The sequence below is a fragment of the Canis lupus genome, chromosome 38, assembly GCF_011100685.1.
Source record: "Canis lupus familiaris isolate Mischka breed German Shepherd chromosome 38, alternate assembly UU_Cfam_GSD_1.0, whole genome shotgun sequence".
NCBI classification, from domain to species: Eukaryota; Metazoa; Chordata; class Mammalia; order Carnivora; family Canidae; genus Canis; species Canis lupus.
In genome coordinates, this window is record NC_049259.1 from 17390656 (window position 1) to 17451603 (window position 60948).

At 42.5% G+C, this 60948-nt stretch overlaps 1 long non-coding RNA gene across 1 annotated transcript; it reads right to left on the reverse strand.

Annotated features, from left to right (window-relative positions):
- Window positions 1–23704: 23704 nt before the first annotated feature.
- On the reverse strand, window positions 23705–58029 carry LOC111094616. Its single transcript, XR_005385539.1, has 3 exons — window positions 57932–58029; window positions 24147–24303; window positions 23705–23890 (listed from the first exon to the last, which is right to left on the reverse strand). It is a non-coding gene; the product is annotated as an uncharacterized LOC111094616 (long non-coding RNA).
- Between the last annotated feature and the right edge of the window lie 2919 nt (window positions 58030–60948).

Here is a 60948-nt window from a genome sequence, read left to right on the forward strand (position 1 = left end):
AATACAAATCCAAACCAAATGAGATATCACTGCACACCTATCAGAATGGCTAAACTCAAATGCACAAGAAACAACAGGTGATGGCAAGGATACAGAGAAAAAGGAACCCTCATGAAATGTTGGTGGGAATATAAAGTGGTGAAGCCACTGTGAAAAGTGGTGTGGAGATTCCTCAAAGAATTAAAAAAGGAATTGTCGTATGGTCCATTAATTCCATTCCTGGGTATTCACCTGAAGAATACCAAAAAATCCACTAATTTGAAAATATACATGCATCCCCATATTTATTGGGCATTATTTACAATACTCAAAATATGGAAGTAACTCAAGTACCCATCAATAGATGAATGGATAAAAAAGAGGTGATATATATATAATATATAATATAGTATATATAATATATATCATATATAATGATATATTATAATATATATGATAATTATATATGATAATATATAATATATGATAATATATATTATATATAGTATATATAATATATTATATATGATATATATATATATATTGCTGAGCCATAAAAAAGAAAGACATCTTGCCATTTTCAACAAGTGGATGAAGCTAGAGGGTATAATGCTAAGTGAAATAAGCCAATCATAGATTTCACCTATATGTGGAATTCAAGAAACAAACAAATGAACAAAGGGAAAAAGAGACCAAATAAACATTCTTAAGTATAGAGAACAAACTGATGATTACCAAAGGGGAAGTGGGTGGAGGGATGGGTGAAATAAATGATTAAGAATACACTTATATTGATGAGCACTGAGTAATGTGCAGAATTATTGAACCACTACACCTTAAACTAATATAACATTGTACATTAATTATACTAGAATTAAATATTCTTTTTTAAAAAAAGTAGTATCCTAACATATTTAAGAGCTGAACTGTGTTATGGAAATGGACTTTTTCTGAAATTGTGCTGAAAATCAAGGACAAATGACCTATGTCTGGAAATTATAGAAGGGGAAATTTCAGGACAAGAAGAGTGTTCTTTCTATAAAAGGAGAAATGGAACAAAGATGCCAACAAAAGTAGCAAGACTTCTAGAATTCTTCAAGCAGAGGACGGATATGTCTTATGAGAGACATAAGAGAGGAGATTCCTGCAATAGATCATATCAGAAAACTGTGCAATGTTCATCAGGCTCGAAATTTCTTTCTTTTCCTAAAAACATTTTACCTTATTGTAAGCCACGTAAAGGGAAACTGTGCAAGAGTGTGGCCATATATGCTGGTGGGATTTTCTCTTTCCTGCTCAAGATCCCTTCTGTATTTGGGGTGTTAAGGTGTTAGGGGTGCAAGCATCCACCTAAGCAATCTTTACAAGTAACCTATTTCCAGGAGCTTCACTAAATAATAGCTTAATAATTAGCTTCACTAATAATAAAGTATCTAATCCAAACACATCAATTGGTCTCCACCACTTTCTTGCTCTGTGCTCCAGCAATGGTGCTCTCCTCCTGCATCCACACATCATTTCATTGCTTGTCCTTATCTACCACCTGGCAGACCTGATCCCTTCATGTCCCATCCCCACCTTTAAGTCAACCCAAAACCATACTTTCCAAAAAACCTCCCAGACTGCCCCCACCCCTGTGCCAGCCTAGGGTTTTCTCTCCCCCTGCCCTCTCACGACTGAGCTATTATTATAACACAGTTGACACGCTGTCATCTCTTCCTATTTCATATTTCCACTGAAGACCTCCCTCTCTATGTGAAGGATTATTAGAAGAAGCAATTCCAAGCTCTACCTCTAACGGCTCCAGGAGAGGAAGAGCTAGAATCTGACTGAAGCCAGACATGCACAGACCCATGTTTTACTAGGAAGCATGTTAATTGTTCTGAAAATCAGGGATCAAGCCAATTGTTGATGTGGCTGTTGTTTTTCCTGTGAACAGTGACAGTTTCTCCTCCATTTCCTGCTCTCTATGCAGTATGCACATGTGGGAACAGTCCACTCTTCTCTGTGGTCCTTGACCATTCAGCTTATTGGTGAGAGCATTTAGAATTACTTGTAGAGGTCCAGTCATACTGGGGTGGGAGCAGTGAGGTCCCCATCACCAGCTCAGATCTAATTCATATTCCCCAGTACAACTCATCGGAAGTAATACTTGGGGTTATTGCCCAGAGTAATAAATCAGTACCTCATTTCCCACTTAGCTAGACTTGCTTTAATGATTTCTCGAGCCCCTAGAATCCTTTCCTTTTCTTAAGATTTTATTTATTTATTCATGAGAGACATAGGCAGAGGGAGAAGCAAGCTCCATGGAGGGAGCCTGATGTGGGGCTCGATCCCAGGACCCTGGGATCATGCCCTGAGCCAAAGGCAGACGCTCAACCACTGAGCCACCGAGGCATCCCAAGCCCCTAGAATTCTAAGGAAGGAGAAGTTAGTGGTAACTCAATTCTGCCATACTGGCTTTCTCTCTCAGTACTGATTTCTTTCAACGAACAGATGCTTTGCTTCCAAACAAGGTTTTCTCATCATTGAAGGCAAAAACATCTATGCCTTTTTATAACCCCTCTAGCACCCACCACAATGTCCTATGGGTAATTGATATTCAATAGACTACTTGTTAACAGTATTACCCACAAGCAAATATAAGCCCATGAATCACTATCCATGACCCTGTGCCGCCAGCTCCCCAAGCCAAATTCTGCTATCAAACAAGAGCATCGCAAGGTTTGAGTGAAAAATGAGCCTCCAGGGGACACATTTGAATTCCCAGTGTGTTTCATTTGTTTTTCCCAGTGACACAGGCAAAGAAATTTCTCATCCCGTCTGTGGATCTCAACACTTCAGAAACAATATAGATCTTATCTCTGGTCCATTTAATTGAACATAAAAAGCAAGGTCACTGCAGCCATTTGGTCCTGGTGCCTTTAGAACCACTGCATCAACTCAGAATATTTAGCTCTCCTGTCACCTACTGCTTAGAAACAAAACAAATGGCATTAACAGGTCTTTAATCTTCTCATTAGGGCAGGCATACGGGCAGGAGTTTGTGATTGTACTGCAATGAGTATGAGAAAAAAAAATACTCCATACTTCTTTCAAATAAGACTTAAGACAGCAAGAGCACCACAAATGCCTTTCTCTTCCTCCCACTATGTATAAAACTACTTTCCATGAGAGAAGGAAGAAAAAAAATACATTCTAGTAATATTTTACTTCATTTCTTTTGCTTTGTGATAGCCCATTTTTGTTCTCAGTCCCTATCACTACAAAGAGGAAGGATATTCATGTGGAAAAAAGAGCCAAGACCACTTTGAACCATAAAACAAATGGACTGAGGTCAAATGCATTGCATGGTCCAGCCTGCCCAGTGCACTTTAAGCAGCCGTGCTACTCTTCTCCAGTGAAGGGCACTTCTATCGAGCTGCCAGTGCAGAGGAGTAGCAGAAGAGGTAAGCCTGCCTGAGATGTCCCCCAACAACACAGGGAAGAATGCAACTGAGGACACAGGCTCCCTCAGGCCCTTGCCCTTCATGGAGTCCCTGTGCAGCTGTTGACCCCTCTCTGTGGGTACAGGAACTTTGGAGCTCAGAGTTCTGACCCCGGCACAGAGAATTCTGGCCCTGTAGAATATATTCAAAAATAACCCAGATTCCTTCTCTGAATGCTTCACTATGCCAGGGGTGAGACAGATGGAGACTCAATGGGCGACCTCATAATTTTATTATGGTACCAGGTTGCAGGCCAGGCCAAGTACAGAAATCACCTAAGGGCCTTACCTGAACAACACTGAGGTTGGGAGTAAGTGGAGTTGGAATCTGGAGTCCCTCATGGGGCTCTGTAGGGAACATTCTGTTACCCAGGGACTAGTGAGTAGTAATGATCAAAATGTCAGTGACCTTCAGGATTTTGTTAGCAAAGAATTAGGGAAATGGTGGGTGGTATTGCAGGGAAATAGAGTTTACCTGTGAAAGAAGAGGTGATAGACAGGGGGGTATACAGGGCAGAAGAGTGGAGTTGAGGAGGGGAACCATGCCTTGTCCCAAAGGGGAAGGTCAGGGTCTCCAAGAAGAGGTAGTGGGAGGGAAGGTTCTGAGTAGTCCTTTTTTTTTTTTTTCCCCCGCCAGCTGCAAGGCAACTGACCCTGGTGATACTCCCCTGCAATGATTCCAAGTCACGGGCACCAGCCGAATTCCTTGGAATCTCGCCCATGAGTGGAGCACGCCTTTCTACGCACCTCCCCTCCCCTCCAGCTCACTCCATCATTCTCCCTTATCTTTCTAGAGCCAGTATCTTGGTAGAACTGCTTTCATTAATCATTCATCAGCCAGCCCCAGTCTGCAGGGATGCCATTTCCTTCTGTAAGAACCTTCTGCCCGTGTACGGTCATTACTGGAAATGCACAAATTGCCACACACATTTTCATTTGCTCAAGGCGGTTGTTTTTACGAGCAGTGGCGAAAACAAAATTCCATTACGTCAAAGTTAATTCCTCTGCAGCACATCAATAGATGCTCCTCGGAGGCAATGCATTAGCCCAGCTGCATCAGTAGCTTAGAGGGCTGACGGAAGTGGCGCTTCTGTGATACATTCACTGTTAAGAGTCACTGTAACGACCCATCCTTCCACTTACCAGGAGCTGCCTCTTTTGGATGGATACCAAAATGCGTCACTAGCTACCTATATGTTACTCATCCATCAGCCAAAGTAGAATACCCATTTGGTAATCTCAGCCAATCTATGAATGCCTCCATTTGAGGCCACAGAAATGTGGCCTGAGGGACAACTCACATAGCTGATCAGCTCTGACTTGCCTTCCTGTTGCATATAAATCTGGTCTTCCAGGAATTTGATTTGGTCAGGGATCTCACAGCTGCTTCCCACTGGCAGAGGCAGCTGGCAGGGTCCCACAAGGGAACATTGTGGCCACAAAACCTCAAGGAGGGGAGAGCAGGTGTGGATCAGCTAGTGTCTACCAGGAGCCTTTGGGCTGCTCCTATAACAATGCAGGCATCCTATAAAAACACTTGGAGCTGCTATGCGATTGGCATCGGGAACATCATGATGAAGCACACACACACACTTAGGGGTTGAGAAACCCATAAATACAGAGGGTTTAGAAATGGTCTGGGAAAAGGACAGTGACGAGCAGATCATCCTTACAGGTGGAGTGAGGAGGTATTAGGGGAGATGCTTTCTTGACATCGAAATGTCAGAGACCCCAAGAAAGTACTCCTCATCTCCTTAAACAGTACATTCACTTGTAGGTGACAGGCTTCTTTAACAGGGCACAAAGTTAGTACATCCACAGTGAGAACCAAAATCAAAATGCAGGTGTCCCTAAGACAGACAAGTCATAATTTGGGTTAATGGTTGATACAAGAGCCTTTTCTGACAGGCGAGAAAGAAGAAAGGAAGGTGTCACTGGGAACCTCACGAGAGGGGAAGAGAGTGACAGCACAGAGGGAGATAAAGGGGGGACCATAGACACCTCATCTATTCCACAACTAAGGAAGGGCTGCCCTATTTATTGAGAGCTCCGCAGATGGAGGCTTCCTCGAGAGGTTGAGAGAATTCAGAAATTAAAGACAAAGGAGGGAGTTGAAAGTATCTTCCCTCTCCCGTGTCATTTTCCTCCATCAGTTCATTTTGACAAAATAATTTTGACCCAGCAATCGCCATGCCTGCTTTTCTTACCACAGCTTAAGGAGATTCCATGTCGCTAATTTATTGTACTGCTGGAGTAAATTTTTGTACTGCTAATGAAATTTTTCAAGGAAGAATGACTTAGATCCATCAAAGAAAAACTCTCAGGAAAGGAATATTGCATACTTGTTCCAAATCTCCTGATTAACTCTCTACACTGGCTGAAGTCACTGCATCACCTCGCCTTCCCATTTCTCTTTATAAACTTGGGCAGAGTGGCCATTCAGAAAACACCTGTGACCACTAAGCCTAATGAGACAAAGAATGGTGGCTGAGTGGTGACCACATGGCCTTGAGAAACTTGAGTAGGGAATTTTCAGTTGTCCAGAGTCAGAGAGAGAGTTTTGAGAGTACTGAGATCGTTTGAAACCTACCACACAGGCTGTCTGTGATCATCCTTTGCAATATCAAAAAATCTTTGAAAGTGAGTCACTGAAAGTGATCTGAATTCCAAAACCCAACAACAAAGAGCATGTTCTCTAAAAGGCTGTGGAATTCTAGAAGCCATTTAAGTTCTTTGTAATGTTAGGGTTTGAGGTGGATTTTCTATGCCCAAATCACCCTTCTCACCTTTTCACTGTGGGATTCTCAATAGAAGGAGAGTACTCACGATGGAGCTCAATGATGAACAGAACAGATTTATACACAACTGCAAAAGAGCCTAAGATGTCCAGAACATAGGGCTTTTTGGTTAGAGCTGAATTGGAGCACATGGCTCAGGACAGAAGACCCAAGTGGGATGACCCATATATTCCCAGTGTACAGCTTCACTCCTACCTGTTTAAGTATGTACCTCAGGAGTAAGAAATCTGGTGGAATTTCATTAAGAGGTCTGCAGTCTCCTTGAAAGGGGCTGGCCAATCTGTCTCAAGTGACCCAATCAATACTCCATGTATTGGCAAGGCTTTCTTGGCAGGGAATAGGTAGGACACAGAGCTAACAAGGGGGTGAAGAGAGTGTTCAAAGGCATGTCAGTACTTACCTATAAAAGGAGAGAGCTGAGTTTGCTGCCCTCTGTTAAGAGATGCTGAGACACGAGGAGAAAATACAAAAGTCATATGAACAGGAATTTGCAAGAAAGTCTATCTATACAATGATTGCTTTACTGAAAAGCCCATATGCCTAGCTAAACAGCGACTAAGCATGAGGTTCCTCCCTAAGTCCACAGAAAACCACGCAGGCACAAGATAGGGTAATAACCCACAAGTACAGGGAACAAAACGCAGCCAAAGGGGATTCCTTGCCATCCTAGGGCTTTTGAAGACTTTTAGGAAATTCTCTAATTGTGCAGGGAAAGGCTGTGTCTAGATCATTTAGCAATTGGGCACTAATTATCTGGGCTTAAATAGATTATCCCAGTGTGGATAGTGGCAAGCAGATGTTTAACACATCCATAGCCCATATGTAGCTGGAGAACCTTGATCCATGGTTCGGTGCTTTGTGCCACTGACTCAGGAGAATTTGATGCCCAGAAAAGATGCTGACTACCCAGAATAAGGTTCAAGGGCTTGGATCATTGACCAACTGTCTGAGAATGGAGGTGTCCTTGGACTGCATGCTATGCCCTTTGTTTTCTGGACATAACAGACTCCTCACAGGTGCTAGGTGCCAAGATGGGAGAATGCCATGAGGTCTTTAGGTAACTTTTTGAAGAAGACAGCTAAAGCATAGACAAGTAACCAAACTAGGGAAGAAGAAAAGAGAGAGAGAACAAAACCCTCTGACCTGAAAGCTCCACCCTCATTTCTTCAAGATTTCAAAGCTGTCTCAAGGCACCTGAGGGGCAAGAGGAGATGGGTCAGGCAAGATTTCATACCTACTTCGATCACAGCCAATTTCAGTTTTACATATTGGGATATTATATCATAGTCCATTCATTTGGCCAAAGGGGGAAGTCTTTTGCCTTAAAAAAGTAAAAATAAAATAAAAAATTTTAAAGGGTTGAACACCACTATTCTAGAAAGGATAAAGATTAGGAATTCCTAAAATAACATGGAACAAAACTCTTGGCCTCCAATGTACCCAATTATATAAATTGACTGAAGCATAACTCGAATTAAATCTTCCAGCTTCTGTCCAATTTACCCTTTCCTCCCCTTCCCAGAGTTCAACCATCCCAAGATCCTATAAAGGAAAGAGCCCTGATCTCAGAAATGAAAGTCATAAAATACAGAGATGTAACCTGTGCTAATCAACCTCTGAGTCTCTATTTTCTTGACTGTAAAAAGACATTACAATTCTCACCCTTCCTACCTCACAGAGTTGTGAAGATAATTTATGGGAAAGAAACTTTTCCCTTGAAAGATTGCATTATGCAAATCTATGTTTGTTATTTCTGAATATCTTGAAGCACTGATGCATTTTCCAGTATATATTTCAGTCAATGAATCCCTTGTTCAAATCAGCCAAAACTTCTGCCACCTGCTGATAGGCAGGGATGGGTGAATGATTTAGACTCCTAAATTTGGATAATAAGTTTCAGGAAAGTCATAGGACAAAGAATTCAGAAATCCCAGTGTGGATGCCATAGCCCCACATCAATGAATGCCTTCTACGGGCCCTCTAAGTGGTCCAAAGATCTTCTCAGTCAGAATTAGAAAAGGAGCCTCTTGCAACCCTCTGAGGGCAACTAGCCAGGGGATACGCTCATCACTGAGCTCTAGGCATAGCAGCCCCACTGCCACACTCCTGCTTCTTCTTATCACTCTGCTCCAGGTACAGGCCCCAGGATCACTGAAGGCTCCAGAAGGTGGCTGCACCCTGTCCATTCTGACTTACCTTCCCATACCTTGACAAAACAGTGGAAAGAAGAGATGATGTGGATGGGAGGCAGGACAGCCCAATGGCTATGGTGAGACCATTGGCCATGAGGTTCCAGGAGGAAAACAGATAAAGGATTTCAGCTAGGATCAGAAAGGAAAGAAAGAAGCCACCGTGTTGCTGTCTTGTATTTTCATTGGGCAGCGGGGGGCAGGGCATTGGGCATATACACAGCTCTTATATATGCAAATACCAAGACAGCAGTGATCTAGATTAGCAGACTACAGCAATACCCCCTTCAAGCCTCTCAACCATGTCTTAAGCACCAGAAACCCCAGCACCTGTTCTCAAACTCCCTGGGCCACTAGTGCTACCAATTGCTCCACAGTAGCTGCAGATTTAACCATGAAGATGCCACAAAATGCTGCAAACAGACTGCTTTTTAAATCATAAATTAAACTCAGGCACAAATGGAAGGCATTATCTCAAAATGGAGAAGTACATGTGGCACTTTCAAATGCTATGCCTCAGCATCTGTGTATAAGTCGCTGTCCTTGTCCTAATTAATGACAATGAGAAGCAAACATGTTCACAGAAAGAATCAATCTCAAGATTGTAAAATTGGAGCCAGATCACTGAAGAGCAAGCAGCATAGCAATAAAATAAAAATTAAAACAATCAGACTGCACGGAAAGTGCTCTATTGTCTGTGTCATAAAAGGCAGGGCTGACTAGGGAAATGGTCACAGGAAACCATGAAAATTTAAAAACAAATCAGAACTTATTCATAATTATACTTGACCTTTAAATAATGCCTTGCCACTTTCAAAGCCCCTTCACATGCTTTATCAAATTTGATGCTCTCAGAATCCTTGGAAATAGACAACACAGACTCCATTCCTGTCTGACTGATGGGCAAACTCAAGTCTATAGAGGTTAAGTGACTTGCCCATAGTCACACAGCTAGTGAGTGGCAAACCTCGGTCTTCAACATCCCTGCTATGTAAATCCTGCAATTATGAGAAGTAACCACAAATAAATATCTTACAGGAAGCATTAGATTATCAAGATATCTCAAAATGACATATCAGAAATCAGCTGGCCCATGTCAAGGGTCAAGAAATGGAGTATCACAATGCTAGGAAGCATCCCCTTAGCAACTCCACATTGCAAATCCACGTACAGGCTCCTTCTCACTCACCCATTTTTTCCTGTAAACATACTGAGGCATAAAGATGCTAGAAGGTGGGTCCAGAATGAACTAAAAAATTCCACTGCCAGTTTCAGTGCCAACAAACAGCATCATTAAGTGTCTACCAGACACCAGAGCATTGGAAAGACAGAGAGAGGGTGCAAAAAATGAACAGAACATGTAGTCCTGCCCTGGGTAAGCCAGTTGAAACAGCTCTCCCAATGCATGTTAACAAAGTCAAGGTCATCCTCACTTTCCTCTAAGGAATCTGGGAGTGCCATTTCTGGAAGATCAACTTCTCATTGACTATTCCTCTATTTCTTATGAGTCATGGCTCATTCTCAAGCCATTATTTAACCCACCTCAAGCTTTGCTCAGTGAATGCAAAGAATTCATTTTTAAAACCTCTTCACCAATTTTGAGAGTTACTAGCATTCAGGTCCATGCAAGCTACCTACCATTTCGAGCAGATCTTTTTGTGTTTTTTGTCTTTGCCTGGAGGTACCATGGCTTTAAAATATACTCATAGGAGGAGGCAGACCCCACCAAGCCCAAGCAAGAAACATTGCCTTTATTATTCACCTTACTATCCTAGTATAGACGGAAAACAGAGCACAGCTCTGCAAATGCTGGGCTCGTTAATGAAATGGGTTTTACACCCAAGAGGTGAGTGGGCTTTCCAGGCTCAGAGACAATACATATGTAGCAATAGCACTTTACCAGACAATGAATCAGCAAAGTGCACTGAAGCCTTGTTCATTTGATCTGAGGAAGATTGGTCTTCCCACCACACCACTTTTCTAGGCTACAATCTGGGAGAATGTTTTTTTTTCCAATTCTCAAAAAATACCACTCTGGTTCAGGGAGAAACACAGCCCTAAGCCTTATGAGTAAAATGGAGAGTAATAAAATGGAATGTGACATCCTACAGGAAACTTCAGCCCACCCAGCCAAGTACTGAAAGCCAGAAATTTCAGGCCCAGGCTGGGAAGAAACCCAGGGTCTTGCCCTATGAAAACAATATTGCAATCTATCAGCACAGTTCAAGGCAGGATCCTTCCCTCCTGAGGTGGATCAAGGCTAATTAAGTTGCCAGATGGACTAACCATGTTCAACATTTTAAAAGACTGTTTTTACTCACTGAAACAGCCTGCTTTCCCCCTGTTCTGGATTCAGGCATAAATGCTCCCAACCTCCCTGGAATGTTCAGCAGCCCCTGGAAAAGAGAGGAAGGGGACTGAATGCTTGCTAAGTAAGAGTAGGGAAGTGGAGTGTTCTCTTAAGGCAGGGTTTCTCAGCAGTGGCACTATTGACATTTTGGACTGGATGATTCTGTGTTGTGGGGATAAATTGGTTTGCTAGGGCTGCTATAACAAACTACCACAAGCTGCATGGCTTAAAACAACAGAAACGTATTCTCTCGCAGTCCTAAAGACCAGAAGTTCAAAATCAAGGTGTCAGCAGGGTTGGTTCTTCCCAAGGGCTGTTAAAGAGAATCTGTTCCGTGACTCTCTTCAAACTTCTGGTGATGACTAGCGATCCCTGGTGTTCCTCAGCTTGTTGATGCACAGAGAAGTGCATCATTCCAATCTCTGCCTCCAACTTTACAAGTTCTGCCTGTGTCCCTATGTCTTCATCTGACCACGCTTTTATAAAGACACCAGTCACATTGGATTGGGGTCCATCTATTCCAACATGACACTATCTTAACTAGTTACGTGGGCAACCACTCTGTTTCCAAATAGTCACATTCTGAAGTACTAGGGTTTAGGATTTCAACATTCTCTTTGGAAGAACACAATTCAACTGGTAACAGGAGAGTATTCTGAGCATTGTAGGATGTCCATCAGCTTCCCTGACTTCTACCCACTAGATGACATTAGTACTCCTCCAGTCATGACAAGCAAAAATGTCTCCAGACAGGGGTACCTTGGTGGTGCAGTCCGTTGAGCGTCTGATTCTTGGTTTTGGTTCAGGTCATGATCTTAAGGTCATGAGACTGAGCCCTGTATCAGGCTCTATGCTCAGCATGAAGTCTGCTTGAGATTCTCTCCCCATCTCCCTTTGCTCTCCCCTCTTATGCTTCCTTTCAACTAAATAAATCAATTTATTTTATTTTATTTATTTATCTATGAGAGACACAGAGAAAGAGAGAGGCACAGACACAGGCAGAGGGAAAAGCAGGCTCCCTGCAGGGAGCCTGATGTGGGACTCAATCCCAGGACTTCAGGATCACGCTCTGGGCCGCAGGCAGACTCTAAACTGCTGAGCCATCCAGACTTCCCAATAAATATTTTTTAAAATAATTTTTTCTTAAGATGTCTGCAGACATTGTCAAATGTCCCCTGGGGGCAAAATTACCTCTGGTTGAGAAACATTCTCTTAAGAATTTGGCTCAGAGGAAAACAGTATGGAGGTTCCTCAAGAAGTTAAAAATAGAGTTATCCTATGACCCATAATTGCATTGCTGGGTATTTACCCCAAAGATACAAATGTAGTGATCCAAAGGGGCACCTGTTCCCCAATGTTCATAGCAGCAATGTCCACAATACCCAAATTGTAGAAAGAGCCGAGATGTCCACCGACAGATTAATGGGTAAATAAGATGTGGTATACATATAAACACAGTGGAATATTACTCAGCCATCAGAATGGACGAATACTTATCATTTGCAATCAACATGGATAGAAATGGAGGGTATTATGCTGAGTGAAAAGTCAAACAGAGAAATACAATTATCATATGGTTTCATTCATGTGTGGAATATAAGAAATAGCACAGAGGATCACAGGGGAAGTGAGGGAAAACTGAATGTGAAGTCATCAGAGAGGGAGAAAAACCATGAGAGACTCAACTATAGGAGACAAACTGAGGGTTGCTGGAGGGGAAGTGGGTAGGGGGGATGGGCATTAAGGAGAGCATGTGATGGGATGAGCACTGGATATGATAGGCAATGTTGAAAACTATATCTGAGACTAATGATATACTATATGTTGGCTAATTGAATTTAAATTTTTTAAAACAAGAATTTAGCTCAGGAAGTTAAAAGTTTAAATTCTGGTTCTATTTTAATTGCTTGTCCTATGGCCTTGAATAACTTGATTAAGCTCTCTCCTCCCTTTTCTCACCTACCTCATGGATTTGAAGTGTTGTTGAGGGTCGCGTAAGACACAATGTGAAGAGCATTTGTTGCATAATGGGACCCAATAAATGACAGCTATTGTCTTTCATAAATTAAGGGCGCTTTCTTGGAAGGGTTCTCTACAGGCCTCAGGATTTACTGCACTGATATTTAACTCTGGCCCCTGTCCTTGAGACCCCCAGAAGGCAAAGGAGCTTTCCAGGTCTGCTCTATATCCTCTTCTGGAGGCAGACATTTCCCTTACTGCCCAGCCCATTTCCTCCCAGCATCTGTGATTGCAACACCGAAGCTGCAGATAGCCATATATCACAGCCAGGGAAGGGGAAACTCTGGGTATGACCAGAATGTTAATGTAGCTGCATTGCACCATGGCCAGTATCAGCCCAACTGAATGCTGTAGAAATGCCACTGGAGGAGGCAGGGATGGGGAAGATGAAGAAATCTGACACTTTGATGTTGGTTGGAACATAGCTTTGGAGACCTCACCTCTCTTGCACAAAAAGATAATCTGAGATCCCATGCTAGGTGTTGAGGAAGGAAAATAATGCATCTTATTTAAGTGTCTGTCTCATGTGCTTGAAAAAAAGTGCCTGTCACATGCTAGAAGGTCAATAAAAGTGTTTATTGAATGTGCCACCTCTGGGTCCCCAAGCCCTTTAGCTTTCATGATGACATTTCTCTTTACAGCTCTAAATCAAATAATCCAAGTCCACATCCTCCATGAATCTTGAAAATCCCTTGTTTTTTCATATTTATTCTCATGAAGTAATTCCTAGACATTCCCTGAGAAGGTTAATATGTCCCAAGATCTGTCCTGCTGGACATTAAATTCTTCCATCCATCATTCTCCAAGTTGCCTCTTACCATCTTTTAATTGGCTTGTTGTCACTCACTCCATATAATTCCACCTCCAGGATAAACCCCAACTGCCCAATGCGTTGCCAAGAGCAGGTGTACAGCACTTAACACATCCATTAACACGACTCTGAGAGACCGAGTGACCACACAAGTCACTTCCATCTGCTGCTTCATATGGATACTCTCAGGGTCCCTGGGCTATATTTGATTCCATATCCCTGTCTATTTCCCCACAGGCTTCTATGTATTGGAGAGGGGGAAAGTGACAGATCAACCTCTCCATATGAATTTCCAGGCCTTCTCCTGCCTGAGGCTCTGGCCCCATTCCAGTTCCAGACCAGGGAATGGCAGGAAAGTCCTCCCTCCCTGTCTCATTTCCCACCCTAGACAACTGACAGTAGAAACATCATCCTCTTCAGGAACAAGGTGCAATTTGGTCCCTGTTGCTCCCCTCAAAACAGTCACTACATTTATCAATAATTTCTAAAATGTGAGTTTATTCAATCTTAAATGAGAACAATGAGTGACATCACTACCATGGCCCAGGTAACACTGTGCTAAGCCCAGTCCCGGTACTTTTCAAAGTCAATTCTCTGGTCAAGTTTAATATCCCTCCTGGAATAATCCAGTCTTCTGTGAATAAATCTGGGTCAAAAAGACATCCATATCTCCCAAGAAAAAATGTAAACTTTCCAACATAGCACAAATCCGCACTGAAGTGGGAAGGATCTAACTGCTAAAGATAACATTCAACTTGTGTCACTAGACAGAAGACAACATCTAGTCATTTATTTTTTTAAAGATTTTATTCATTTATTTATTTATGAGAGACACAGTGAGAGAGAGAGAGAGAGGCAGAGACACAGACAGAGGGAGAAGCAGGCTCCATGCAGTCCCAATGTGGGACTCGATCCCGGGTCTCCAGGATCACACCCTGGGCCAAAGACGGCGCTAAACCACTGAGACACCCAAGCTGTCCCCCAGCCAATATTTTAAATCATGGGAAAGTGGAACAAAGACCAAAGGTCAGAGAGATTAGCTCTGTGGTAGCTGTATAGTTGGAAAGCCCCAGAACCCTTGTCCAGTGGCTATAGTATCTCATGGTGACAATGTTCACTGGCAGCCATAGGTAGTGGCAGCTGCACCCTACACCAGTGACAGTGCCCACACCCTGGCCCAAATGTTCATTCTGCTGAACCTCCATTGATTACTGCCCACTTTCCACAATTGGTTTTCCAGCCTTCCCATTGATTCTTTGAGTTAGCCAGGATACCTCTAACTCTATGCCTGCACTACACAGTGAGATACCACTGCAAAAAAAAAAAAAAAAAAAAAAAACTCATTAACTCATGATCATGAAAACTGCTCAGCAATCATAATTTTTCCATAGTAAATTTGCTTCCTCATTTTCAAAATACAATTTCACACCTTTTTCTCTCTCTTCAATAAATCTATTATCTCCTCTGATAGCTCCTCTACCTATCCCCATTTTTTGCTGATAACTTCATGCTTCGTTTCACTGAAAAAATAGAAGCAAATGAGAAACATCTGTACACACCTGCTCTCCCTTCCCTCTGTTGAAATGAATGGACCCTTCCTGGTCCTGTCTCAGCAGCTCTTCACTTATGCCCTGGTATTCATCCCTGCTCACCCTAGCAAAAGAGCCTACTCCTTCAATCATAACCTCTCTCTCCCATATTATCAATATTTCCTCTCTACAAAGTATCACATCTCAATCAGCAGAATCATAATCTGCTGATGGAAACAATGCTCCCACTAGATTAAAAAACAAAACAATAGAACATAACCTTCAACTCACCAGCAACACCCTACTCAGAATCCTGATGGGGCACTGTACTCCAGAGGGGTGATACTGTAGACAGTGCTTATATTGGACCCCCTCCTATCATTGGGGGGCATCAATTTGTTCTCACCCACCAAAATAAACACTGACTTGTAAATGTGAATTTGCTTTCTCTGCGTCGTCCAACATGATTCTGCTGGAGATCCGTTAGTGGACTTACTGTATGCCTGTACACAATTACATTCCATAGAACATATGTTCTGACCAAGAGTTTCACCTTATAGGAAAAGAAATAAGCCAATCTGGCTGATGTCCACTGGATTCAATGGTACTATAACACACCCCATCACCCAAAGACAGTTATGTAATGGTGCAATGGTCCACTAAATCCTCAGTTATAATGCTGGCTTGGAAACAATATTCTGTAATATGGGAACAGCTCTGTAGAATGTTGTGTGTGCTCTGAACCAGTGATCAATATATAGTCCTCCAATACTTGCATTTTTTCCAACACCACAAGCAATTAACTCAATTCTGACACTATATGACTGGAGATAGTCCCAGATTCCACAAATTAAGGACTTGGTCTGATAAGATCTCCCCCTCTTCAGACACCAGTTGAAAGTACATGTTGCCACTAGGTTTCTGACCCACCAGCTATATATATATATATAGATTGGAGGCTCACACGACACCTTCCTTGGGATTGATTAACTTGCTAGAGCAGCTAACAGAACTCAGGAAAACAATTAGAGTACCAGTTTGTTATAAAAGGATACAACTCAGGAAGAGCCAGATGGAAGACATGTATAGCATGAGGTATGAAAAAAACAAACAGAGCTTCCATGCTTTTTGAGTGCATCATTCTCCCAGATGCTTCACATGTTCACCAACTTGGAAGCTCTCCAAATCCTGTCCTTTTGGGGTTTTATGGAGACTTTATTATATAGGCATGGTTAACTAAACCACTGGCCATTGATATTTGATTCAATCTCCAGCTCGTCTCTAGAAAGAGGGAGTAGGGCTAATAGTTCCAACCCTCTAGTCACATTCCTGGGTCCCCTGGCAACCAGCCCCATCCTTAGATTACCTAAGTGAGTCCAAAAGTTAGCTCATTAACATAACAAAAGACCCACAATCATAATTTTTCCATAGTAAATTTGCTTAGGAAAATTTAAAGTAAATTAGTAAATTTATTGCTTAGGAAATTTCAAGGGTTTTAAGAGCTCCGTGCCAAGAATAGGACAAAAACTAGGTATATATTTCTCATTATAAATCCTAATATCACAAGTCCTATGTCCACCATAACCAGATACAAGGCAATGAGGCAGGGTTAGAAAAGATCCAACAAAAAGTGTCTCTGTCCAGCAATAGTAGCTCTGTCCAGCAGCACCTGAGTCTAGCAGTGGTAGTGATGCCCTGAAGCGATGGCCCCATATCCCAGGCTGACTGCTGCCAAGCCATGCTTCATTTATGCCCATTTTCCAACCCAAATTCTTCAGCTTTCTCTGTCCATTTGGTGAGCTGAGCTCCTTCCATTATCTTCCCCCAAAATCCACCTTCAGCCTAAGCTATTCAGCCATGTTTTTTTTTCCTTGAACCCGATCACAAAGACCATCACAGAAGGCTTCACACAGAGATAATTTAGAAACTTCTTGCAATCCCCCAAATAGTGGTTTTTCAGCTTTAAAAAATTTAACATTCAAAAAAATTTAACATTCAATCTACAATAAGCATCCCATTACAAATGAATAAATGTGAAAATGAATGAACTCCACCTTTCAGCTCCCCAGAGTAGGGGACCAGGTGTTTAGAACCCCAAATGGTAAACCTGAGCTCCTTATTTTTTTATATTGCTTGACCTGCACATCTGGCCATCACTAAAATGATTTATGAGACCAATCACTGGCAGAAAAAAAGTTGGACATATTGGGGTGCTTTACTTTGGGGCTGTGGAGTAGATGAGTGATGGCACTATTTCAGCTCCTAAATCATTTCTTGATTACAAGAAATTCTTAGATGAAAACTGATACTTTAAAAATTGTGATACAAATCGATATAATGCCTATCATATTGTACCCTCAGAGGGCCTGCAAGGACAGAAAAAGGAACCAGAAACCTTAGGCATCCCCACTTGCACTTGTTTAGAACTTCCTGCACTTCCCCACCACCTCCACTACAAAACAGAAGATAAAATACAACATATCTTCCAAAAGAGCACAGCTTCCAACCATCATTACCTATTGCTGTGCAATCTTTGCAGGATAGATAGCTCATTAACCCCCTTGGAACAAATGCAAAAGGAAATTTTCAACAGACATTCTCTGCTCCCTCCTCCTGGAATATTCATGAAATGGCCTTTTCTGGCATCCCTAGCATACCTCCTACTGTGATATTTTCAATTCATGGCAATGTTTTCAAATACAGATTTTATCATTATTTAGAGAGGTGAGGCCCACAGATCAGGAGATTACAGTCATTGAAAGTTACTGTCATTCACAGTTTCCAAGAAGAGGGTGTATACTACATTGTGCAAAACTAGAGTCTGTCAAGAGAAAGAAGAAGCAAGGGGAAAGTGTGGACAAGAACCTTTATTGTGGCTTCCAATGAAAAGCAAAGCAGGACAAAGTAAGCAGGTTTGGGATTGGCTAGTTTGAGTAATTTTAGCAGGCTCTGGAGATAGGGGCTTTCTCTATCTAGTAGGCCCTGGGATGATTATAGCAGAGGAATAATGCCTCCTGGAATGTAAAAGCCAGATAGAAGAGGTGGCTTAGAGTATGGGCCCTGGATTGTTTCTTTTTCATATGAAACGTATGTTCCTGGAAGAATCCTTCCATGTCTCTAAGAATTGGCTAGTCCTGGGAGGGGCAGTCTCCCCCAGGCAATAAGGCCCCAGATGCCCAAGCATCAAGAATGCAGAAAAAGAGAAAATACTTCTAACACAGGGAATGACCCTGCAAATTCCTGACAGTCCTTCTGTATCATCTAACAGGGGGTAAGTCCTAATCATGATCACTTTGATAGTAAGTCCTGTGACTTTTAGGATTCCTTGAGTAACAAATGATGAAAAGAAAAAAACAAAAACAAAAACAAAAAACAAATGATGAAAAGAAAATCCAACAGGAAAAAGGCATGTGTTGGCTCATGTGTCTCAATATTCAAGGGTATGACTGGCTTCTGGAAATGTTTAATCAAAATATCAGGCCCAGTTTTTCTGTGTCTCTTGACTTTGTGCTTTTTTAAGCCACCATCACTGGGCCTCCGTCACAGGTCAATCAGGGGTTATCAAGCTCACATCTCCTCTTCCCACCACCGAATTCAGGGGAAGAGAGACAGGGTCACATTCCCAGAATTTCCAACAAATGTTATCTTGATTCTCATTGGCTATGACTGGACTACAGCACCATGACTGAACCAATCACTGTGGCTGGGAGATGGCAATTGACCTATTGGGTTAAGCCAGTCACAGCGCAGGCCTGGAGCAAGGTTGGCTCATTTAAGTGAAATCACATGGTTGGGAAAGGATGAGGGGTACTTTCCTAAAGGGAACGTGGACAGCTGTTTCCAACAGGAGAGGTAATTGGTGATGAATCTCAGTACATAAATCTACCAAAAATATGTTGCTTTGTATTAAAATGTTCAATATTAATTTTATAGACATGCAGTACTTTGCTTAGAAGAAAAAAAAAAAGTGGGTGGGGTGCGGTGAGGATTCCCTGCTGGCTCTGTCAATAGAGCATGCAACTCCTGATTTCCATGTCATGAAGTCAAGCCCCACACTGGGTGTAGAGATTACTTAAAAGTAAAATCTTTTATTTTTTTTTTTAATAAAGGGCTCAGAGGGGTGCCTGGATGACTCAGGGTTTGAGCATCTGCCTTTGGCTCAGTTTGTGATCCTGGGGTCCTGGGATCAAGTCCCGCATTGGGCTCCTCATAAGGAGCCTGCTTTTCCCTCTGCCTATGTCTGTGCTTCTCTCTATCTCTCATAAATAAATAAATAAATAAATAAATAAATAAATAAATAAATAAATAAATAAATTTTATTTTTTTATTCATGAGAGAGACACAGAGACACAGGCAGTGGGAGAAGCAGGCTCCAGGCAGCAAGCCCAATGTGGGACTCGATCTCGGGTCTCCAGGATCATGCCCTGGGCTAAAGGCGGCGCTAAACCGCTGAGCCATCCAGGCTGCCCAATAAATCTTTTAAAACAAGGCTCAGAACCTACTGCCCTGGTAACTCTACCTTCATCCCTCGCTACTAATATGACTCAGTTAATAAATTGTCATGTGTTATAGGCTGTCTGTTTAATTTTAACAATAGTTTCTCAGCATTTGAAAATTAATATATACTATCTATTAGTAAGGGTTCAAAATACCCTAATTCATTTTTGTTTTTTTATCATTTTAAGTAAAAGCAAAAAGAAATTACCAATAAAAACCTTCATACCTTAACCATACTTGTCCTTAGCACTCCCTTTCCTCTTAGCATTGGCACCATTGGTTGGTTATCTTGCTGTATTTTACCAGGAGACAGTATCTGTGGGGCAAAATGATGAAGAGAAAATCAAATAAATCTGCCCTACCTCAACCAAAAGAGATCTCCCACCTCAAAACCAGAAGACATAGCAAGGAACATTTTTGTAGAGAAATTAGTTACATAGTATAGTGCTTCCTCCATCTCCTTCTTTGTCCAGGCCTCCCTAACCTTGTCAAGAGAGAAGTCTGGCCCCTCATCAAAGCTGATGATTGGAGTGGAGGCCAGAAGAAGCAATACACTAACATAAGAAAGAAATAAGTGATTTCTTTTACTCACACAAAGTTATTAAAATAAAAAGTTAAGTTGAACACAAGCTTTGACATTGAATGCTATTGGTATATAGCAGTAGCTCTCAAACTTTAACATACGTTAGAATCCTCCAGAAGCCTTACTAAAAACAGATTGCTGAGTCCCACCCCCAGAGACACTGTACCAGTGCCAGTAGGTTTGGGTGAGGGCCTGAGGATCGGAATTGCTAACAAGTTCTCAGATGTCACTGATGCAGATGTATAGGGGACCACACTTTGAGAACCACTGGTTTGCACTTTGTGTTTTATTTTACTGGGCTAACTCCATTAAAAAAAAAAAAAAGGTTCTAAAATGCTGATCCAGCTTAAAGAATTCTAAATCTGGCCTTTTGGATGGTTAAGAAAAGGCTTTACTACAAACTAGAGCTCATGCTGCTTGGTTTTGAGATAGCAAGAGAAGAGACATGAGAAGTCACTACTTCCCTTTACTCCTAGATGCTGAACCAGGCAAAATCTGTCACATGATAATGCTGTTAAGGGACACAGAAAGAAGGATAAGAGTACAGACATAGATATTGTTTCCCAGAAGCCCAGAAAATAGGTCAGGGGAAGAGGGCATCTTTCTATTGTTTCCATCGTAGCCAAATAAAAGTTAACACAGCTGGTTTTGAACCTGCGGCCTTGAGAGGTCAGATTTACAATTAAACCAATGGAAAGGAAAATGAACTTGGTAAAATCTCAAGACTTTCTTCTCTTTCGGGCCTGAAACTTCTAGGACCTGTTTTATGCTCTGGGCTGACCTAGCTCATTACAATGACCAATAGGTCCCCATATGCCATTAGTTTAAAAAGAACTCTTGTTGGAAAAGTCCACAATTCATTCCTGCAATGAATTCCTCCTTTTGCTGGACTTGTGTTGCATGAAAAGTAATCTTCTTCCACTGAGCTTCACAGTGTTTTAAATTCAGAAAGACTCCAAGGAAAAGAAGAAGAAATTTTACCAGCCACAGGGAAAAAAAGGCAATATGTTTTTGCACACACATATGGTTTCTATAATAGTTCTATGAAAATTGACTTTGACCTAGCTCTCTGAGAAAGACAGCCTGATTGAGGACGACAGGCCCAGAGAACCCACCCCTGTCCCCAGACAGGGGGAATGCCTGGGCTTGATTTGTGGCCCTGAATGGCAGCCTGTGCTGTGTGAGGTGATTTTTACACACTTTTGCTTTGCTGACTGACCTCTCTCAAGCTGCTCCCCCCACACACCAACCAGCTTTATATGTTTCCAAATGGAGTGGTGATCTGGAATCCATAAATAATGAGCATCTCAGGAAAAATCATCCTCCTAAAATAGAAACCAGAAACTTGCACCCCCAAAACAGAGCTGTCACAAGGGCCTGTGGTATCTCCCTCTAAAACAGCATGGCGGCCGTCAGAACCTCCACAGCCAGCAGGCCATACATCAGAACCTAACATAAAATCTCACTAGAACCAATTCAGAAGAGTTGAGTATACTCTTTCTGCCTTCCATCTCCCCAAGCCTACAAGCCCTGGGTAGAGACCTGGGCTATGGGAGGAAAGCCTCCACACACTTGAGGGAAGGTGGGTCAAAACCCTGAGCTGGTTTGTCCAAGCTCCCCCTTTGGGGACTCTGCCTCACTACAACATGATGGCACTAGATCTCTGTGCCTCTGGCCTCCAGAAGGCCCTTGAAGGAAACCAGAACACACCCAGAAAGAACAAAAGGAATGTTAGGCAGGAGGGAACTTTTTTAACTCAGAAATCTCCCATTTCCCATCTTGCTTTCTATACACCACCCACTACAAAGTCTTCTAGCTTCTGAAGACACCAAGCCTTGGGGCTTCACTTACTTTTCCCCCTTACCTGAAATACTCTTTCCTCCAGCTGTGTACATGACAGCCTCCTTGTCCTCATGCAAGTCACTCACCTTCCAGAGAGGCTGCCTCTCCATACCCTTCTACATCAGCACCCTGTTCTAGTTCCTTCACAGCACATAACTCTACCCAAAAGTATGCATTTGGTTGTTTCCTTACCTATGTATACATAAACATACCCTCATCCCCCTCTAGAAAAAGTTCCATAAGTCTAAGGACCTTACGGTCCTTATTTACCACTGGACCCCAGCAACTAGATATTTGGTAAATATTTGCTGAATAAGTGAATGAACCTCGAGGTGATTTCCAGCTTGCGAACACTGTTCCTGTTTCTTTTTTAAAAAGTAGAAGATTTGGCAACATTGGGCCTATATTCTCACGGGGCCGCTACTGCATGGGGCTCAGTAGCAGCTCCCCCATTTATGAGGTAGTTAATGTAGTTTAATTAGGGATCATTAGCCTAATGCAATGCCTGGCACATATTAGGTACCGGAATAAGCGAGCATGTTGGATGTTGATCATGTTTCTCTGTTCATTAGCAGTTTTTCTAAACAAAAACAAAAGAAGTGAAAAGACTCTAACAAATCTAGCTGTGTCATGACAGCTCTAGGAAGGCTCTGGCTGAGGAAAATCTAGGGTAAAAACAGCCTCCTTAGCCAAAGGACTCCTTCAAATGCATTTCTCTGGCCCCATTCTTGGATATCATTGTGCATCACCAAAGATCAAAAGTGGATAGAAGTGGGAAGCAAGGAGAAAGTGCAGATGCCTCTTCATAGTACATACATGGGATGAAGCCTCTTACACCTTCCCCTGGGTGCATCTCAGCAGGACCTGTTCAGAATCTAAAGCCAAAATTCTCTTCAATGGAGGCAAAGTCACAATAGATAGGAAACCACTGACTTACCCAACACAGCATGGGGTTAAAGCATAAAACAAATTCTTGCAGGAGTTTCCAGCCCACGAGTTTTCCATTGGCTGCAGTTTGGGGGAGTCACTGTCCACCCCACCCAACCTCCCTCACAGCCTGAGCTGAGTGAGCTCTCTTGAGCCAGCCTCTTTTGTCATGAGGGCTGGGGACATGAGGGCTTTGCTGCTGAGCCTCAGTCTACTCGCCTTGCCTCCAAGCTGAAATTTTTCTCTCAAGCTGCATCCTGTCTGGCTGGCTTGGATAGAACCCCCATTTTTGGACACCCCTGGACTGGGTTTTTTTCCAGCTCAGGCAGTATGCTCCTTATTGTGCTCTTGTTATATCTCTGGGCCAAGTTTTCTCTTAAGTAATAACCCCCAAATACTTCCCAACCCTTCCCTCCTGTTAGCCCTTCATTCTTTCTCTATTCCACCTTTACCAGCCACTCACACTCGCAGAAATATTCCACTCCTTGCTAGAAGGAGACAGACACTTTTCAGACTGTGTATATTAATAGGGCCTTGATGTCTCCCCCAGACCCAACTAAACAGCCAGACCCATGATTTCTTTCTTCTTTATTTTATTTTATTTTATAAATAAAATAAGATTTTATTTATTTATTTGACAGAGAGGGAGAAAGAGAGAGCACAAGCAGGGGGAGCTGCAGAGGAGGGAGAAGGAGGAGCTGGCTCTGTGTTGAGCAGGGAATCCAATGCAGAGCTCCATCCCTGGACCCTGAGATCATGACCTGAGCCGAAGGCAGACACCCAACAGACTGAGCCACCCCGGTGTCCCAGACCCATGATCTCTGTGGAGATTCTTCTGGTGCCTTTCTTTCATCAAATTCATCTGTGGGGAAAGAGGGGCTAAAATAAAGTTGAAAACCCTCAGTGGACTTCAGTTATCCATATTGTTCCTCTTCCCCAAATCATGAGGAGTTGGGGTGGTGCATGTTCAATCATTAGCAACCCTCTGGTCCAGTGAGAGCCCCTGGCTTCCACAGTCCCTTCCCTCATAATTAATTCCCTCCCCCACCTCCCACTGATCTTTGCCACACCTGATCTCATTCACACCCACAGGAACAAGAGCCAGTACACTGGGTTTTCAGCCCAGTGATTTTACCATCTCCACACATCTGGGTTCTGTTTGGGGCTGGTTAGCGAGTCCATTGGTTGTTGGCTGGAAGAGTTTTGTTTTCATTCACAACTTTTCAGGAAACTCTGTGGAGAGTTCAACTTCATTTAGAGCCTTCTCTGGGGGTCTCTTCTGACCACTTCCTCTGACAGGAAAGAGGAAATACGACGTAGTGAGTGTCTGAGAAAACAAAGTGGTTGACTGGCCAAAGTGTAAGGGACTCACATTCAGGGATGGCCAGGATTCCCTTCAACCTCCCCAAGGCAGCAGAAGCAGAGAGCCTGCACCCCCACAAGGTGGAGGGGCAGCTCATTCTGACATTCCATGGCTCCTATAGAATTGTGTGCAAATATATCAGGGCACTTGACGGCATGAGCACTGAGTGTTATACTATATGTTGGCAAATCGAACTTCAATAAAAAAATATACAAAAGAAAATATATATATATATACATCAGGGAACAGATCAAACTGGAAACACTTTCTGCCCAGCCTTTGCCTTCCCTCAGACAATCCCATTTCTCACAGCAGGTTGATGTCCCTCTCACTTTCCTGAGCACGTCCTTGCCTCTGTGGTCTTGACTCTTCAGAAATTAAAAGGCCTTCTAATGCTTTTGGCTCTGTTCTCTCTGCAGACACATGGGTATACACACAGCACAAATTTCAGAAACACATATGCACACATGCATGCCCACACACACAGAGCAAAGATTTACTGCTCTGGAAATGTTGCCTCTTTTACAGATTTATTCTTTGAAAAGTGAGAGATTCCTCCCATGGGATCGACCTGGAGGGGAGTTGGTAGGGGGAGAGTAAGAGGCCTGTATATTCAGGCAGCCCACCCAGGCTCCAGGCATCTGGCTAAGGGTGGTGGGGTTGGTTAGGGAAAGAGGGAGGAGCAAACATAAATCACAAAGATTGGTGGGTTGGAAATGCCACTTGTCCTTCGAGAGAGGTAAGGCTTTAGAGCCATTGCAAAGATTCAGATGCCTCAGGGCTTTATACATCTGGTCCATCTGGATAAGTGCCGAGGTAGGAAAACTCACATTTCCAGAAGTAGAGGCTGCAGAGCACTGAATTTCAAGGTGGCAACAACAATTTAGTTAGTTAGCTGGGGACCTTGTACAAACTACACGTGCCCATCTCTGAGATTCTAAGAGACATATCAGAACCTCTGGAGTCAGCTGGCATAGCTTTGCATTCCATTAAGTTATCAGAGCCTTCCTGATACAGATGTTCACTCTACAGTCTGGCGGTTCCACCAATACATGAAGGATGGGAGCCGGCTCTGCAACACGTGATGTCAGGTTGGCAGGGAACTCCAGCTGCCTGGGCAGGCAGACAAAGGAAGGGAAGCCCAAAGATCTCTGTAGACACCTGGGACAATATTTTGGAATTCCCTGCAGAGCTCTAAGTCCTCTTGCTACTTATAACTGTAGCCTCTAAACCTATCAAAAAGGCAAATGCGATCAAGCATAGCATCTCTCAGAGGATAGTGTGGGGCCAAAGACCCCCCCCCCCCCATGGAAGAAGGCCATGTGCAGTGCCTTGGGATCATTGTGTAAGAGGGAAGGTGATATGCTGGAACTCATGCAGAGGACAGCAGTGAGCACGCTGCAGGTTCTGGAGGGCCAGAGCCAAAGGAAAAGAAGTTCATCAACAAGGAAAGCAGAAAGCTGAGAGGAGCAGCATGACAACCTTCAGAGCTCTGAAGGGCCGTGCCAGGAAAAGAATAGGCTGCTCTGTGTAGCTGTAAGAGAGACAGTGAAAGCAAAGAAAGGCGCCGCAAGAAGCATCGCACAAATATCACCTTTCAGTCCTTCCCCAAACCCTAGGAGGTGAGTGGTATCATACTCATTTTCCAGGCAGGCAAATTGAAATTTAAAAGGCTAAATAAGGGATGCCTGGGTGGCTCAGCGGTTGAGCGTCTGTCTTTGGCTCAGAGCGTGATCCTGGAGTCCCGGAATCGAGTCCCACATCGGGCTCCCTGCATGAAGCCTGCCTCTCTCTGCCTGTGTCTCTGCCTCTCTCTCTGTGTCTCTCATGAATAAATAAATAAAATCTTTAAAAAATAAAATAAAAGGCTAAATAATTTACCTGAGGTGGCCAGTTTCCCAAGAATGAGAATTAGATTCCAGCCTACATCTATGTGATCCCCAGCCCTGTTCTTTCCATTACTCCATAAAGGAAAAATTGCCCTGGGAGGAAAAATTAGAGGAAGAAGACAGTGAGTCAATAAAAGAAAAAATTAGAGGAAGAAGACAGTGAGTCAATAAAAGAAAAAAGATCCTACTAGCACCTCACCCCAAGTCCCCACTGCAAACCTTAGCCACTGACTGGCTGACTGACACAGAGGTACAACAGGCCTGACCCCATACCCCTGGCCAGGATGAACTGTAGAGCCTCCCGGGGAGGGGGGGGTGGCGACCAGACAACAGCTAGTGGCCAGCAGGGATCCCATTATTATGTAGCACCTCCCTCCCCCATCCACTCTCCCAAATGCTTTCACCCAATTGCTGCAGAATCCCCATCTCAGGCTCTGCTCCTAGAGAAGTTCTGAGCTGTCTTATAACACTGTCTCCTTAAATTCCACAATTTGAGGCACCCAGAGGGTGTGGGTTTGCAATAAAGAATGAAAAGGATAAGAGCTGGGGCACCTGGATGGCTCCAGGTTGATTAAGGGTTCAACTCCTGATTTCAGCTCAAGTCATGATCACAGGGTCATGGGTTCAAGCCTTGCATCAGGCTCTGCACAGAGCCTGATGTAGTCTGCTTAAGATTCTCTCTTTCCCTCCCTCTCTCTGGCCCTCCTCCCTTTTCTCTCCCTCTCCAAAAAAAAAAATATATATATATATGGATGACAAGGGGGAAGGATGAAAAGGGGAAACTCGGGCTCTGTGCCGTTGTTGCCCTACGAGATTCAATCTCAAACACTTCCTTGTGAACAGGGTTACAAAATGAGCCCACCACCTGGGTCTCACACTCGTGGCCTGGGGCAACATGGTTATAACTCAAGCTTATTTTCAGATAGAGTTCCTATTTAGCATTTAGAGAAAGTTCTAACCCCAAGGTCAAAGCAAGAGGAAAATAAAGGGAAGAAACAAAATTAAGTAACAGCATTCCTCATGAATATAAATACCAGAAACAGTTCCTCCTTCCATTTCTTCTCTCCCATGTGCATCGACAGAATTTGCTACTGAGCCAAACTCTATGGTTGTAGGTGTCCGCTGTCTGAATGTGGAATGGAGACCATGTGAGCACACTTCTCCAACCCCCTTCTGAGAAGGACTTCCTGCCTCAGCCTTCAACTGTTGGCCTGGGGGGATGACACCAGTTGCAAAGGGCCACCTCACCCAGGGTCATGCTCTTGTCCATGTGGTCCACATCCAGTGACTGAGCCACACAGGACTATAAAGGCCTGCCACTTCAACCCAGTTTGGGACAGCTCTGCATTCCCCACCCCCTGTGTTCGTGCCCACATGGAATCCCCTTTCGAGTGTGGGCTGGAGCTGGTAACCTGCTCCTAACAAAGGGAGTATGGCAGTGGTACCTGGGTGGCTCAGCTGGTTAAGTGTCCTGCCTTTGGCTCGGGTCAAGGTTCTGGGATCCTGGGATCAGGCCCTGAGTTAGGCTCAATGGGGAGTCTGGTTCTCCTCTCCCTCTGACACCCCTCTCTGCTTGTGCTTTTACTGGCACTGATTCTCTTTCTTCTTCTCTCTCTCTTTCTCTCTCTCTTTCTCTCTCTCTCTCTCTTTCTCTCTCTCTCTCTCTCTTTCTCTCTCTCTCTACTTCTTTCTCCTTCAAGTGAATAAATAAAAAATATCTTTTAAAAAAGAGAATATGGCAGGATGACACTTTTGTGACAAACTTATAAAAGGCTGTGACTCCCATTTTGCTAGCTCACTTGCTCACTCTCTCTCTCTCTGTCTCTTGGTAGAACTCTCTTTCCCTTTGACCTGCTCACTTCATTGTGAGATGCTCTGTGGATAGATCCATATGGCAAGAAACAAAGCAGGGCATCTACCAATAGCTTGTGATGAACTAAGGCTTTTACCTCACAGCTCATGAGGAACCAGATCCTGCCAACAACAACATGAGTGGCCTTGAAGGCAGATGTTGTCCAGCTGAGCTGGCAGATGAGACCACAGCCCTAGCTGAGACCTTGTTTGCAGCCATGTCAGAGTCCCTGAGGCAGTGGACCCAGCTAAGCCATGTCCAGATTCCTGGCCCACAGAGACTGTGAGATAAGTTTTGGGTTAATGTTACTTAGCAATAAGTAATGAGTACGACCTTGGGAAGACATTTTAACTCCAGAGCTTCCCAAAGGGCCAGCTGAGGCTGTTGTTGGACCTTCATTATTGTAAGACCTTCCTTCTAACCATCTTCCTCTAACCTTTCCCCTCCCTTCCGTGGTCAATGATGCCAACAGTATTCCTCAAAAAGGAGCCAGTAAGCTAACATCCACATCTGACTCTCTTTCCTAGAGACACCAAAGTGTGACAGGGCTTATCCAATAAGCATCCTCCAAATGGAATGGAATGGAATAACTGCAGCCTCCAAATGTAATTCTGACTTACTCATATTTAGTAATATCTCTAAAGAATATATAATTCAATTCAACTCAACACATATTTATCAAGTACAAAAGAGAACAAGACAGACAGATGTGGTTAGTGCCTTGCGGGCTAATCACCTGCTGGGGAAGACTGTCTTTAAAGAAGTAATTAATGGCCTATAAGCACAAGCCTACAGATTTCTGAAGGAGGAGGATCAAAAGTTAGCATCTCCTCTTTCCTACTCTCCCTTTATTTCCCCTTCCTACAAAAGAGAGCTGGAAAGGGCACCAATCTACTTAGCCCCAGAGGCTCTTCTCATTGGGTGCACACCTGGGATGCTCACATGCTCCCAGGACGAGGCTGGGACTTCTACCACTGACCCAATGTTGAGAGAGAACTGAATCCTGACAACAACTTTGTTTGCTATACATCTATGAGGACCCTCCAGAATGTTAAAGACTACCCTGGGAGTGAGAAGTGTCCAATGTGACCTGTATCCAATGGATCTTCTGGGCACCAGGGGCCAGCCAACCAAAGTTTAGCATGTCCTTGTCCAGAAGGGACACAAAAGAGAAAAGAATGTTGAATAATGTTTTAACCAAAGTACCAAAACATGATCCCTACCATGATCTTAATCAAAATCGTTACCTTTTAAGGAACTGTGTTTTGTTCATTATCTTCTTCATAGCATTTAACATTACATGAATTATAACACACATTTTTTTCAGTTTTTTTATTGTTTGTATCCCCTTAGAATGTAAGGTTCTTGAAGGCAAGGATTTTGTGCATCCACTGCAATGCTTCCAATGGCTAGAATAATCCTAGCCCATAAGCAGATGTTCAATGGATATTATTCAACTAATGAGTGAGTGAATGAATAAAGTAAATGAATGAGTGAATTAATGTAGTCCCAATCTTCACATCCTCAGATCTTGCTCCACTTTAACAGTATAGAAGCTCTAGAGGAGAGGTGTGGGGAAGGTAGTACTTTTATGACCTCCATTTTACAGCTGAGGAAACTAATAAACAAAATGAAGAAGCTCCTCCAAAGTCATATGACCAGAAATCCACTAAGTCACAATTTTAGCTCCAATCCTTTTTCATTCCCCTCCACTACAGAGATTGCAACTTACAGAGACACACAAAGAGTATAATTCATTCACCTTAATAAATGCTTATTGAACACCCAAGATGTGCGCAAACTGTAGGCTCTTCAAGAACAGGAGCCACGTCTGCCTTTACTCACCATTGATTTCCTCACCTGGAATCATGCCTGGAATAAAGTCAGTGCTCAGTAAATATGTTGGATGAAGAAAAGACCAACTTGCTAGGTACTTGGACTTATAAAATGGCCATAGTCATTTTCCTCACAATGCTTAGAATATAGTGGGACCACAATCCCATGAAAAATACACCAAAAAGGATAATCATATCTATTTCAAAATAAATCAAGAAACGTCATTGAGCATAAGCTTTCTGCAAGGTGCTCATGTAAACACTTTTCATGGATTAATTTATTTACTCCTTTCAACAACTCTTTGAAGTTGGTACTACTATTGTCCTTATTTTACAGATGAACATATGGCAGCCCAGAGAAATTAAGTAACTTGCTGAAGACCACAAGGCTAGTGAATGGCAGAGCCAGAATGTGAATTCAGTGTGACTCCAGAGCTTATACTCCAAACACTGGACACTGTACTGTCTCTATATGATAAATGAAGACCATAAGGGACATGAGTACCTTGCATGCTGAAAATCCCTACTGGCATTGACAGCTTTAACTGGGAGAGGAGTGGAATGATACTTGTGTGAGTCAGCTGGGGCCACTGTAGCAAAATACCACAGACTAGGGAGCTTACAGAACAGAAATGTATTTCCTCACAGTGCTGGAGACTGGAAATCCAAGATCAAGGTCTCAGCAAGTCTGGTTTCTCCTGAGGCCTCTCTCCTTGGCTACAGATGGCTGCCTTCTGACTATGTCTTCTCATGGCCTTTTCTCATAGCCTTTGCACATGGCTCACACACCCATCGTGTCCCTTCCTCTTCTTATAAGGACACCCATAAAATTGGATTAGGGTCCCACCCTTATGATCTCATTAACCTTAGTTACCTCTTTTAAAGTCCTGTCTCCAAATATAGCCACATTGGGAGCTAGGGCTTCAACATATGACTTTGGCAGGTTGTGGGGGATGGATCAACGATTCAGTCCATAACACCCTGTTTGAAATATAACAGCATCGAAGACACTCTAAATACAGGCTTCACCTGTCCCAGGTGAGAGCTGCCATAGGCCCTTGTGAGCCCATGATCAGCCACAGGCTAGGAGCAGGGCCATGTCTCTGTCCTGATGTGATCTATCCATCTCTCCCCTTCTGCCAAGAACTTCCAAACCCAGGCGGGTGGCAGGGGAGATTGGCTACCTAAATCATGTGTCTTCTTGACCCATCTATAGCCTCACAAATAGAGACCATGTCTGCCCAGAGCCTTGAGTTTGTGAAGAATTATTAACATTCAAATGGGGCCGGACAAGGGGCATCTTAGCCCTCAAGCTGCAGAGGTGGTTGCTCAGAGCTTCCCACAGTGTCTTGTCCCACGCTCAGTTCATCAGTAGAGATTTGATTTCATGTTGACACTAAACTGATTCTCAAGGAGCCTGAGAGAGTTCTCTGGAGGGAGAGCTTCTTAAGCTGATTTTGCACAGAAGTCAGGATGTGGTTGTCCATCTCTGGGTACAGGTATGGAGGGGGAGCCATTCAAGGAAATGGGCATTGAGAGGTTTTCCACCCTGCCCTCCTGCCCACCAGTGGGATGGCTCCTAAATAATTCCAAAGTGATGCATAGCTGCTAGGATTTCTCAAAACTTCCAGAAAAGAAGAGGGAAGAAGAATACACTAACTGGATTTAGGTTACCCAGTCTACCCCTCAACCAGCAATCACATCAATGTGGAAGAACAGCACATCCACCTCATGAGCTACCCTCAGGAAAAGAGGAGCCACCACAAGGGCAAGCAGCCATTTACCTATAATGGGTAGTGGGTGAAGGAGGTGATCAGGTGGGGAGATGGGAAGAGCCTAGCTGTGCTGCATGAAATTCACGCAGAAGGGTGTTCACACACACTCCCATCCCCCTGTGAAACAACTTTAACTAATTCTGACTGTAGGAGAACAAAGGGACAATGTGGATTAAAACTAACACTTCTGAAGAGCCAGCAAGGAGCCGGCCCTGCATATAGAGCACAGTGCCCTGTGCCTTGCATATGATATCACAGCACTGGCAATTCATCCAGTGCACTAGGGTCACAACCATGCTTCTCACAGTGTCTTTGCCTCCATAATCTCCAAAAGCAAACCCAATCTAAAAGTGAGGTATTGAAAGAAAAGAGATCTTTAATGAGCGTGGAGAATGAATGGCAAAGCATCTTTTTTTTAACTGCATTGAAAAGAAGTCACATTATTAGAATGATGCATAACTGAAGGTTAATTTTTAGGAGGTATCTTCAATGTGCTGTGCCAGTTTTGGAGTCTGCATGGCAGTGGAAATTTCATGAGAAAGGGGGCTCTGGCTAAAACAATTCCTTCAAATAATAGTACTGGTAAAAAGGACTAAGGCTGTTATCCCCCTCCAAAGCTAGGCATATAGATTGCTTTGCCATCAGCCAACTGTGCAAAAGCTCAAGCTTTCCAGTGAAATGAACACTATCTTCCTCATCTTTTCCCTGATGGGTAGAACTCACACAGGGTCAGCATATTTCCTAAGGCCACTCAGCCATTACTCAAGTCACCTGACTGACTCTCAACTCTGTTCTTTAGTCTCAGCTGCAGATGGTCACTCAGAAAAATAGAGCATAGTGTTTATAGGTCTTTCCCCACCCCGGAGAGAATGTCCCGATGTGGCCAGCCAGAGGATGGTACCCATGGGGAGGTGCCTCTTGCACATTCCTGCACTCCATCACCACAGTACCTCCACCGCATGTGGAGAACTTCATTCAACACATGCATACACACGCACACATACAACTCACACAGTACACACACACACCATAGTCAGAGAAATGGAGAATGGAGCCAGGAAGATAGTTCACTGGGGGACTCTTGGTTCTGGTCAACACCATGTCCTAGGGTTTTCTGATCTCTCTCCTCAAAAATCATAGCCCTAGAAAGTGGAACCACAGTTACACTGATACACACGTGCACACACACACACACACACACACACACCCTCCCCAGGCTTTTATCCATCAGTCCACCTTTGAAACACCCCTACTGAAGTCAGAACTGGCTCTCTCAATGGCCCAGCTCCACTACACTCCACATATAAATCACACATGGATTAAGATCTTGGAAGTAAATGCTGCTAGCTCCCACCTCATCAATCACTTGGATCCAACCCTTGGATCCACTTAGATCCAGCCCTGAGTGGGGAAGAGACAGCATGTGCCCCAGTGGCTCAGCATAGAACTTGAGGTCAGACAGAGCTGGATTTCCACTCACTTCTCCCACTCTCAAGAGATGTCCACCACCATAACATGAGAGACTCCTAACTCTGGAAAACAAACTAGGCGTGGTGGAAGAGGAGGTGGAAGGGGAGGTGGGCGGGGGGTGGGGGTGACTGGGTGATGGGCACTGAGGGGGGCACTTGATGGGATGAGCACTGGGTGTTATTCTATATGTTGGCAAATTGAACACCAATAAAAAATAAATTTACAAAAAAAGAGAGAGAGAGAGAGATGTCCACCACACTATCACCTCCAGGAACATTCATTCACAGACACTACAATGTGAATGCTGCTCCCAGAGTGGTGGCATGCCATATCCCTAGCCACTAACTAGCAGTGAACTAGTAGTGTTACTTGAGCAAGTGCTCAACTATCCTGATCCTCAGTTTCCCTTTATTTATAAAGTGACTATTTTGATGTCTAGGTCTCCAATTTGTTCTAAGGATTCAACAAGATGGTATTATGTCATGTGCTTAGCACAGAGTCTGATACATTGAAAGCAGTCAATAATTAGTAACAATCATTTTCTTTAAGGTCACATAACCCAGGATTGTGCCCACATAAGGACTCTCAGAAGTACTTCTTTTCAGGACTTCATGCAGAGAAGTCTATGAGCCAAATGTCTCCCATCTCTACCTATGAGCCTTTATTGATTTGCTGGCCAATCTCCAATCCAGGTATTTTTACTGCCTAAGTTCTTCATGGAAAGGAGGGGAGTTGAGAACAAAGCCACTCTGCGACAGCTGATGTTTTGGTTAGAATGGTAAGAAGCATTGAAGAAAGAAGAAGAAGAAGAAGAAGAAGAAGAAGAAGAAGAAGAAGAAGAAGAAGAAGAAGAAGAAGAAGAAGAAGAAGAAGAAGAAGAAAGGAGGAGGAGCAGGAGGAGGAGAAGGAGAAGGAAAAGGAGAAGAAGCAAAGAGCCCATTCCTCCACACCATGCATGCCTCACCCATCCCCCTGGCCCCTAGCATCCACTAGATGCCACTTCATCCTTAGAATATGTGGGAGGGCCATGAGACTTTCACTCATAATTTCCAGACAAGGGATTTGGGTAGAGAATTAACAAAGACTTAGATACAAAGAAAAATATTTTGTCTGCAATATGTTGCACAGTCTGTTGTACACTTTGTACAGTGGCCCTTGTCGACTAGGATTCTAGAAGAGAGTTACGCTTTATTGCTGAAGGCAGACGTCTTCATGCATACCTGAGTACCCATCAATGAACTGGCTTCTCTCCTACTCACTCATGCTACTATCTATGGATCCTTAAGAAAATCATCGCTCAAATCATTATCTGTGTTCCTCAGTTAGGATGAAGAATCCATGAGGTAAATAGCACAGACATCATTATTCCCAACTTATACATGAAAAGGCTAAGTTTAGAGAGTCATAAAACCCATGGTGACAGGACAGGTGAGCGGCAAAGTCAGAATTCAATCTACAAACTCCAAACTGAAAGCTCCCACGTCCAACAGGTGGGACTAAGAAGTATCTAAATCTGGTCCCTGTAATTCTCAGTCACACAAGCAGGATCTCAGAGACTTCCAAGGAGGAAGGAACTTAAAGTTCATCTACTGGAAATTTCTCATCTGACAGATGAGAAAACTCCTTTTACTAGGTACTGCTCTCACATCCCCCCTCCCTAATGAGGCTGTTTCCACATCTGTTCATCATCCATATTAATATAACTGCTCATTGGGTGCAGTGGATTCTGCTAAATACAAAAGATGCAATGATAACAGATGGATTCAAAGTCCTGTGTTTTTAATGACACGCTTCTGTCCAGGGCCCTGACTGGTCACAAACTAGCAGTGTGACCTGAGGAAATCCACTTCAAGTTTCCCCATTTGTATAATAAGGAGACTGAATTAGAGAATTTGACTTCCATTAAGATCCCTTCCAACTCTAGCATCCCTTACCTGTGAAAGTGTTTTGAGAGGTCTTCTACTCCAGCCACCCACATCCCATAGGGGTATGTTTAAACTCCTCTTTTCTAAGACCAGGTTTAGTCTCAACTCATTCTTCTGTGTGTCTGCCATTCCGTAGATGGCTTTGGTGAAGGCACTTATGTAAATTCTGATTAAAGTCCAAGCAAAGTTAACTCCCAACAGACAGACCAGCCTTTAAGACATTAAAAAAAAACAAGGGTTTCCCATTCTCCAGACTGAGCCCTGAAGTCCCCTAGCTTTGTGCCAAAGGGACTGATATCTACACTTACATCAGCACAGCCCTCTTCCTTAGACATCTGAGATTTACTGCTCTAACCTGAGGCAGCCACCTGCTTCTGAGCCTCTCCATGCACTGGAATGAAAGCACCTCAGTCTTACAAGGCCAAAGTCTTTCTGATGGTTGCAATTCGTCTACAAGAGAAAGAACACCAGATGCCCAAAGGGGGTACAAAAGACAAGAATAGGAAGTCAAGGTTTTGAGTCAAATATACACAGGATGATCTAAGGAGATCAACAGCAGGGATCACGTTGGATAAGACAAAATGTAATACATATTAGAAATGCAGAGCTATTCTCGTAACTAAGATTTTTTCTTATAATTTTTATTTGAGGAAGTAAAAAAATACAAAAGGTAAAAAAAAGAAAAACTACATAACACTCATTGTTTCTCTACTCAAATAAAAATTAACATTTTGTTACATGACTCCCTAAATGGTAAAAAAAGAAAAAGAGTAAAAGATGAAATGCCATTTGTAGGCCAGCCTCTGGCCCTTCCCTTGACCAAGAGTCCCGTATACATTCAGACAGATGCATATACACATTCACACCCATCATGCACACATGAGCAGGAAAAAAATTAGTCACAAGACATCCTCATGAAGGGTCTAATCATTCCATCTGTCTTACTACTCAGTTTTTGTACATATATTTAGACAGAGTTACTGAAAGGAGTTTGAAATGCAAGGGCAATCTATGATAGCTAATCACAATCTCTGAGCTTTTAATTACCTGTGATGCTTCACAGGGATTTTTGCACTTGGGATGCCTTTTGCTTGTTCTAAAGTATAGTGGTTTCCATTATCCCAATGTTTATACTTTCAAATATAAATTTATACTTACAGATTCATGATATAATATGCATTTTTATTCCATTAATGAAAAGGCACCTTTAATCAGAGGTCCACTCACAAATGCCTGCACTATTTCTCCTAGCAGCTCTTTGGATCCCTGAATGTACCACTCAAGTCCAAATGGGCAAGGCTCCACTATGCCTACTTAAAAATACTTAATACTTGTCTAGCAGAAAAAAGTTATAGTAGGAGAGGTTTACAGGGCATCTGGCTTTATTTAATCAGAGAAATCATGTATATAATCTTGTCTTTTGACATTTCCTTAAAACAAGAAAAAAATTGTCAGTCCCATTTTATTGAAGGGGCCACTAAAACATTGGGGGTCCAATGTCACTATTTTCATAAGTAGAGGAGGGTCAGAGAGGCACCAGGTCCAAGACTTTAAGGAATATTGTCTGTTCCTGAACTTTATCACCAGCCAGCCTCATTTCAAAGGCAAACAATCACACAGATTAGTGGAACACTGTCCCTTAGAGGCTATCCAAGAACTACCTCCAGACCTCTGAGAACATCTTCCGCCTCAAGTTTTACAGCTGAGTCATAAAGGACAGAGAAAATACTCAGTGCTGGGGAGGGTGGTGGAAAGTCAACTTTCAGGTTTGGGGCACTTGACTTCACAGGTCATATGAGGGCAGTGCCAGGAAGCTGGAGCATGAGCATGAGAGTTACCCCCTCTGTCTCATCAGTGACCTGTGGGAATGGGAAGGTCAGGGAGTGCTCCAAAGACCCACCTGCACTCAACCAAAGTGATTCCGCTACTATCAGAGCTCTCAGAAAAGAGTTCTCTTTAAGATCTTTTAAATTAAATCATGTGCCAAATCCATCAATAGCAACTGCCTGAAGTACTGTGTTGAAAGAGAGAGGCCACTCTCGGGCTCTGCAAGAAAGAATTCTGTGATCTGTTAGCAGTGTCTGCCACTGGCACAGAAAGGAAAACCACTTGTGTACAAATCCTGTATGGAAAGTAACAATCAAAATAAAAATGTTATATTCCTATGAGATGCCAGACAGTTTTCTTAGGATATTTCCCTTCAGAATTCCATTTGCATGCTCTCTTAAAGTTTTTTGAAAATTTATATGTACCTTCATACTTTTTAGTTGACATTTCAGACTTATTACCATAAGTTGAAAGAGTCAAAAGAATGTTATTTATGGGTGCTGTAAATACCAATATTTCAAAATACATTCTCACATTACCCTCAAGTGTATGCAATGGAATTTAAGTAACATAATTTGATAACCAAGAGTATACATTTTTTAAGATTTTTAGAATTTATTTATTCATGAGAGACACAGAGAGAAAGGCAGAGACATAGGCAGAGGGAGAAGCAGGCTCCCTGTGGGGAACCTGATGCAGGACTCAATCCCAGGACCCCGGGATCACAACCTGAGCCAAATGCAGATGCTCAATCAGTGAACCAACCAGGTGCCCCCAATTATACATTTTTTAAATACATAAGCAATTTTTTATGTCAGAAAATGTACATCACTTCTCCTTGATTTTAGTTTCTTTCCACTTCTCCAGAAGACTTTGTCCTAATGTAACATTTTATTTGCTTAAGTCTTCTATTGATCACCTTGTCATAATTTTTTTTTTATTTTTATTTATTTATGATAGTCACAGAGAGAGAGAGAGAGAGAGAGAGAGAGAGGCAGAGACACAGGCAGAGGGAGAAGCAGGCTCCATGCACCGGGAGCCTGACGTGGGATTCGATCCCGGGTCTCCAGGATCTCGCCCTGGGCCAAAGGCAGGCGCCAAACCGCTGCGCCACCCAGGGATCCCCTCACCTTGTCATAATTTTATGTACTAAAATATGTATGTTGTTTAAATTATTTTTAAATTTTTGGTAACTATAAGGCTTTAAGTATATACAAAAATTCTCCAGATTTAGTCATTGTTATAATTATTAATAATAGTTGATTAAAATAACATGAATATATTAGCATTTTTGCTATATAATTTTTAAACATAAATGTGATTTTTTTAAATTGTTTCTTAATGAGAAATAGTAGGATTAGGTTTTTCTTCAATTAGTTCTTCTATTTTTGGATTAAAAAGTATTTATTGCTAACTAGTCTTGGGACAATAGTTTAGGATCTGTTAGGGAGCTCATGAAAGACTTACAGACGGCAAAAGAGATTATTTGATATTCTTTCAATGAAAAGTTGGGTGTTGTCTACAAGGACCACAGACCTCTCACCCCCAGGAAGGTTATCTGATTCTGTAGAGGTCTATGGCTTTGGTTGTGTTTGATAGTTTATTTTATAATTTTGCAAATTGAAACGAATAAAAATGATTCCTGTCCATAGAAATGTAAACCAATTTTGTCCAAGAGAGATACATACTTCTGCTCTTTAGAAAACATAATGCCACATGCAGAAGAATGAAACTAGACCACTCTCTTGCACCATACACAAAGATAAACTCAAAATGGATGAAAGATCTAAATGTGAGACAAGATTCCATCAAAATCCTAGAGAAGAACACAGGCAACACCCTTTTTGAACTCGGCCACAGTAACTTCTTGCAAGATACATCCACGAAGGCAAAAGAAACAAAAGCAAAAATGAACTATTGGGACTTCATCAAGATAAGAAGCTTTTGCACAGCAAAGGATACAGTCAACAAAACTAAAAGACAACCTACAGAATGGGAGAAGATATTTGCAAATGACATATCAGATAAAGGGCTAGTTTCCAAGATCTATAAAGAACTTATTAAACTCAACACCAAAGAAACAAACAATCCAATCATGAAATGGGCAAAAGACATGAACAGAAATCTCACAGAGGAAGACATAGACATGGCCAACACGCACATGAGAAAATGCTCTGCATTACTTGCCATCAGGGAAATACAAATCAAAACCACAATGAGATACCACCTCACCAGTGAGAATGGGGAAAATTAACAAGGCAGGAAACCACAAATGTTGGAGAGGATGCGGAGAAAAGGGAACCCTCTTACACTGTTGGTGGGAATGTGAACTGGTGCAGCCACTCTGGAAAACTGTGTGGAGGTTCCTCAAAGAGTTAAAAATAGACCTGCCCTACGACCCAGCAATTGCACTGTTGGGGATTTACCCCACAGATACAGATGCAATGAAACGCCGGGACACCTGCACCCCGATGTTTCTAGCAGCAATGTTCACAATAGCCAAACTGTGGAAGGAGCCCCGGTGTCCAACGAAAGATGAATGGATAAAGAAGATGTGGTTTATGTATACAATGGAATATTACTCAGCTATTAGAAATGACAAATACCCACCATTTGCTTCAACGTGGATGGAACTGGAGGGTATTATGCTGAGTGAAGTAAGTCAGTCGGAGAAGGACAAACATTATATGTTCTCATTCATGTGGGGAATATAAATAATAGTGAAAGGGAATATAAGGGAAGGGAGAAGAAAGGTGTGGGAAATATCAGAAAGGGAGACAGAACATCAGAGACTCCTAACTCTGGGAAACGAACTAGGGGTGGTAGAAGGGGAGGAAGGCGGGGGGTGGGAGTGAATGGGTGACGGGCACTGGGGGTTATTCTGTATGTTGGTAAATTGAACACCAATAAAAAATAAATTAAAAAAAAAAAAGAAAACATAATGCCTGGCTGGCTCAGTTGGTAGAGCATGCAATTGTTGACCTCGGGGTTGTGGGTTCAAGCCCCAAGTTGAGTGTAGAGATTACTTTAAAACAAAATCTTTTTTAAAAAAATATTTTTGGGACGCCTGGGTGGCTCAGAGGTTTAGCACCTGCCTTCGGCCCAGAATGTGATCCTGGAGACCCGGGATCGAGTCCCACATCGGGCTCCCTGCATGGAGCTTGCTTCTCCCTCTGCCTGTGTCCCTGCCTCTCTCTCTTTCTGTGTCTCTCATGAATAAATAAAATCTTTTTAAAAAATAAATGAAGGGATCCCTGGGTGGCGCAGTGGTTTGGCGCCTGCCTTTGGCCCAGGGCGCGATCCTGGAGACCCGGGATCGAATCCCACGTCGGGCTCCCGGTACATGGAGCCTGCTTCTCCCTCTGCCTGTGTCTCTGCCTCTCTGTGTGTGTGTGTGTGACTATCATAAATAAATAAATAAATAAATAAATAAATAAATAAATAAATAAATAAATGTTAAAAAAGAAAACATAATTCCAAACATTAGCTTTCATAGATAACAACCAGTTCAGTATCTATTAACAAATTCATTTCAGCAGTTTTAGTTGTCTACATATGTGTGTGCACATAGGTTTTTTTTCTTTTTGAAAATTATCCTGTAATAATCAGTTATATCTCTATTTTCTGTTTTTATAGACTAAAGCACTAGGAAGCTTTGCTCACACATACATGATGATGGGAAGGGAAGGAGTTTTGTTACAGCACTGTCCCTCTATTCTTTGACATTCTGTTACATGATAAAACTCATACAACAGTCTATAATCAAAACTTATCTTAATTATCTTAGAGCTAAAACCTCAATGTAGTCTTCCTTCACTTTGGGGAACATGACTGGAAACCATCTGACCCATACAAGTTTTTACTACCCAGCCACTAGAGTCATTTGCTTTCTCAGAAACATTACTTTGAAATCTTTGGACCCCTGAACGGTTTTATACCCCAGGACAATGTTCCATGGCAAGACTCCGAATAGCTGAGAGGTATTCATTTCTTCTGCAAAGTGTGAGCAATGTTATTGTAAATAGGGAGGAAAGTGAGAAGCACTATAGATTTATTTTAAGGGAGAAAATTTTTAGGAAAGAATATGTTTATGAATAGAGGATGTGGCTATTGATACCCTTAAAAGTTCTCTAAAAAGTCTTTGTGAACCTGCTAGAACACAGGTTCAGTGCGATCACTCCTTTTAGTCACATGAGAGAAAAGCCATCCCATGCAGAAGCAGTTGAAATCAATAAATCCAGATGAAGAGTTCTCAAGACTTTAGCTGTGCTTCCCAATTCCCAGTCTTCAACTCCTTTCCCATCTACCTCTGGCATCCACCCTGCTGGACACCAAGTTTCTTCCAGCAACTGCCGTATAAGCTTTGGCTGCTTTGCTCCTGGGATATGCACTGACTCTGTCTTTGATTCACTGATTCCCTGAACTCACTCTAAATTTTTTTGTTTGCATTTCTGTACAACCTCCCATTATACCAGAGAGTGTTTACAAAATGCTTGTTAAGCTTTACCCCCATGGAAGCTTTTAGGGATAAAAGCCTGTGGGAATAGAGTTTGGAGCCCAGAACACTCCGCAAAGAGCAGAAATTTGTTAAGTCTCATGCTTTAGTTTAAATTTTCATTTGAACTTTGTATTCTGTTTTGCAACTTAACATATTAATTTTCTAAGATACTTAAAATCATTTGCCACTGAACAAAATTGATGCTGGAAGAAGATATGTCAGGATCATCTTGTGACTGCCTGGCATTACACCAGAAGTTCTGTTTAAGAAGTACACCATTAAGGACCATCCAGGTGGCTCAGTGGTTGAGAGTCTGCCTTTGGCTCAGGTCTTTTTTTATATATAAATTTATTTTTTATTGGTGTTCAATTTGCCAACATATAGAATAACACCCAGTGCTCATCCCGTCAAGTTTGGCTCAGGTCTTGATCCCCAGGTCCTTGGATCGAGTCCCACATCAAGCTCCACGCAGGGAGCCTGCTTCTCCCTCTGCCTATGTCTCTGCTTCTCTCTGTGTGTCTCTCATGAATAAATAAATAAAATCTAAAAAAAAAGTATATCATTAAGCTGTTCTAAACCATGACATAACCCTTAATCTGGTCAGCCTCAGCAGACAGGCCTTAAGAGAATGAAGCACAAAGTAGGTGAGTTTTGAAGCTGGGAAAAAGGTGGATATGAAGGTTGGGAACATACACTCGTCCCATTCCAAGTGGACATTGTAGTGGAGTCCTGGAAGGTTGTGAGAGAAAACAGCCTGCAGCAATGAGTGGTCAGGGAAAGAAGGCACTAGGAAGGCATAGGAAGAGGGAAAAGAAGGATGCAGTTGAGGTATACAAAGGATTAGATTATTTACAACTTTCTCCAGTCATCCTCTAAATCAACAAAACTGGAGGTTGTAGTAAATAGCATGTAATGCAGGGAAGAGGCAGAGCTAATGCTTTTATTCAGACTTCTAAGCAGCAAGACCCAAAATCTAGCCTCCTTCTGCAGCTTCACTGAGAGCCCTCTGAGTCAGCAACGCTCACACAAGAATATCCCTTTAGGAGGTAGGAAGAGAAACACTGAATCTTCCTCACCAAAAAGGACAATGTCAACCTCTCCTTTTTATCCCAGGCAGAGCCAGAACCATATGTTCACTGTTTTCATGGCTTCAGAGGGAGGACTTTTTAAAAGCCTATTATTTTCATACCTCGTTTGCATAATGAGCAAGAAATAACACATAGCCCAGAGGACAATGGGCATTTTCCTTAGGCCTTTGGGATGACATAATCTGCTACATCTTTGAAGCCCCAGCAGAGGGGCAGACACGCTCCCACAGACTCATATTCAGCAACAACCAAGACCTTAGCTTGCTTTGTTGAAAATCATTTTGTTTCCCATCAGCCTCCTAATCATGAAGTATCTAAATGATAATTTACTGTGACAAGATGGGTTGATCACCTTTCAGAAGTTCACTAATTATTGACTCAAGGGCTATGTCAGGATAACAAGTGGAACCACATATACACAGGCTTTACCGCTGCCCTCAAGGAGTCTGCTTCCTAATGTACACAAGATAGTCAACAGCCAAGTTCATTAAATATGTACTTAGTGTACACAAGATCTATCCATCAATACTTATTTACTATTCATCTACTTTGGATCAAACACCATGCTGGATAGTATGAAAGACCCAAAGAAGCAAAGGATTTGGGCTCTGCCTTGAGAAAATATTCACCAACTGGTTGTGTAAATGGGACCGTTACTACTTCATTAAATTAACATTTGCTATGTAGAGCCCAGGGTGCCAGATGGTGAGCTGCGTTCAGCCACAGACTACAAGAGAAATTGAAATATAAAAATGTATTATTCACAGGTCCGGGAGAAAGTACACAGCATGCTTTGAGGGGCCACCCAGGGAGATCAAGACAAGGTACAGGCAGAGAGAGGGAGAGGACCTGGGGCATATGCCTTTATTAGGCTTCCCGGGTATAGTGTTTTGGGGTTTCCAGGCTAAGCTCAGATTGGTCAATTCAAACCCAAAAGAGTGGAGTTTTGGTAAGCCCCATAGAAGTCTTATCTGAGGGGCATACAAGGGGAAGGTCCTAGGAGGTGGGAGAGACTGTCAATTGCAAGGGCTGTTGGCAGTTATGTCAGGAACTTACATTTGCTTGTGGTGCTATGGCTGCTATCTAGGGTGTGCCTTGGATGAGAAGGCTGGTGTCAGTTTCAGGTCCCTGCAAGCCACTTGGCCAAACAGAATGGATGTCAAGACAGCAATACCATGGAGTAGCTTAGCTAACCTCTTACTGGGGACACACCCACATGAGACCATCATCGGGCAGACGATAGAGTCAAAATGTTCCACAGGTAGAACAGGTGTTCAGAAAAACGAAGAGTTTTTGAGGTCTGTAACAATCCCAGAGGTTTTATGGGAAAAAGAGATATTTAGCCAAGCGAGAAGGGTAAATTGTATATGGATAGATCTGAGAGCAGACAAGACATCCCTTCCAAAGACAGCAGTCTGGGTCGAGGTACTAAGGAAACAACAGCCATGATAGGAATAGGGGCGGAGAGGGAATATCAAAACAAGACATGACTGGCTTAGACCGTTCGTATCAGGGAGTAGTGGGAAACATTGCCAGATTAAGGAACATCAGGTGGAGAAGTTTGGCTTGACAAGATAATCAAAAAGAGGTTATGTTAGTTCTTGAATAAGGAAAGGACATAGAAAAGCAAAGTTTTGGAAAGGTTACCGTGAAAAATGTGCAATAATCTAACTAGATATGAGCTTTACATATCTTGAAGCCTAATCTGGGGAATACACTGGAGGACACAGTCCCTTAACTCAATTTGCAATGTATGCCATGGTGCTCCATGCATGGTGGTTAGCATTCATTCAGTATTGCACTCAGCAGTCATGGGGCACCTATTATGTTCTAGTCACCATGGGTGGCGCTGTAAGTATAAATGTAATTAATGAAACACTGTTCTTTCCCTTGAGTCTACAAACTTCCCACCTTGGCTCTGTTAGATGAGATTATTGGCCACAATTCTTTATTTCCCGGGGGAAAAGCATGCATCCACATCTTTGCCTCAATCTCAAAGGAGTAGGGTTTTTTTCTAGCCCTGCTAACTTTGGCCCTGGCCGTATGACTTTCTGAACCAGTGGTAAGCATGACACAAGCAGCTTGAAGTGTTCTTGAGTGATTGGACAAGGCTTCTTGAGCTTCAGTCATTACCAGAAGAGCTTCCCCCAGAGAGCTCTTGCCCCTTCAGCCTGGACCTCAGAATGATACAAAGCACATATAAAGCAGAGCTGGCCAGTCAGTCCACAAACCAGAAGCCTACAAGAGAGCCACTTCACCTGACCAGTAAACAAGCAGTAAATGCCTATTGTTAAATGCCAGTAAGATTTTTGTGTTTGTAGGAATATAGGAATAGAACACTGATACCCTTGCCCTCAAGGCCCTCCCTAATCAAGCCCCAGGCTACATTTCCAACCTACCTCCCTTGTCTCTACACATATCTTAGAGTCAACTACTCATATATGCCCTCCACCAATCCTGATTTCCCAACTTATGCCTTTGTTTGATTTGAATCTCACTACATTCTCCCTTTTGTCCATCAAAACCCTGTCCATCCTCTTAAGTGCCATCTTGTGTACCATCTTCCTCTTTAGAGTTTTTTCTGGGGTGCCTGGGTGGCTCAGTTGGTTGAGCATCTGCCTTCAACACAGGTCATTATCTGAGGGTCCTGGGATAGAGCCCCACATCGGGCTCCCTGCTCAGTGGGGAGTCTGCTTCTCCCTCTCCCTCTGCCACATCCTCTGCCTGTGCTCTCTCACTCTGACTCTGTCAAATAAATAAATAAATCTTTCCAAAAAATAAAGCTTTTCCTAATCCTGACAGTATAGATATGGACCACCTTGGGTTTGCCCCTCACTATCTCATCCTGAGCCTTACTTGCTTGCCTTCATTCCAGGCCAGAGTGATCCTAGTGACAGCTTGTGTTGTTCCTACCATCATAAAGCCCAAGCCACTACTGCTGCCACCACAGACTAAGAGGCACTCAGGGTATGTTCATACCATGGAAGGCTAGGTAACAACCTATAATTGTGAGGGAGTTGTGTCCATGAAGGAGATTTTGACTAATGACAGAAAGGTGAGAGGCAAAAGCCAGCCAATAAATTGCTCCCTCTTCCTTCTCTATGACAGGTAGATAACTGTTCTTTGCATTCTCTCTGGAGTTGGTCCACAAGACTGAACATCTATCCGGTTTCCTGCAAAGCTATAATCAGCTTGGCCATACACCATCTTGCATTCACTCTCCCTTCTCGACTTACTCCCTTCTTCTGCCTCACTGTTGCTTTCTTGGGATTGTACCCTCAATAAAGTGTTACTATTTAAGATTTTGTCTGGGACACTTTCTTCATGGGAATTCAGCCTGAAATAACAAATGACCTTCTTCCTTTGCCCCCAAATGGTATTTTTAAGACCTCTCATTTATGGTACTTAGGGCATTCTGTTTTGTGTTAAAGCTATTTTTGATAGACCTGCCCACACCAACTGCTATGTACTTTATATGTAGTAGGCACTCAGTAAATAATTAAGTGGAATTGAATATATCTTGTTGGATTCAAGTCAATAAGTAAAACATTCCAATGATCAAAACATATTTGTCCCACTATGAAATAAATTACCTCCAAAACTCTGCTCCAAGTTCTACTTTTCCCATAAATATTGACACAAAACAGCTTTCTGTTCTATTGTACTCACTACAAATAGAAATATGAATATTTTCATCAACTCCATGGTGGCTAATTATGGATCCAGGAGGGTAGATAACATTTCTAAAGACTTAAAGGAATGGCAGAGTTACCACTCCCTTGCCACCATCACGACAACTTACTCCTTCTACCTATCTGTGAAGAAGACTTCTAGGCCTTTTCAAACACATCATGTTCCCATAAATCACAATGGCATTAACTGAATCTGCTTAGACTCATAATCTATTCCTACAATGATAACACAGGAAAAATATTGCAAAACTCAATGCATTATTGATGTACTCTGTCACAAACGCCCATTCAATAATTACTTTTTTTCTTGTTAAAAAAATGAGTAAGTTTATGTTGTAAGAATGAAAATGTTTCTTAAAAACTATTAAAATAAATTTGAGGATTTTCTGAATCAAATGCATTGAATGTGAATGCCTATAATGTAATGCTGAGAATATTTACCCAAAGATACTGGTAAGCACCATGACCCTAAATAAGTAGTGATTCACTGTAGCTGTTTTTATCCACTTTCCATAACCCCCTTCCCATGTCTCTGCCAAGCCCTGCTGGGACCCACCCTTAGCAGAAGATCTCTTCTTACAGCCAGAGTCTTAGAACATGACAAAGTCAGTAATGACAAAGTCAGGGTCTCAAAATGGGATAAACACAAGGAAAGCTTTCAAAATGCTCCCCATCACTGTGCAGGAAAGAGTGTGGATAGAACCACAGCAATAGGACGGCTAATGAACAACAGCTCAACTCCCTTGAACTCCCACTTTGGGGCCTCACAACCCCAACCAAGGGAGGACATGATCTCTATGTAGAAAGTACTAAACACTCATTGTGGCCACAAATCAATCCTAAACAGCTCAGCCCACCAAAATGCAAATGCTCTGAGGACTCAGATCTTCCATCCAGATATCATCATCAGCCAAGTTGTCTTCTTATGGCTTCCTTTGCCCTCTGAGTATGGTTCATTCTAACGTGTTTTCTGGAACAGCTATTCTGCAAAGAGGAGAGTGTGTGATACAATGCCCTGGGATCTGAGAAAGCCAGGGACAGGGGCAGGGGAGAAGGCAGGCTTTGAGAAGAGGAGGTTTCAGTTACATGAAAAAACTAAGTATTTTCTTCTTAATGGAAAAACAGGACTTTTAAAAGTTTCATTGGCCAGTTTTTGAAACTTACCCCTTCTACAATTTACAACTAGAAATGTTTTATTTCTAGACTCAAAAAAGGGAGAGTAAAAGTCAATTTCTTGCCTTCTGCTCTACTGTCTCTCAAACCACAGCTGTGAAGGTGACATTGATAGCCGGACCCTATGAACAAAGATGGACACGACGAGGAGGAGCCTGGAAGCTTTGTTCTATCAAGAACAATTCAAGGGATTCAAGGACGGTTGTAGATTGAGTTGTGTTCCCCAAAAAAGACACATAGAAGCCCCAACCTCCAGTACGTCACACTGGAAGCTTATCTGGAGATAGAGTCTTTGACATAAAATTACGTAGGTGATGCTGAAGCTACACTGGAGTAGGATGAGTCCTTAATCCAATATGACTATGTCCTTTTAGGACAAAGAAACAGACACAGAGTGTGCAAAGACACAGATGCAGTGAGAGCACCATATGCAAATGGCAGCAGAGACTGGTGATACAGCTACAAGCCAGGGAACTCCAAGGCTGGTATGCCATCACCCAAAAGCGAGGACAGAAGCAAGAACAGACTCTCCCCCAGAGCCCCCAGATGGTACCAATGCTGCCATTGCCTAGGGTTCAGACTTCTAGATTCCAGAACTACATAAGAAGAGATCTCTGTTGTTTTAAGCCACCCAGTTTACAGTGCTTTGTCACAGCAATGCTAGGAAACCAACACAGGGGCTTGCCATAGGACAGTTGTCTCCCCATGTGAGGAGGGCTGCTACAGCAAACAGGGCACACACTGCCCCTGTGTGGGGCCAGCAAGGAGAAACAGGACCACTGGCTGCAAGAAACATAAAAGGAAACATTTCACAATTAGAGCTGTCCTTCTAACTGACAGTGAACCACCCAGAAGTCCATGGGAAGCTTTGCTGTATTTTGACTGTTCCTACAAAATCTGAATGTCTTTTTATAAAAGGGATGATGAAGGGGGCTTATAAGTATGAAGATCTTTTCACCTTTAAGATTTTTGTTAAATTCTGTGTGGTCTTCACAAGTGTGGTTTGCCATTGTCCCCACCCTGATCCCCCAAGGAGAGTCCTATGGACAGATAAGTAATCTGAAACCCTGTACCTCTGTGGCTTGGAAGTGTTTGTGTATTATGTATATTTGCTAATGTGTTTGCATTTCTGGGGCACCTGGCTGGCTCAGTCAGTAGGGCGACTGACTCTTGATTTAGGCTCAGGTCATGATCTCAGGGTCGTGGAATCAAGCCCTGAGTCAGGCTTTATGCTCAGCAGGGAGTCTGCTTGAGATTCTCTCCCTCCCCTCCCCTTCTACTCCTCCCACTCTTGTTCTCTTTCAGCCTCTCTCTCTCTCTCTCTCTCTCTCTCTCTCTGAAATAAATAAATAAATCTTTAAAAAAAACACACTTGCATTTCTTATTTCATTCCACTATGCTGGTAGAAGAATGGCTTTGCATTTCCTAAGGATACACACATTTATTTTGACAAGAAATGCTGGAATTTGCTGCTATTGATGGGAAATGGTAGCTGGCTTGCAGATAGATATTCAAGTTTTAGAAATAAAAAGAAATCAAATCTCTGCATCAGGACACAGGAGAGCAAGAGCTCCAATTCCCACAGGACACTGGTTAGTCTGAGGTTAGAGCACTCGTTATATCTTCCTCTAACAAGTACCTCAAACCAGTCAGGACAATTCTTGGCACTTTTTTGGTTGCTTTACCCAGCTTTGAAACAAAATGTCATTTGCATTCCTTAAAAATCTAAGCAGCAAGGAAGAGTAATGTGTCTTACAATTAATGAGTTACATTTAAGCGCTGAGAAGCAAGTCTTGTGTGAGCTCCAAGTCTAATAGATTGGGAAGGTCTTGTAAATGAAATTGTTATTCAGCAAACATATGCCCTTCGCAGTCCCTACTTGAGGAAAGTCAGTGGGAAAAAAGAAAACAAGGAAAACCAATTACTGCAATTTGTATACGAAGAGGGGCTGCATTGAGGATAAAGATTAAGTGGTTTCACCATTTTTATTGATGACTTTTCACAAGAATCAAAGACCAGAGGATGAGAACAAGTGAGGGGGAAATGGAATATGGTGACAGCCAGATAATTCCAGATAATTCTCTGGTTTGGGTTACTCTGCCTCATAACAGCTGTAGTGACATGGGCTGCCTAGTCGATGGGAAAGACATCTTGCTTATGATCAGTTAAACCAGGTGACTGTACTGTTTCCACCCCACCTGGGTAGACCACAACACTTCTGTTCTGACACTAGTCACCTAGAGTTATCACCAGACTCCACAGGTTTCCAGCCTGTTTCCAGCCTCACATTCCAGGGGTGCTGAGGCAGCCCACATTTCTGACAAACCTCCTAATCCCATGTTTGGTCTTTCTGAGGACCCCATTTGAAGCTACGTAGGGGCCCGCCATGATTCCATTCACCTTGTTGGCCTTACAAAGACCCTTCTGTCACTCAGGAAACTCACTAAGGGTTTTTCAAGTTTCATGCCAGAAACGAGGGGCAGATACCAGATATATTCTTTATTATACCACACTCAGTTATTTCTCTATCTGATGTAAAAGTTTGAAAATGTAGTCTACTTGACCTTCACAACATCTTCTCCCTTTCTGAGATACAAAGTGGCTGCCATCTGTAGTAGCAAAGAGGAACGAGGCAGACAGAACCATTGAGCTTGGCCTCCCGATCCCGTCTCACACAGGCTCCATTGAGAACAGACCTAGAAGTGAATCCCTGAGGCTTTTCAATTCATAGACATATGATTCCAGCAGAACCCAAAGGGAATCAGTTATTCCTCTTCACTAATAACTACAAAACTAATAACAGTGAACACTTATTAAACATTTACTATGTGCTGGGCATCATCCTTGTCACATTATATGTATTTAATTATTTAAGCCTCTCAACAATCTTATGAGATGTTAACCCATCCCCTCTTAATGGACATTTAGATTGCACCCAATGATTTCTTAACAAAAACATTACAGTGGAAAAACCAAGGTTTAGGTAAACCTCAAGATTTGGGTGTCATATGATGTTTATAGCATCAATGTCCACAATAGCCAAACTGTGGAAGGAGCCTAAGTGTCCATCAAAAGATGAATGGATAAAGAAGCTGTGGTCTATGTATACAATGGAATATTCCTCAGCCATTAGAAACGACAAATACCCACCATTTGCTTCAACGTGGATGGAACTGGAGGGCATTATGCTGAGTGAAATAAGTCATTTGGAGAAGGACAAACATTATATGCTCTCATTCATTTGGAGAATAAAAATAGTGAAAGGGAATAAAGGATAAAGGTGAAAAAATGAGTGGGAAATATCAGAGAGACAGACAGAACATGACAGACTAACTCTGGGAAATGAACAAGGGGTGGTGGAAAGGGAGGTGGGAGTGACTGGGTGATGGGCACTGAGGGGGGCACTTGATGGGATGAGCACTGGGTGATATGCTATATGTTGGCAAATTGAACTCCAATAAAAAAATAATAAATAAATAAATAAATAAATAAATAAATAAATAAATAATATAAATAAATAAATAAATAAATAAATAAATAAATAAATAAATAAATAAATATAAAAAGATTTGGGTGTCATAAACCAAAACTCCACTCATGTATTATTACCTCATTTTGTAAATGAAGAAACCAAGGCATGGAGAAAATAAGGATTATGATTAAAATTTCAGAAAATATGGAAAGACATAAAATAAGAAATTAAAACTCCCTCCCAGGGCTCTGGGTGGCTCAGTCAGTTAAAAGTCCACCTTTGGCTCCAGTCATGATCCCAGGGTCCTGGGATCTGGCCCCACATCAGGCTCCCTGCAGAGAGCCTCCCTCCCTACGTCTTCCTCTCCTTCTGCCCCCTCCCTCCCTACCCATTGCACCTCCCTCCCTACTCATGCTTCTCTCTCTCTTTTTAAAGATTTTATTTATTCATTCATGATGGAGAGAGAGAGGCAGAGACACAGGCAGAGGGAGAAGCAGGCTCCATGCAGGGAGCCTGACATGGGACTTGATCCCGGGACTCCAAGAGCTGAAGGCAGCGCTAAACGGCTGAGCCATCAAAGGATCCCTGCTCTCTCTCTCTCTTTTAAATAAATAAACATAATCTTTAAAAATAAATAATTAAGTCCCAGTTGGGCAGCCCGGGTGGCTCAGCGGTTTAGCACTGACTTCAGCCTAGGGTGTGATTCTGGGGACCCGGGATCGAGTCCCACATCAGGCTCCCTGCATAGAGCCTGCTTCTCCCTCTGCCTGTCTTTGCCTCTGTGTGTGTGTGTGTGTGTGTGTGTGTGTGTGTGTGTGTGTGTGTCTCGTGTATAAATAATTAAAATATTTTTTTAAAAAATTAAGTCCCAGTAAAATCTCCCTCCCAACCCTCAGGCTATCTGTTAAAATTAATAACTGTTAAAATTCTCTTGTGAATCCTTCCTTACTTTAAGAATATCATTCCAGAGTGTTTTATTCATCAGTAAGGATATTAAGATAGATGATGATGATGATAGATAGATAGACCCTTTCTTATAAAAATGGAATCATAGTAATATATATCACTAATTATTACTAATATATATTATATAATTATTACTAATATATATTAATATATATCCCTTTTTCACTTAATTCTATTAATTGGAAATTTCTCCACATCAGCTATACAAATTTACTTCTTTCTCTGTAATGACATATAATAATGCATTTAATCCATCCTCTCTTGATGGGTATTGGGAATGCTTCCAATTTTGTCTTAATAAAATGACATTAGAGTGAAAGACGAGAATAGACTCCAAGGCTTGGGTCTCAAAACCAGCATCCTGCTTACTCCTCATGCCTCACCCAAGAGTGTAGTAGAATCACAGATGCCATCACAATATTAGCCACGGGACAGCATCGGAGGATGTGCTCTAGCAGTGTGTTAGGGATGCTACGCAAGAAACATGTGCATCCCCCAAAGATACAAATGCAATGAAACGCCGGGATACCTGCACCCCGATGTTTCTAGCAGCAATGGCCACGATAGCCAAACTGTGGAAGGAGCCTCGGTGTCCAACGAAAGATGAATGGATAAAGAAGATGTGGTTTATGTATACAATGGAATATTACTCAGCTATTAGAAATGACAAATACCCACCATTTGCTTCAACGTGGATGGAACTGGAGGGTATTATGCTGAGTGAAGTAAGTCAGTCAGAGAAGGACAAACATTATATGTTCTCATTCATTTGGGGAATATAAATAATAGTGAAAGGGAAAATAAGGGAAGGGAGAAGAAATGTGTGGGAAATATCAGAAAGGGAGACAGAACATAAAGACTGCTAACTCTGGGAAACGAACTAGGGGTGGTAGAAGGGGAGGAGGGCGGGGGGTGGGAGTGAATGGGTGACGGGCACTGGGTGTTATTCTGTATGTTAGTAAATTGAACACCAATAAAAAAAAAAAAAAAAGTGAAAAAAAAAAAAAAAAAAAAAAAAGAAACATGTGCATCTGTGTTTCCGCCCAATGCAGGGATGCCGGCTCCAATCAGAGAGCTGTCCCTACCACCAAAAGAAAAGTAGAAAATAAACCTTCCCAATGCTGCAGGACAACAGAGAACACAGAAATAAAACACCCAAGCTGTTGGCCAAAACACAGAATACTTAATCTGGAGGAAAGCCCAAAACCTAACCTGGACTTCATACGAGTGGAGGAGCATCCTGCAGAGAAAAAGGTAAGTGTTCCAGTGTCAAAAACCATTGCAACTCTCTGCTTTTTAGCAATGATCTGATCTGAACATTAGCTTCATTATCTGATGTCTGGAAGGCAGGAAGGAATAATAATTTGCAGCATACGCAGAAGAAATGTGTGGGAAATATCAGAAAGGGAGACATAACGTAAAGACTGCTAACTCTGGGAAACGAACTAGGGGTGGTAGAAGGGGAGGAGGGTGGGAGTGATTGGGTGACGGGCACTGGGGGTTATTCTGTATCTTGGTAAATTGAACACCAATAAAAAAAAATATTGCATAGGGATCCCTGGGTGGCGCAGCGGTTTGGCGCCTGCCTTTGGCCCAGGGCGCAATCCTGGAGACCCGGGATCGAATCCCACGTCGGGCTCCCGGTGCATGGAGCCTGCTTCTCCCTCTGCCTGTGTCTCTGCCTCTCTCTCTCTCTGTGACTATCATAAATAAATAAAAATTTAAAAAAAAAATATTGCATAAAATACGAAGTAATACAAGCTAGTGATATCTTCCAAATATTCCCTCAATGTGCCCAAGTAGCCAGACGTACTTATCATGTTGTCTATGCGACACTTCCTTCAGACACGTCACACCGGCAACCTGGTTCATCCCATAATGGAGGATGAAGCTAGGCAAAATTATCCCCACTTTACAGATGAGGAAAGGGGCAAAACATGTGAGGCCCACATGGATAGAATTATAGTTGAAGACACTTGACAAAGAAAACCAGAATGCTCCTGGCTGCCAGCTCAGGGCTCCTCCTAGCTACTTACAAACTTGTTTTTAAGCTGCGGTGGGCATCAGCACATAATGCCATGTTCTATCATCTCTGGTCTGAACTAAAAAGTGCAGCAAAATGTACCATCATTATCAGTATCATGCATCCATTATTTGTGAATCTGTTTTTCCTTTTTCCTGTAGTGGCTTCATTCCCCTGGAAGCACCGTCTTCATGCCACTGTCATTCACTGCAGACACAAGGTCCATGGATGGTGAAGCCAGGGCAGAGCAGCCTGATAGATCGTGGTCCTATGTTCTCGCCTCTCCTGGCCAGGGTAGCTCACGGCTCGCCGGGAACCACACCCTGAAGCAGCAGCCTCCACATCAGAAGAAATGAAGCCCCATCTCCATAACGCAGGGCATGACCAAAGGATGCTGATGCTAATAGGCTGGATCCCTCTCTGAAGAGGCTGATGACCAGGGTCAGGAGGTGAAAGAATTAATAATGCTGGATGATTCCCAGGCACTTAGGATGGTGATTAATCAGCCTTATAAAGCACTTAGCGGGACTCTTGCAGTGTCTCTATACACACTTTCAGTGCAGAGTGGCACAGCAGCAAAAGCACAGACTCAGATTTCCAAGAGCGGCTTTCTAGTCCAAGTCCTGCAACCTTATAGCTGTGAGACCTCAGGCAACCCTCTTCCCCTCTCTGGGCCACAGTTTACTTATCTGCAAAATGGAGAAAATGTTGTCTGACTTGCCTCTAAGGCTGCTGAGAGAATGAAACAAGATCGCTCACGTGACAGTGTTTGGTGGACTCTGAGATGAGGCATCAAGGTGGTTTCGGTGACACGAAGATAGTGACGATGGGTTGATTGATCCTTCCCAGACGGAGCACAATTCTCATGACCATATTCACTTCCAGTGAACAGGTTAACCATGATGAGAACTTTGTGAAACGGATCTACTCTTCACAGGACTTTCTTTTCTGAAGATGAGACTGTGGTCATAAGCCCACAGTACACTTTCATACTGGGAAGAGACTGGAGGTCCAGAGGGGCCCATGTTTTTTCAAGGCCCCATCAAGAAGTAATGAGGAGTCTGATGCCACATTCACTTGGCTAAACATTAATGGCTGTGAACGGCTAGTAAGTTTAGACACATGTTTGCCTACCTCTTTCCCAAGCTAAATTTTCAACTAAAAAGACTCGTCATTAGGACTGTTAGCTTTGAGGGGCACCTGGGTGGCTGTCAGTTACATCTGCCTTCAGCTCAGGTCATGATCCCATGGTCCTGGGATCGAACCCCATGTCGGGCTCCCTGCTCAGTGGGGCGTCTGCTGCTTCTCCCTCTCCCTCTGCCGCTCTCTCTCTCTCTCTCTCTCTCTGTCAAAAAAAAAAAAAAAAAAAGAAAGAAAAGAAATAAAATAAAATATTGGGGAAAAAAAACTGTTAGCTTTGAAAGGAGGTTTGTAGAGCCTGACTCCCTGGCTTGATATGCAATATTTTGCAAATTTTAGTGCAACTTGTAGAATTGCAAGTACACTTTTATTTTCTGAAAACTGTAAAGAAGATGAATACCCTTGTTTTAGGAAACAGCTATAGACACTATGAATTTTCTGACTGTTCTTCCCTTAACAGATAGTAACCACAAGGCAATAATGCAACTTTCTCTCCTCTGTCACGGTAGAGCTTTGGGGGACAAGGCACCAGCTGGTCCCAGTTGTTCAGTTCCTTGGGCCCAGGGTTGAGCCCACAGAGAGCAGAAGACAGCCACAGAGGTGAGGTGAGTGAATAAATTCATATGATGCTTCCTGCGGGGGAGCCAGAGCCAGGTTGGAAATGGATGTCAAACCAGGATGTCAATCCTGGGGCTTCAGCCAGCAACAGAACAAGGGCACTGGGCCATAAAGAAAGGTCAATCATTGAGGATCAATCCCAGTGTCGATATCTATGGGAGCATCTTGACAATTACCAGCATACATTTGCCAATAAGAGCCAGGTTCACTTAAGTGAATTCAGACAATGTAATACCTTACTAGTTGCATGGTTCCAGAAATATGCTTATCTAAATATTTTTAAATGCTTTATTTTTTCCTTTTTTAATAATAAATTTATTTTTTATTGGTGTTCAATTTGCCAACATACAGAATAGCACCCAGTGCTCATCCCATCAAGTGTTCCCCTCAGTGCCCGTCACCCACTCACCCCCACCCCTTCCACCACCCCTAGTTCGTTTCCCAGAGTTAGGAGTCTTCATGCTCTGTCTCCCTTTCTGATATTTCCTACCCATTTCTTCTCCCTTCCCTTCTATTCCCTTTCCCTATTATTTATATTCCCCAAATGAATGAGAACATATAATGTTTGTCCTTCTCCGACTGACTTACTTCACTCAGCATAATACCCTCCAGTTCCATCCACGTTGAAGCAAATGGTGGGTATTTGTCGTTTCTAATGGCTGAGGAATATTCCATTGTATACATAGACCACATCTTCTTTATCCATTCATCTTTCGATGGACACCGAGGCTCCTTCCACAGTTTGGCTATTGTGAACATTGCTGCTAGAAACATCGGGGTGCAGGTGTCCCGGCATTTCATTGCATATAAATGCTTTGTTTAAAATGTGCAGCTCTACTTTTAAATATGGAATCAAAATGTATGATGTGGGTGTAGCAATTATCTAATCAATCTTTCTGCCTATAGCCCAACTTCCTTCACTCATTCCGAGCAGATGAAGGTCCATCCCCAGGTATTCCGAAGAAGGCAACCCCATAACTTTCCCAGGTAACTTTCCTAGAAATTTAACTATGTTTACTGAAAGAAACCCCACCCCTCGGCGTTGTGCTTCTCTATTCTAAAATCACCACACCAGTGTTCATTCACTTTAGCTCCTACATTTGACCTTGATCCCTTGCTGTATTTTCCTAATGACCCTTTTTTGTGTAGCTTTTCTAATACACCAAATTTGCTTTCTTATCCCCAGGGACATCAGATAGGAGATTATACACTTAGAAAATGTGTTTGCCAGGAACTATGTAAATGGTCAAGTCTAAAGTTTACTTAATTTATTTGACAGCAGCTCCCTGGCATCTTGCTCAGGATAGGTACACTGTCCTTGGTCCGCTGGACACGAGCCTTGGCATAAGCCAGGAAGGTGAACAATGGAGCCCTTCAAGACCTGTAACACATGGATCTTACAAAGAGGCTCAGCACTGAATCACCCCTCTCACCAGGTCATACTTCTTATGCCAACTACTCAAATGATGCTCCTTCTAGGTGTCCTGCTCAAAGAAAGAGCCAGGGATGCTGCCAAGAGAGTTACTATCTTCCCTCTGAAAAATGGATCACAGCAGCATTTGTACACTGCTGCAAGGATTGGGTTATTTCTCTAAGTCAGCTTAAGAAAATTCCTCTGGTGCTGCAATAGTTCTAGATGGTGGATTTAAAGGAAGGAAGCTGTTTCCAGCCTCGCAATTGCTTTCCCATCTTCCTGACATCTCTTCCCCACAAACACACACACAAATAGACGGTCTCTGACAAACATGTATTGGCCTCTGGAGGAAGTATGACCCTGTCTGCGGCACTGCAGAGGTACCATTTGCATTTTGAATTATTTGTTGAGTGTAGCATACACGTATAAAATATCCCTTTTATAAGCAAGCATTCTCTCCATCGTACAGACTCTACTGATTCATTTGTCAAAGAGAGCACTAATAGGAGTAGTCATATTAGTAGTACTTCTAGCTAATAACTACCACTTCCTGGCTACCTCCTACATATTAGATATTGTTCTGAGTACTTCACATACATAATTCCCAATCCTCACATCCACCCTTTGACTTATGTTTTTTGCTTGTTCTTCTTCTTCTTCTGATGCAGAAATGGAAGCTCAGAGAAGCTTGGGCATATGCTCATGGTCGCATTGCTCGCCAGCACTATGACAGAGCCAGGACACAGGCCCAGCTGCACTTTGGTCCAAACCCTGGGTTCTTCCTGTGCCATAACCAACCCTTTCTCATGGTCAGAACAAGGTGGGAAAAGGAACGTGGGTTCCAAGTCCAACGTGTCAGTTAGCTAAATCTCCTTGGATATAATTTATGACCCAACATACTTGGTTGAAATAGAGTTGGCTTCTTTTCTGACTTTCCTTTTTTTTCCTTGCAGACATTTTGGCTCTCTTCTCTGAGTGCTTTCACCTTTTCTTAATCCACATTCAGCATGTGAACATTTGCACAGAGTAATAATGCCCCCTCATTTGCATATTACAAAGGCACAAGTCACAATGCTCTTGGGTATACTATCTGTCTTTCATTGTTTGTTCTCTGCTTTGCTAGCATCATGTCTTTTTTTTCCCTTTTTTTCCCAACCCAATCATGTAGAATAAATCACACACTTGTTCTATAATTGAAAATTAATCTGCAGACAGAGGGTTAAGTCATAGCGAATATCAGGAGGATGGGTCCTCAGGAACTCTTCATCACCTTCCTTTAACATAATAATATGTTATAAATGTGAGGATGTGAAATGTAGCCCCCAGAAGTCTGAGTTAAGAAAAAAATTTAATTAAAAGTAACAAAATAAGGCCTACTGTAAGTGAAGATTACCAAGCTATAGAAAGAAAGAAAGAAACATAGACAACGTTATTTAATAATAAGTTCTGTGTCTCCTGATTATCTTTCATTTTATGAAGCAACACATTTTATAAAATATTGATCTATTTAACATCCTACTTCCCTCTACCTAAAGAATCCTACCCTTTCCCCTGCCTTAATTTTCCCTCCCTTGGCTAACCTTACTCATTTTGGTGGGCTCATGTTAGCTATCACTTCTCCCAGACATCTGTCTGTTCCCTAGGTCAGGGTTAAGAAATCCTCCAATGAGTCCCAAAAGCACTGCATGCTCCTCTCATCATGGCTCTTTGAGTCCTCATTCATGGTCCTTCCTATCTCAACTCCTACCCAAATCCAAGGAGATATGCATGTCTCTGAAGATAAACCACTCATCTGATAACCCCAATAATGTGATCTTGAAACTCATGGATCTCCCTAACTCTACTCAGTTACTGCACTGCATTTGGACCACCTATCCTCACAACACTCTTGGTTTTGTCATCACCCCAAAATCTTAAACTCCAACATTCTACTCTCTGACCATATTCACCTACCCCTTGAGGTTTTCCCACTTCCTAATTCCTCCTATTTCACTTGCTCTCTGGCCTCATAGTGTGTTCCCTTTCTTGGCTTCTCCCTTTTATCACCCAGCAATGCTTTTCCTTCCCTGCCCGTTCTACATCCCCAGATGGGTAATCTGAACTCTCCTCTGCTTGCCAATCTTGATTACCTTGTATCTCCTGGTCTCTACCACACTGTTCAGGAAAATCCCAACCTTGAATTGATGCTCCAATCCCCTTTTTCCATCAAACCTTTGACCTGTTGTTGGTCAGCCCCCTCTTCCATTCCCCAACAACAATTATTCCAAATATTTACCATTCTGTTTGCATCCCTTAATTTTTTTTCTTTTAGTGAAAGATCTTTCCTCATCCTTCATCAGTGGAACTGAGATTATAAAATGGAATCTCCCTCACCATGTTGCATGACTATCTATTAATTTATTTACACCTTTATCAGTTCTGATACCTTTCCTCCAACCTCAGAAGATGTGGTATCAATCCTCTCATTAATGGTCAATCTTCCACCCTGGACTTTGCTCCTGTCTTCCTGGACACTGTCTCTTCCAGAACCCTTCCCCATAAGTTATCCTCATGCTCTCTCTGTTCCATGGGGAAAATGAAAGAAACACAAGGCATCATCCAAGCCTCCAAATAATTTAAAATCTGCTTGGAGAGACAAGATCAAGAGACATTGGGCCAAATAATAAAGCAGATGGGTAAAATCCTGAACCTAATATAGTCTCATGAATCTACCCAATCACAAAAAGCCAATACTGGGAAGGATCACAGGTCATCTGATACACCTGTCCAAGGCAGGCATCCAACTAAATGGACCAAGAAAGATACTTGTCTCACCTCCCATTAAAAACCTCCAGGGACAGAAATTCCAACAAGTTTCCATCCCAAATTGGCAGTTGCAGTGCCCTTAAGAGCATTCAGAAGGCATATATTTTGATGGTGAGCCAACCTTTTCAATTTTCTCCTATTTCATAAAATGCCTCATTCAAAAAGACCACAAGGCAATCAACTAAAATTACTTTCTGGAAATGAATAATGTGAAACTCTGGGAAAGTACAGTCAGCTTCAGAACTATCAGAGTTACAATAGATCAATTTCTTTTTGGAGGATTTAACAGGCTTTGGGAGATAACCTAAAAGAGTGGGGTGACCTTTGCCTGGTAGCTGAGGGTATCCTGGGCATTTCTAGACACACACACACACACACACACACACACACACACACAAGCTTATTGCCCCAACCAGAATCTCTGACGTCCCTCCCCTCTTCTGCTTTTTCATTTCTCCCGAGGAAGCTCAGTCTGAAGCCTTGAAATTTGCCTGGCCTGCTTGGTGGAAGTCATCCAAACCTATACAGTGACTTAAAGAGGCTTTGCATCAAGGTCTTTAACCCTGGACAGTCAGCCAAACCCAATGCAGGAATCACTAGGAGGATGCTTTCCATTGGCTATAGGACAACTCCCTTTTCTTCTAGCCTCCAGCATCACAAATATCCAGAGATATACCCTGGAGCTGCAGAGTGAGGACCACTGCATAGAGTTGGCCAGAATCCCCCAAAGAAGATTCCTTTCAATGAATGTGAGGCCTTCTGTAATAGTCATTAGCAGAGTAGAGCCATGTTCTAGAGTTCCTACTTATAAATATTTTCCTATAACATAGCCAAACTTTATGTCCAAGATATATATCACCCAGATTTTCCACTCCAAGATATACAACCCTCAGATTTTTCTTCTTGGAAGGATTTAGTCACTGAATGTATGAAGAAGGTTTCAAGCTATTGGAAAGCCATGCAGTGGTGTATTTTAAAGAACAGGGAACCAAATTAAAGACAGGACTGAGAATCTAGACTTGTCTCTAAAACTAACAGTATGATGATGAACAAGTCCAAGTCATCTGTAACCATGACCACAAAAGAGAGAAAAATTAAAGAAGAACTAGGGT